The 72,089-nt window shown below is 45.0% G+C and overlaps 1 protein-coding gene across 1 annotated transcript; it reads left to right on the top strand.

Moving 5' to 3' along the window:
• Window positions 1-30,055: 30,055 nt before the first annotated feature.
• Window positions 30,056-61,174, top strand: IRS2 (insulin receptor substrate 2). The gene is made up of 2 exons (XM_032151311.2): window positions 30,056-34,068; window positions 58,701-61,174. The coding sequence occupies exons 1-2, from the start codon at window positions 30,066-30,068 to the stop codon at window positions 58,703-58,705; spliced, it is 4,008 nt and encodes a 1,335-aa protein (XP_032007202.1). The 5' UTR covers window positions 30,056-30,065; the 3' UTR covers window positions 58,706-61,174.
• Window positions 61,175-72,089: the final 10,915 nt, after the last annotated feature.

Below are 72,089 nucleotides of genomic sequence, written 5' to 3'. Positions count from 1 at the left end.
GATGTTTAGCAGCATCTCTTATTTCTACAACAGGTGCCAGTAGCACCCCATCCCCAAGTCCCCAGGTGAGAATCAAAAATGTCTCCAGATATTGCCAAATGTCCCCTGGGGGACAAAATCACTCCCAATTGAGAACCACTTTGCTAAATATATCTACCCCAATTATACACCCAAAAACTGGGGCAATTAACACAATGTGTGGGTCCTTGTAGCCACTAAACTGGCAGGGACTTTGGTGAAACACCTGGCCTCATTACCCCCACTGCGATCACAGGGGCAAGATGGTGACTTCAGTTTCCCAGTAGCAGTGTCTGTTAAAGCTCTATACCCAAAAGTTATCAAAAGAGCAGAGCATTTCTCTTTTCCCAGTGTGCCATTGCCATTGAACAACAGCTGGTAACTTTCAGAAGATTATTTACAGAATATTCTGGGGCAGTGGGTCTTTTCTCAAAGGTGCACTGTCTCCCCTTCGGATCAGAGGGCTCTGGGTCAGTGAAGTGGCCCAGACCTACAGCCTGGACGAGGGCCACTACTTCCCCCTGAGGAGGCTGATATGAGTCTGCCCCTCCCCTTTCCCTTCTTCTGGTTATGAAGCCACAGGCCCACGTGTCCTGTCCATCAACATCATCCCTCAACACCATGATCAGTTATCAACTGTCACCTTGCCTTTCCGTTCAAGGCCCCTGCTTGCCATCTGGCCCCACTGCTTATTCCTCTAATGATGTCTACCTGTTGATTAGGTGTCACTGCTTGGCTTCTGCCATTCCAGGATTTTAGAGTCCTCTCTGATGCAGGTGGCATGGTTGCATCACCTCCTGTGGACTCTGCCTGGAGGAGGCATTCTACCCTGAGCTCCTCAGGGAGGTCACTTCCCCAACCCGTTCCCCTTGAGGAACAATAATCAGATGGTCTACCCTTTAGTCCCAAGTAAGAAACCCATTCCAGTATTCCTACAACTCTGAGCCTTCTGACCCATTCCTAAATACTCTCTCCTTCTCATCCACTGCAGGGATCACACAGTCCCAGATTGGGGAAGCTGTTCCAGCAGCTACTAAAACTGGCTCCAGGGTCTTTGCCAGTCATTACGTCCTATTTCATAGATGAATGTTCTCATGGAAAAAGAATTCCCCTGTATACCTCTATTATCCATAATCCCTTCCAACACCCTGAGGACCCACTCCACATTTCTGTATCTCAGACAGGTGCATTTGCTTCCAGAATGGAAACTATTTCTCAGGTTCACCTGTTCAGAGCTCTGACCCTGGTTATTGGCCTGGAGGTAATGCATGAAGTGGTGGTGCAACCTGAGGAGGGTGGGCAGCACCTTGTAATAGATTCCCTCCTGGTGATGTTCTCACAGTCTCTAGGAAAGGGAAGCCTGCTCTCCTCCAGTGAAGAGAGGGGTTCTGCAGGCAAGGAGCTCTAGGGAGTCTGAGAGTTCAAGCTGCTCAGGCTTATCCACCAAGGGTCTCCACTCCACTCCCAGGGACCCTCTGTTTCTCACCATGGCCTTGAATTTGGTGTAGGACAGCTGTGTCCCTGCTGCATATTCAATCTGCTTTGTAGTTCAATTAAACCTGGTGCCTAATTTTCAGCACAGTCTGCTCTGAGGCTGTAGGGAATCAGGGCTCTTTGAAGTCTTGCATGGCAGCCTTCTGGCTTTCCCAGTGTAATTTAGTTGACAGTTGGCAAAGCTGAGTTTGCTCAATCTTTTAAGGTTCCCATATAAGTTAAACAAAATACAACCAACCCCATAAGAGTTTTAAATAACATTGCTTCTATATTGTTTGACAGTCATAGTTACAAAAAAATAAACTTTAAAAAACCCTCAGTGATTTCCCTTCTCCTTGCCTTCAAATCAGAGGGCTCTGGGCCAGTGGAGTGGCCCAGACCTACAGCCTGGACGAGGGCCACTACTTCCCCCTGAGGAGGCTGATGTGAGTCTGCCCCTCCCCTTTCCCACAACTCTGGGCCTTCTGACCCATGACATGCTAATGCACTGCAGGCGAGAGCCCCCGGCAAGTGTGACGCTCCTGCACTGCCAGGGCTCGCCCCTACTCCACTTCCTACCTGCAATGAGGCCCTTCTTCTTTTTCATTTAAAAAGGAAATTTTTATGGGTAGGCGGTAGGTGTATATACTTATAAGGTACATGAGAAACTTTGAAACAGGCAGACAATGTGCAATAATCACATCAGGGAAATGGGGTATCCATCACCTCAAAGATTCATCATTTCTTTGCGTAATGAACGTCCCACTTGTACACCCTCCGTCATTCTAAAATGTGTAACAGATCATTGCTGACGGTAGCCACCCTGTTGTAGTATGAAGTGCTAGATCTTATTCATTGAACCTAACTATATTTTTGGACCCACTGGCCATCACTGGGGTCCTTGTTGTCCCCTGACTAGTGAACCAGCCACTGTCAGAATCCTGCACTGGGAGTGTGTGTTCTACGGCTATCCTGGCTCCGACTTTCTCGGCCTCTGTTCTGCTGAAAGCAGAGATGGACACCAGGGCTTACCTAGTTCTTGCTTATGTGGCATCTGTTCCCAGGAGGCAGGAATGAGAGGATGGAGGGCGCAAAGCCGAAGAGGGAGAATGTCCGCCCAGAGAGGACATCCAAGTGGCCGCACCATGAGCAGCTGGTGCCTGAGCCCGTGGGGACCTTCTGAGAGGCCGTATCGATTCTGCCACAGGAACTGGCTGCTCACATGGAAAAGGCGGATGTCTGTGTCCATCGCTCTCACCCTCCACGGCCTGAGAGCTGCCCACGGTGGGTGAACTCCTCCCGCTTTCATGCAGCATAAGCACTTGGGAGCACTGAGAAGGCTTTTCTTTACATCCTCAGTGTCAAAAGTCCCAGGGAAAGAGCAAGAGATGAGTGGCAAACCTTCAAGCCGAGGTGCTGTCGGCATGAGGGGAGTTGCAGCCTCACAGAATCTTCCACACTGCCGCGCTGGAGTCAGAGGGGAGGGGAAGGGATGTGGGACATGCACAATACCACGCGGCTGCTGTGAGGGGCAGGGATGGGGACACACAGCCAGAGGAGGGGGACACACGGCCAGGCCAGGGGCAGGGATGGGGACACACAACCAGAGCAGGGGGACACACGGCCAGGCCAGGGGCAGGGATGGGGACACACAACGAGAGCAGGGGGACACACGGCCAGGCCAGAGGCAGGGATGGGGACACACATCCAGAGGAGGGGGACACATGGCCAGGAGGAGGGGGACACATGGCCAGGCCAGGGGCAGGGATGGGGACACACAGCTGGTGCAAGGGGCCGGGACAGGGACACACAGGCAGGCGAGAAGCTGGGATGGGGACACATAACCAGGCAAGGGGAAGGGATAGGGACACGCAGCAAGGTGAGGGGCTGGGACGGGGACACACGGCCAGTGTGAGGAGGACACACAGCAAGGCGAGAGGCCGGGATGGGGACACAGCCAGTGCGTGGGGCTGAGATGGGAATACACAGCCAGTGTGAGGGGCTGGGACAGGGTCCAGGCTGGGCTCCTACATGCCCATCCAGGGTGGACTTGGTAGCACCATCCCCAGCACAAATCTTTCACCTCTAGGTCTAAAGTGGTGGCTCTGGGTCCCATGGACACAGGTGGACTCAGCCAGAGGTGTGATCTCATGCCCATTCCACACAGAGCGGTGACATGAGAGGGGCAGCTATTCGCACCCCCTCAGCTGAAACTCAGCAACTCAGGCATGTCTAAGCTCCAAAGGCAGCAGGCGAGAGCCTCAGCTGGCTTAGCCAGGGGCTTGTGTGCTTTCCTGACACCCTGAGAAATAAAGAACGGGAGAATGGATGTCGGTGGACGCGGACGGCAGGACCTGCAGCTGGGGCAAGGCTGGGAAGGAATGCTGGCAGCAGCACCTGCCATACTGTGTCCAACAGAGGAGCGCTCTTTGACAGCTTCGGAGGGTAGTGATGCCAGTCCTGCTCGGACAGCGAGGACTCGAGGGAGTTAATAAATTGGGCTATGGGCCTTTAAGATTGATGGACTTTCTTCATTTTTATCAATGTGGTCTCATTGCAAGGGAATTGGAGTTCTCTCGTGTCCATACTCAGCTCAATCTTTTGCCTGTTGACACCTCTCATCTTCTCCCAGGCCAATCCTCCTTTTGGGTTATAGCAGAATCTCATAATCATTTTTCTTCCATTCTACCAAATTGCCTGTGCAAGACAGAGTAGCTGTTCCAAAGACTTCAGACAAAGAACAATAGCTTAAAAATATTTATACTTGAGTCAATTTTAAAAATAAATGTGAAACCAGGCATTTCCAGGAACCCTCTTAGCCCGGTCATACTGGGTAGCAACAGACCGGGCCAAATGCTGGGAGCAGGGCATGGATGGAGGGAGGGGCTACTGGAACCCACAGGCACAATCAGACCAAAGACATCCAGTGGCTTTCCGCAGGGAGCATCTGTTGGGTGCTTTGGAAGGATCCAAACGACAACCCACGTCTGTGGACCGGGGCGTCTGCAAGGCAGGATCTTCCGTGGTCTGGTTGCCGTCCTGCCCCCGAAGAGGATGGATCATTCTCTAAAACCCCAAGCTCTCCTGGAGCCAAACTCAGTGCCTTCAAGAGCTTAGGGCTAACGGTAGCCCCGGGCTGCCCAGGAACTGCCTCCTCCTGTCCTTCCTGGCAAACATCCTCATTCAGAGCTTCTCCACAGAGGATAGCAGGGAAAGGTGCTAAGCGAGAACCCAAGGCTCTGGGTCCTCAGGACATCATAAAACCCTGATCATGCAGACTCTTTTGTCTATGTCCAATTCGATTGTAAGATGGCTGAGGGCACAGGCCAGGGGTTGCTCTCACACTCCTCCCTCCTCCAGGGTGGGGCACAAAGTGCTGCACACAGGAGGCCTGCTGCCACTCTCTTTGCTTAGCTAACAATGGGAATATGACAGGAGTGAGTTTGGGGCCAGATTTCCTGATTAGCAGTTGCAAACGTTCTGGAGCTGCTACATGCCTATGTGCACCACATCACTCCACACATACACTGTGCACTCCCAGGCATCCAGCCTCTGCACAGCCCGTTCCTTCTGCCCAGGTGGCAAATCCTTACTTCCCTCTCTTATGACAATTTCAGGCTCCTACGTATCTGTCCTCTGATCTCAGTATAGATAGAGCTTCCCCTAGGAAGCATATTCTAAATCCTAATCCCTGGGGAAGACCTTCTCTGATGGTCTCCCATGAATCTCCATACCCCACTCCTAAAATAGACATGTAATCACACAGCCACTTCTCCAGGACCTCTGACTGAAACCTTGTCAAGTCAGGGACCACGTCCTGTTGCTCTCTGCAGTGTTGGGCACCCACACTGTGCCTGGGCACAGCGGATGCCCCATGGATGTTTGTTGGATGAATATACGAAATATGACAGCTACCACTTAGTGAGTGCTTATCAAGTGTCAAGTTCTGTGCCGGCCTCTCCACAAAAGCATCCCAATTTTTGAAACAGTCTTGTTAGGTAGACATTACCATGCCATATTTAAAGACAAGAAGAACAAAGCCCAAAGAGATTTGAAAACTTTTCCAGAGTCACATGCCCAAGAAACAGTAGAGATGCAATTTTGACCTTGGTCCTTTGAAAAGGAAGTGTGTTCTTTTCACCACTGGTGACTGTGTAAGCTATGGAGCCAGCAGCCAGAACAACTTGTCCCTGCTGCTTTTTGAGAGGTGGGCTTAAGTAACCCCCTTCCCTTGCGGTCCACACTGATGTTTCCAAAACAGCAGACATGAATTTCAAGAAGGCACAACTCAAATCTTATTTTCCCGTGAACTGTTTTCCTTTGCATATTCGTAATTTATTTTTCACAACTCGTGGTTTTGCAATTGATTGTATACCATCCTAATTCATTGCACACTCATTCCTTATTTACGTAGGGCATATCCTTGAAGAGCATTTAAATGAATGAGGCTTGCACTTCTCCTGTTCTTACCTGAACCCCAGGTGCTCAGATGGCTGTGGTTGTCAGGAGGAGACAGAGTGGTGTGTAGAATCATCAGACACACCGTTAGCGGGACAGGGCGTCTGACTTTCTCTCATGCCACAGTCAGGACCTCACATTTAAACGCTTCCATCAAAAGGACAAAAGCAATTGATTCTATTTGTCTTCTTCTTGAGACCACAGAATACACTTTGGAATCAAGAAAGTGGTCCCCCAAACATAGCTTGAAACCAGAAATGAGCCGCTATGCCTTGGGTTTGTTGGTGTTTCAGATAACTAGGAGCTGCCTACCGCAGAAAGAGTGCTCCCTTGAGGGGAACGGACAGCCAGGACGGTCTCAGGATGCCTTAACTTTCCTAATGAGGTGCCAAGGCCATCGCAGATGCCAACTGAGGGGTAAGGCAGGTGTTGGCCCACACCTGTCCATGCCAGACTTCTGGGGTCCATGGAAATCCCTCTAGAATAGTCCCTGGCTATGCAGCCTCAGTCCTGTGCTTAGCAGCAGATTGTCAGTTGAGCATAATGAACGTTGAACCACAGGAACTTTTGGAGCTCGGGAGATGCAGAGGCTGGGGCCCCGGCTCTCGGTGACAGCAGACAGTGTCTTTGGGAGGCTGGGAGGGCACTCCTCACACACTGTGCCAGGCTGCTTCTGTGCACTGTCAGGAGCTCCACCTGGGCTCTCGCAGGATTTGCAAACTTGATCTGCAAAAGGTCAGAGAGTCACTATTTTGGGGTTTGTGGACCCATATGGTTTTTGTCAGAACCACTCAACAGGTGGGTTGGAGCCAGGATTCTAACTCAGGTTTATCTGACTCTAAATCCCCTGAGCTCTTCCCTATGGTTATCCTGATAAAATAGTGACTGCTCACACCTTACATGCCATATATGCCAGACATGGTAAAGCACACTTCAAAAAATTAACTTATGTGATCCTCAATAATTTAATTTACTTGAACCTTTCTATGAGATAGGAATTGGCCTTATCTTCATTTTAGAAATGAGGAAACTGAGGCACAGAGAGTTTAAGTAACTTTCCTGAGGACACACAGCTAATGGTGGTGGTGCTGGGATTTGAACCCTGGCAGACTGCCTAGGAAGTCTGGACCCCTATCCACTACACTAAAACAGAGGTGAATCAGATGTCCACAGTAAAAGACACTGTATGATTGAATGCATAGCTTAGTGATCAGGACTCAAAGCGACTTCAGAGTTTAGGGGGGAGTCCATCTGGAACAGGCCCAAAGTACCCCCCAGCCCCACGAAAGGAGGACAGATATGACAGAGGAGGGCAGGAGAGGACAGCATCAGTCCCTGTGGAACCAGGCAATTTGCTCCTTGTCCAGACACTTTGCATCTAACCCAAAACCAAAATTTATTGAGCACTTACAATATGACTTACTCCATTAAGCACTTTCATTTCTCTAAAAGACAAATTAATCTGTTTTACTACATAATCAGAGAATATGAAAACTAAACAAGGCTTTAAAAATCACCTAGAGGGTTCCAGCTCAGAGCAGGGGCCGGAGTTACAATCTGAAGAGCAGGCTGTGGAGGCTGCACCACCATCTGCCAAGAGGCTTGGCAGGTGGGACTTCTCTTGCTCAGGTGGCAGACAGTCCAACTCAAACTGGCCTACATCAAAAAAATGGAGACACGTTGGCCACATGCTGAAAGGTCTGGCGGTGAACTCAATACGTTTACACACAATGGCACGATCTGGGCTCACTGCAACCGCCGCCTCCTAGGTTCAAGCAATTCTCCCGCCTCAGCCTCCCCAGTAGCTGAGATGACAGGCATTTGCCACCAAGTCTGGCTAATTTTTTTTTTTTTTTTTGTCTTTTTAGTAGAGATGGGGTTTCACCATGTTGGTCAGGCTGGTTTCGAACTCCTGACGTTAGGTGATCCGCCCGCCTCAGCCTCCCAAAGTGCTGGGATTACAGGTGTGAGCCACAGTGCTTCTCCAGCAACTCATTTTTCAAGAAATTACAATCAATAACCAACCCTATAATGTACTGGGCATTTGAGTGATGAAAAAATTGAGACACACAGAGGACAAGGTGCTGGTGAGGGTGATTTAATAGAGTGGAAAACCACTGTTTTCAGGACGCCAGCACCCATTCCCACCTTGTGAAGACACTGACTTTTGCTTCAAGGGAATGGCTCTGACACCACAATTTGAAAAGCATCCTATAATTCATTGCTAGGTCAGGTGACAAAGACTCAAAATGGCCTGGAGAGGATGAATCCACCCCAGCACCAGGGATGGCTTGTGTCCTAAACCCACTGAACACGCACAGGACCTCTGTCAGCTGGCCAGAGACAGCCAGTCAGCTCCAGACCTTCTGACTGAGGTATTGGGGTAGTATTTTCTGATTCTCTCTCTCTCTCTGTTCAGCTGGTGGTTGAGAAGCAATAGAGCTCAAGCATCCAGGGCTACTGTTGGAGGCTGAGAGAGGGTGCAGCAGAGCCACAGATGTGGGTAAGAAATGGAGACAGAGAGCCCAGATTCCAGGGGCCGCGGCTTGCGCTGTATCGTTTTTCACTTTGTGAAGATATTTTAACTTTTTGTCTGTTCTATTTTTGATGGATATTTAGCTTGTTATAGTCCTTGCTACTATTGAAATAGTGCCAGGAATATTTTTGTACATATTCTTTGGTAAAAATAAGTACCCACTTACGCTGGATATTTACTAATGCCTACAGAAGAATTTAAATCATGACAACTTTATGAATAACAAAATTTGCCAAAATATTATTTATAATTGAAAAAATAATAAAGATCAACAGGGAAATGATAGGTCATTAAATACACAATCTTGGGAAGAAGTGTTTTGATTTTTAGTTTCACCATTTATCAAAATAAAAGCATTAAATACATAAGGACATAATAAATTCTAGGAAAGCATAAGCAACACCAGACAAGGAAGAAATTTCTAAGTGTGAAAATGTATTAAGTAAACCACAATGGAAAAATTTTGAGTACATAGCAATTTTAAACTTCTGTGGGCCAACATATACAATTAACAAAATTATAACTTACCTAATAATTCAGAAAAATATTTATAACAAATACATCACGAAGGTTTAATAAACTTACTATAATCTAAATTCACATAAATTGGTGATAAAGACATTGCCAACCCAAGAAAAGTTAGCAAAACTGTAGAAATGGATTTACACCTGTGCTTAATAATGAAAACACTGCAACATTTCTAGTAATCAAAGGAGAGAGGATTGAAACACGGGGACATAATGTTGCACTATCACAAGGTACAAATATTTCACACTATTAAAACAGCGCTGAAGAGAATGGAAAGAAAAGAGGCACGGTTATATGCTGTTGGGCTAACTTCTGCAGGAAGCAACTCAGCAATATGCATGTGAAGCTTAAAAACATGCAGACCTTCTGAATCAGTATTTCTACACTCAGGAATCTGTTCTTCCCCAGGCATAATGCAAAACACAAACAAAACAAATGTATACCATATTCATCAAACCAGCATTTATCATTGAAAGAAATAAGAAAAAAAGCAATACCTAACAATAAAAAAGTAGAGAAAAATGACTATTGACCGTGTGATGGAATATGATGCAACCATTAAACAATGGCGGTCATTAGGTTATACAGAGCAAGGTCAAGTGGCCAAGTGGCATGAGCATCACCACTCCCGCAGCAGCCTGGGCAGCTTCCACGGTGCAGAACAGACCCAGGACAACAGGCCCGTAGTATAGGACTCCACTGTCCATCACACCTCACCCCACTAGGCAGCAGCAGTCCAGCTGGTGCAGATGTTTGTTGCCTGGAGAGAGAGTCTGATGCCTGAACTGCAACCTTCAAACTGCGAGACTGGGGAGTGTCACTGGGGTGTCTTCAGGACCTTGGATAACTCCAGTGAGGCTGTAAGATTAGAGATGGCACCAGGAGACAGTGGGAGATGGTTGTCCACCTGCAATTGAAATAAGGAAATTTCTCATCGCTTCACAGAGAGTGAAGGTGTCTGTGGGCTCGTCAAGTTAAGCAAGAAAGAAAGATAGATGTGGAGGAGGGACACAGGCTAGGGGAGAGAAAAGCTGGAGATACCAACTGATAAAAGAGTCCCCTTAGAGACAAATGTATGTGTTTGTATGTTGAACACAGTGAGGGGCTAGGCATTCTTCTTTGGCAGATAGGAGAATGTAAAGCAAGAGCAAGAGCAGTTACAATTCCTGTGATCCTATCTTTAACTTCATGTTGTGCTGAGCTAACAGACATGTTCTGTGTTCCAAAGAAAGAGAAAAAGAAAAAGAATCATGTTACCTAACTCACTGTTGAGATGAAAAGGGAGTGGATGGCGGGCAACCGGGACGAGCAAGTTTCTTTGCTGCTGCCCTTCGCTTCAACCAAGCTGTTTTTATGGCTTTATTATGTAAGTTAAAGTTTTTAAGAAGTTATTATGAGTGGCAAAAATCAAGCAGAATTTGTAGCAATTGTGTATGTTCTTTCAAAGGTGTGCATGGTGGGGATAATAACATATATATAGTGATTTTATGCATATTACCCTTTTTATTCATTGCATGAACTTTACTATGATTCTGATGTCACAGGTGAGTAACTGAATGTTCAGGAATGTTATCTGCCACAGGCTCAGGGCAGCCACACTGTACACAGCCGGGAGCCCTGTTCATAGTGTAGTATTTGTGGGTGGTGCTCCTGAAGTTGTGTGTGGCTTTAGGTGGCAGTCCTGACCAGCCAGAAGTAAATGGCAAAAGGTGCCTCTCAAAACTAGGTTCTTTGTCATCTCTTCCCAGGGTGTCACATTACTGAAATCTGCTAGTTAAGGAAAGGAGGATTTCTCTTCTATCCTTTGTTTTCCCATACTATAAAATATAATTCATACTGCAAATAAGCTTCTATTCCTACATGATTTATTGAGGAAATAAGTCATCGTTTTAGGGTTCAATATCTTTCAATTTTTAAGCAGCTTCTTTGAAATGTATTCTATTTGGTATTGCTATCTATTGCTGTGACACTGTATTCATATCAAATGTCATTTAAAGACTATATATAAAATAGTTACATGTTCTTTCTAGTACAGAAACAAAGAATGAACCTAAAAAAGGTTTTTAGATAGAATTCAAAAAAATTGAAAGCCTCTGGTTTTCCCTTTTGGGCAAAACTACTAGTCTTGATACCCTGAAAAATCTCCACTATAAAATACCTCTAAGGTATAAAATAAAATAAAAATCCACATCCTTTTAAGTTCATAATGACCTTGCAAGAACGTAGGAGAAATCCCAGGGGATAAAACAAAAGGGGGCAGGCACGTCGTGGAAAGGCGGTGCAAGGAATGACCGTTCTGGGGGAACCTGGTAATTTCCCTACACCTTGTGCTGTGGTTTCAGTAGCCCCAAAAGGCAGAAGACAACCTGGAGGGCTCTTGAAAGGGGAGAGTTTCCCTGGACCTTCTCATGCAGCCAGAAACTCTAAGAGCCATGCTGAGTGAAAGGACAAACACACACACACAAGTCTCTGCCCTTCAAAGGGAGAGAAGGTGACTTCAATATCTAGGCACAAAGGTTGGAAGTCAGCAAACAAACCAACAGATGATGACTCAGCCACACAGCTCCACAGCCAGATGCTGGAACTATCAGACGCTGAGCCCTTCTCTCAAGGTCATTTTTTAGGGGAACCCAAAGTTAAAGAACGACCAAGCTAAATCTATTCCAGAAATGTAAATTTTGTTTAACATTGAAAAATCAATTAATGTAGTTAGCCCTACTTATAAATCAAACTAGAAGGGCCTAAGATCACCTCAGCAGGCACTAAAAAATATTTGATTAATTTTTATATCCATTCAGCTTAAAATCTTTGGCATAATGGGCTAGGGGAGAACTTCTTTAAACTGAAAAAAATTGAACCTACCAAAATCTTAGCGCAAACATGGTACCAAATGGTAGAATCTGGAACATTCCCTTTCAAAAAGGATTAAAACAAGGGTGCTTTTACACCATACGTTGGTGGCTCTAGCCAGTTCAGTAAGATGAGAAAATCTGTAAGCGACACATAAAATGGTATTATTTGTGTATTTATAAAATATTTCCCTCCAAACATCTTTAAAGCATTAAAATTAATGAGGGTTTAACAAAATTATCAGATATAAGCTAAATTAAAACTTGATTTTATTTCTATACCCAATCCATTTTTAAAAATGGATACTGGCCGGGCGCGGTGGCTCACGCCTGTAATCCCAGCACTTTGGGAGGCCAAGGCGGGCGGATCACGAGGTCAGGAGATCAAGACCATGCTGGCTAAAGTGGTGAAACCCCGTCTCTACTAAAAAAAATACAAAAATTAGCCAGGTGTGGTGGCAGGCGCCTGCAGTCCCAGCTACTAGGGAGGCTGAGGCAGGAGAATGGCGCAAACCCAGGAGGCGGAGCTTGCAGTGAGCGGAGATCGTGCCACTGCAATCCAGCCTGGGCGACAGAGCGAGACTCCGTCTCTTAAAAAAAAAAAAAAAAAAAAAGAAGGATACCTTTTACAAGAGTAACAAAATATATAAGGTGCTAGGAATAAATCTAACAAAATATTTTAAAGATCTCTAGGGGGAAAATTATAAAACTTTATGAAAAGACATTTTACAATTCCCTAAAGAAATAGGGAAATGTGCCACATTCCTGGCTAGGAGAACTCAATACCTTAAAGATGTCCAGTCTTTCTAATTTTATCTCAGTCCTAACAAGGTTTATTAAAGTTGTCAAGCTGATGCTAAGTCATAAGGGAAAGAGTTACAAATATCCAAGACATTCCTGAAGGAAAGTGAAGAAGTAGGTGAAGGAAATGGTCTACCAGAAAGTGAGATTTGTTAATAAAATATAGTAATTGAGACAGTGTGGTATTGGCATAAGAAGAAGCAAAAAGAACATCAGGGGAAAAGAACAGAGGGCACAGAGGCTGACTCATGCCTGGAGACTCGCTATGCAAACCTGAGAAGCGCTATTCAGAGCAGTGGGAAAAAGTCAAATATTTGAAACACGCCTCGGAAACAATTAAAAAAAAAACCTGAAATTGAGCCACTATCAGACACCATGCACAAACATATAATGCAGGTGAATTAAAGCTAAAAAAAAAAGAGAGAGAGAAAGGAAATACAGGAGTAAATACTTGAAAATTTGGCGATAGAGAAAAAAATTAAAACAAAATGAAAAAGGCACAAAACTCAAAAGGGAAACTTAATAAATTTCACTCAGTTAAAATTTAAAATTGATGTCCATTCAAAAGAAAACATAAAGAAAATAAAAAGCAAGTAATAAATTTGACAAATCGATTTTTATAAAAGATTAACACATGGCATATATAAACAATGCCTACAATCCAATGGGAAAAATTGTAAATGATAATGATACCTTATTGGTGGAATTTTCAATTTGTACACTCACTTTAGAAAATGATTTTTATTATGCATTAAAATTAAAGGTGGACAGAATTAACACTGGCAATTCTATTCCTCTGTCCAAAACAGTGCGCCTAAGAATATATATGTATGCATATATATGTATGCATAAATAATTGTTAAGGTTGGGCGCGGTGGCTCACGCCTGTAATCCCAGCACTTTGGAAGGCCGAGGTGGGCAGATCACGAGGTCAGGAGATCGAGACCATCCTGGCCTACGCGGTGAAACCCTGTCTCTACTAAAAATACAAAAAATTAGCCAGGCGTGGTGGCGGGCGCCTGTAGTCCCAGCTACTCAGGAGGCTGAGGCAGGAGAATGGTGTGAACCTGGGAGTCGGAGCTTGCAGTGAGCCGAGATTGCACCACTGCACTCCAGCCTGGGCAACAGAGCGAGACTCCGTCTCAAAAAATAATAATAATAATAATAATAATTGTTAAAAGGCACATTAATTGTTAAAATGTACGTAATTGTGAAACATACTTTTTAAAAAAACGAATCATGTTCAAATAGAAATTTTAAAAACAACTACAAATAACCTAAATTTCTATTGGCAGAAGTGAAAAACAGTTATATATTTATTACAACTGAAAAAGATGAACTGTGACTTCAGAAATCATAATACATTTCTCTCAAAAACATAACGATGAACAGGGACACAAGGAAGACTTGTGGCCTCCGGGGTGAAGGGAGGGGAACTCAAAAGTGACTGCTGTGGGCACAGAGTTTCTTGAGGTTTCTTTTTGGTGTGATGAAGATGTTCCAGACTTACATTGTGATGACAATTTCACAGCCTCGTGATTATACTAAAAAATACTAAGTTGTACATTTTTATGGTATCTAAGTTATATCTCAATAATAAAACCATAATTTTGAGCAAGTTGCAGAAGAATATTAATAGGATGATAATATTTGTATAATGCTTAAACTTAAGTACAATGCAAAATGTTTACATACGTATCTGGTAAAATCATGAAGACAGCCAAAGGATAATAATCACAAAATTTCAGATCGTGATAAGGCTAGTCAGTGGACTTCAAAATATTGGTAATGTCCTACTTCTTAGGCTTGACTATGCCAATTTTAAAGTATTATTATTTATAACTTACATATATTTTAAATATCTTTTTGTATGGGTATACTATGTTGCACAATATAAAAATCCAATAAGTAAAAAATAAAAGTTCTTAAGGGAAATAAACTGAATTTCATCAAAAATTTGAGAGGAAAATTGGAAGAAGAGTAACAATGGGTAGGTGTGAAAAAAAAGATAATAAATACCTAGTATATTGCTGAACCAATAAGGAATTCAAAAATATTAGGACAAAAATATTTATGAGGGGTGGAAAGAAGTGAATAAGCTTGAGAGATACTAAGAATAGAAAATTGGCAGAATTTGGCAATGGATTGGGGTTGGGGATGAAAACTATTGCAAGAATGATTTCCAGGTTTCCAGCTGCACAATTGGATAGATGGTGACCTATGTATCGAGGTAAGAATCACCTCCCAAATAATCATTAGCAAGGGCAGTTAAATTTTTATTTGCAAGAAATTAGAAACACCAAAAACGAAGCAAGTATTAAGAGGTGGTTAAATGAATCATGGTACAATGGGGTGGAAGAATGGTATGCAGCCATTAAAAATCATGTTTTAAGAGATCGATGACATCTCATAGAATATGTGTGGCATTTCAAAATGCAATTGAAATCACCATGAGTCTCTTCAAGTCCGTCTCTTTAGGACTCTGATGTTACATGGAAGGCTGCAAAATCACACATTGTATCACGCATGTGCTATGAGGTAGTCTGGGAAACTGATGGGGAAAAGAAATGTTCCTGATCGTTTGTTATGAAATAATTATGTGGCTGGGGTTAAAAGTCTCTTAGGACAATCAAGTGGCAGCTTTCACTCAGACACTTTTAATGCATTGGCAAAATGCCTTCTTTTCAAGTACACCCCAGGTGATTCAGGGTAAAAGCTCAAAACAGCACCTTTTTGCCCAAAGCTACCTTCAGAAAGAAGCGTTGTCAATTCGCTAGCAAGAATTTTTGTCATCTTGTAGGGTTATAGGCACAACGTGGCCACCCTCTTTCCCCTAACTTTGCAATGCTGGAGCTTGGCATGTCTGTCCCTTCTCGTCCTTTTTTCCATTTTCTCCACTACTATCTTCCACTTTCTTTCTGTTTCATCTTTTGAAATAAGAATGGAATAAATATTGGAATAAATATTATGTTTTTATTTGTTTATTTATAAAAGGACAGTAGTTATGGTATTATTATTTTAACCTTCTCTGTGTAGACATAATGTCTTAATCATGGCAGTTCTATTATATTTTTCAGGCAGCATTACCATAACATAAAATTATTCATTTTAAAATATGCCATTCGATGACAATTAGTACTTTCTAGTGGTAGATTTTTAATACGTTGATGTTTAATAGATATCACTGAATAAAGAAGATTGCATTGAATTAAATAGGCCTCCAAACAACAAAATGCAAATTGAAAACATTTTCCACCTTGCCAGGATGCATATTGTTTCATTCGTTCAAGGGAAATCCCTGCTTAGATATAAATTTCCTAAATTAATATAAATATCCTTACACAGTAAAATATGAGTTTAGGAAGCAAGTAGGTAGCAAGGGATAATTCATTTCCATTACATGCCATTAGCTCTTGGAAGGCACACTTCCAATTATGAAAAACACTGATTTCATTGAAATGAGGGTTTTCTACTCCCTAAACAGAAAGCCATGGGAATAGGTGGTTTTATTCAAGTGACCAAGTATGGCTAGAATCACCTCTCACCTCCCTCTCCGCATTAACCCTGCAGATGCAAACAGACTTCTCTCTAGTTCTAAAGATTACACACTTCATCTTGATACTGTTGGGAAATGAAGAATTAGAAGAAACAAATTCTAGATTACTATAGTAGCACATCTATAAGATGAGATTTTACAGATTAATCCTCTTTGCTGCAAAACTAGATTTTTTTTTTCCTCTAAAAACCTTCAGCTTTCTTTGCTTGGCTTTACCCATTTTTTTCCCTCTAGCAATGGTCAAGAGACAAATTGTACTCTTCTGGAACCAAATCTTGAAATATTTAATAAATACCTAATTTATCTAAATCATGTATTTATACATATTTGTTCAGAATACATAATACGGCATAATTTGTCATTTTTTAGTCATAAACCTCCTCTGACTCCTTCACAAAGGGCTCAGGTTTCCTTGCCTTGGCCAACTCCCTTCACCAAGAGACTCTAGGATTGGTACTTCCAGAAACCTGGAGGCCAGCTGGGCCCCCTCTTCCCCCTTCCTATACTCCCTTTTCCACCTCCCTGCACCCAACATGCTTTGCTCTTCTCCATTCTAGGTCATTCACTCCATCACAACCTCTGAGATTTCCACGTCATTACAAAACAAGCTTCTTTTATCCTCAGATACCAGCTCTTCACTGCTTGAACAGAGAGGATCCGTAGGGCCCCATCTTTGTGGCCTGTAAACCAATCTGATACAGAACACAAATGATCATAGCCAATATGTACTGGCTGTGTCTACTGTGCCAGGCAGGAGCTTTCAAAGGTCTTCAATGTGTTAATTTATGTGAACCTTTCAGTAGCCACACAAAAAGTATTTAACCAGAAAAAAATTATATAAAAGTGTAATCTAAAAACATAGAAGAACAATCCTGAAAAGAGTGTGTTGAGCATTTATGATGCAGCTGGTTCTTTGAGAAAGCCTATCAAGCATAGAGAGTGAATCAGAACACACCCAGGGCAGGTTCCAGAGGCCACCAGGAATGCTCCTTGAGGAGGTGCAGTGGAGAAAGGACAGCCTGCAGGACTGAGGACCAGAAGAAAGGCCAGACCCCAGTCTCCGTCTCTATTCCAAGATAATGCCAACATCATTTGGTCTCACACGTCTGGTGGCATCTAACAGTCCTCTAATGGAGAAATCTCTGGAAAGGTCTGAGCTGAAGTCATTGGAAGGGAGGTGTTAAATGTAAATGTGTCACATTCATTCCCAGTTGCTACATGAATGCATTCTAACAAGCTGCTAGAAAGGGAGTCAAGAAAAGGAAAGATTCTGATCCATGTTCCAAAAATGCAAAGCTAAAGAGACGTTGCAAGATAACATTCAATTTGGGGAAAAGCCCATAATGGGGCTTCTCAGCTTTGCAAGAAAACCATGAGATTAAGAGGAATGATGAAGACCCACCATCCAGACACGATAGAAGCCCCTAGGGTTTCATACCTGGGCTCCCAGGGGTTTTGACTCAAGCAGAAGAAACCTGGACACACCCAGATCTCTGCCTCTCCCTGTAGGCACCACAGGGCCCCTGGCTGGAGCCTCTCTGCTCACTGATGACAGCTATTGCTGCACTCACCATGGATGCCAATGCAAGCAACACAGAAAAGGGGGTCTGCAGTGCTCCTCTCAGATGCCAGGCCACACTTCCAGGCCACAGCTGAACTTGCATCTTCACAGATACCATTAAAACACAACCTACCGGCCGGGTACGATGGCTCACGCCTGCAATCCCAGTACTTTGGGAGGCTGAGGCGGGTGGATTGCTTGAGGTCAGGAGTTCAAGACCAACTCGGCCAACATGGTGAAACCCCATCTCTACTAAAAATACAATAAAAATTAGCTGGGTGTGGTGGTGCACGCCTATAGTCCTAGCTACTCAGGGGCTGAGGCAGGAGAACTGCTTGAACCTGGGAGGCAGAGGTTGCAGTGAGCCGAGATTGTGCCACTGCACTCCAGCCTGGATGACAGAGTGAGACTCAATCTCAAAACAAAACGAAACAAACAACTCAACCTACCATGTGTCATATTTCTGCCCACAGTAGAAGCCCTTAGAGCTATCCACTTTCTCCCATGGGGTTATCCTAACTGATGTTTTCCTTTCACCCAGCCCTTTTTCACTCCTTTTCCTCCCAAACACTTCCAATGTCTTCTCTCAAGTGTCCTTTCCATTGCAACACCACTCCCATGCTTTCTGAGTCTCAGCCTTTCCTGAAAGCTGGCTGCATCCTGGGGACACTGACTCTTCTGCTCCTGGAGGATAATGGTTATTTTGCCCCTGGAGTTTCCTTGGGATTCTTCTCGTTCTCCAATGTTTCTGCCAAATAGTAGTTTGAATTCATAATGCAAAGACTTCATTTATTGAAAGTTCATTCTCATGGATCCTGCCCCATCTGTCATGCCTTCTCCAGGCTGCATTCCCCTCTTCCTCACACCAGGAAACCACACACTAGATCAACACGGCTCCCGTGTCACCAGGTCCCCTACCTGGACCACTCATCCTCGTTACCCCCAGCTGGCCGGTCCCTGCTGCAATGCTCTCTGCTGTCCACTCCCGTGGTTCTTCAGCCAGTTAGTCTGTGCCCCTTCATTGCGTTTTCTCTGCTAGATTACCTTTCTGTCCGTGACTTCTAAATGTTAGAGTAGTTGGGTCCAATCCCAGGTGCTCCTCTCTATCTCATCTCTCAAAGTCACTTTTGGCAAATCCCAGGGACTTAAATGCAGCTAGATGCCCATGAATCCCAAATTAATATCTCCATTCCAAGCCTCTCCAACAGTCTATCCAACATCTTCTCTCAGATTTCTATTATGTCCAACCTCGTGTGTCCAAAATAAATCTCTTAACTCTCCCTCCCCCATCTCAGGAGAAGACCTTGTCATCAACCAGTGACAGTACAGGACACTGAAGGTCCTCCCTTCCTCCCCCACCCCCAAATCATCACCAAGCGCTACTGAGCCTTTAGAAATTAAAGTCAATTATTTTTACACTGTTAAATATTTAATACATACTTGTGCTACAAAATTCGGAAAGTCCAAAAAGTAACACGATGAAATGTGAGTCCTCTCCCCCACCCGTCCCTTCCCCAGGAAGCCAGGTTGGCTCCTCACATTGCCATATTTGTGAGGTCACTTGCAGTAGGTATCTGTGCACATACCCACATATTTTAAAAATAAAAAAAACGGTTGTACTATACTATACTCACTGTTCTGAAGCTTGTTTTCCTACCTCACATTATACAGTCAAATATTATTCTGGGTCAGTATAAACAGAGCTGCCTCGTTTGTGTTACAGTTGCACAGTATTCAAACCTTTGCCATTACAAGACAATACTGTAATGAGCATGTATATAAGTTTCTATTCCTAACAATAATGCAATGAACTCCCTTATAAAGAAGTCATTTCCCATCCACATGAGTAATTCCTGGAAATTAGATTGTGGGTCAAGGAACATAAGACATTTGTCGTTTTGATAGATACAGCCAAATTGCATAGATGTTGTTCAGTTTGTACCACCAGCAGCCTTGGGTGGGAACCTGTTTCCCAACATTCTGGCAAACACACCGTGTTATCAAACTTCTTGATCTGTGCCAATCTGATAGGTGAACTATTCTACCACATTGTGGTTTTAATTTGCATTCATCTTATTACAAGAAAGGTTAAGCAACCTTTCATACATTTAAGCCTTTCTTGCATTAATTTTCATTATTGTGAAATTTGTATTCAGGTCATTCACCCATTTTTAGAATGTTTTTCATTTCTTATTTTTTATAGCGCTCTTTTAAAGTATTAAATAAGCATCATTAGCACTTCATCTATGATACTGGCTGCAATTTCCTTCCAGCTTGTATTTTCACTTTGCTTTTACTGTTTTTGTTTTGTTTTTACTGTTTTCCCCCTACAGAATCCTATTTTAGAAAGTCAAGTTTATCGATATTTCTTTATTTTTCTACTAGGTTTTATGGTTTCATGTTTTAATATTTAATTTTTTGCTTCACCTGACATTTTAGTGAAAGGAGACAGGCATGTAACTTTTATGTGTCTACAGGTATATTTTCTGGTTCTGCCAACTCCATTTACTGAATAATCTCTTATCCTCCAATGAAATAAACTGCCAGCTTTATAATATGCTTTGTCCCTTGTATCTAGATTTATTTCTATACTAAATACAACTGACCTTTTGATTTGGCTATGTGCATGTAGGTTCTCCACCTCCCACTGGTTTGTGAGCTTCCACTGTCAGGGTCTGAGATTTTACTCCCCTTCTCTTAGAAAGTAATGTTAGCCCGTCACCGTCAGGTGGATGCTGGCAGAGGATGTAAGCCTTTCCGGTCAGAGACTCATGGCACAGAAAGCGGCATGACTTGCCTCTATTCCTCTTGCTTCCCGGGCAGCACGCGGCAACAGGGCGGGGCCTTTTGGATGCCACGCCTGCAGTGGGCTGTGTTCCGGCTGACACAAAGGGCTTGGGTAATCTACCATTTTTGTAGCAGGAAACAAGCAGGCCTGCTCTTTGTTCTGGAATGCGGCCTCACCTTTTAGTGTGGTTTGCTGCAAGCACAACCCCTAGAAAAGGCTTGAGTAAAGCGAAGCCAGGGTCTTGCCTATTTCACTGACCCACTAAGAGGCGTGGGAGCAGGAGAGATGCACGGAGGAGGGCCTTTCCCAGCAGACACAGCTGAGTGGTTGTGGTCGGTTTGCATTTTGATGTCCACAGCATCAAACAGTGTCTAGTACAAAGTAGATGCTTAAGACACGTTGATAGATTTGACAGAATCCAACATTTTATTGGGTTAGAATGAATTTACCACCACATAGCATAACTATGTAACTACATCTATTGAGTATTATTCTCTACCACACAGATAGTTCCTCACACTATGGACCCAGGCAGTGTCAAGAGTCTAAAACAGTACCTTTTAAAGGAGGCAACCTAAAAATAAAAGAAATAGAATTACTGTTTGACTCATTAAAACTAATTTCTGTGAAATGAAATTTAGAGACTTTATTTACTATCTTCATTTCCTGTGAAATGTTCAGCTGATAACTTGTAAGCAAGCACTGAGTTGAAGCACCCCTAACTGTTTTTTAGTGGCTGTGCCATATTTGTCAATGGCCCTTGGTTATTATCACTAAAATGTTTTAATTATGCCTTATTATGTTTGAAATTACTATCTAACCATGACCAGGAACACCATCCAGTGAAGAAACACGAGGAGATAAAAAAGCGTTTTTCCCTCTTACGAAATTAGCTAGAGATTGCAAATACCACTTAGAAACTAGAAAAACGAACTTGTTTAAGAACTTAAAGGAAAAAAGACCCAATGGAAAACAGTGAGACAATTGGTAAATAGTTTAACTATACTTAAGAAACATTTGGAAATGAATGACAGGGGATGCAGTCTCCTTAAACATGTAGACTTGTGAGTTTGTGCCTGCACACTAAGAATTGAATGACACGCATGACACTCTCTGTGGAAGCACATTAGAAGACAGTTAACGTCACAGGTGGATGTGCTGCAGGCCTCACTGAAGCTGGCACACTGAAAACACCTCTCTGGATCACTTACAAATCAATTTAAATGTTAACATTTAACATTGATACATTAAAACAAAGGTTGCCTCAATTTCTCTTCTACTTGTTTTCATTTACCTCGTGTCTTCTAACTGCAAACATAATTTCAATCAGAGGATAAATCTATGTAACGAAGATAGAGTTCCATTCTTTTTTTTTTTTTTTTTTTTTTTAAGAGATGGAATCTCGCTCTGTTGCCAGGCTGGAGTGCAGTGGCACGATCTCGGCCCACTGTAACCTCTGCCTCCCGGGTTCAAGTGATTCTCCTGCCTCAGCCTCCCGAGTAGCTGGGACTACAGGTGCACGCCACCACACCCAGCTAATTTTTGTATTTGTAGTAGAGGTGAGGTTTCACCATGTTGGCCAGGATGGTCTCGATGTCTTGACCTTGTGATCCTCCCGCCTCGCTCTCCCAAAGTGCTAGGATTACAGGCATGAGCCACTGCACCTGGCCCATTCTTATCTTCTTACCCTATCTTTATATCACTTTTTCTTGGAATTTCCCTGAATATGTTATCTGATGTGATATTTGATACTTTGTGAAACTTCCTCAGCTCAAAGACAAAAGTCACTTTCTCTACTATATACCATTAGTAAGAAGAAGCTAAAATTGCAGCACTGGACATTAAAATTAAGCACTAAGAATGTTAAAAAAAAAAAAAGCCAGATGATGGTTATAATACATGGCAATTTTTATCTTCAAATTATGTGTGGCAATATTGTAACAAAAGACACAAGAAAAAAATATGTGAGGAAAGAAATATTTGAGGAAAATAGTGCCTTATTACTTAGATAGAAAGCTAATGGGGCAAAGACCTATGTTCTGGGTAATTCTTAGTATACGTTTGAGGCCTAACAAATATTTAGCACATTTTTAGTAACAATGTTTGCTGATTTTTATATTCAGAATTGAAAAAGCCATAAATGCACCTTCGCAATAAAGGGTGAGTCCACTTTTGCATTATTCTGTAACTAAAACATGATGATATTTAAAAGAACAAAGCAAAATGATGTAGATATTAATTTCCTTTAAAGTTTATATTGTGAGAGACAAGGGTGCCATTTTGAAATTGTGGTGTACTTTTAGTGTGAAGAAACTTTAAAACTAGGTACAAGTTTATCAAAATAAAACAGGTAAGTATCAAGTCTCAAAATTATGTATTTTATTTTCTGTGTGCTTTTAGTGGCAGTGAGAATCATGTTTTTAAATTCTCACTTTTACTACCTAAAAGGAAATCTTTGTAGTATAAAATATAACTTTAAGATGTTTTCAATATATAATTCCTATTTTTTTTTTCTCTTTTAGCAAGACAACCTTGGGCTGACATTCGAAACTTTTACTAAAGAACCAGCAAGTATTAAAATGCAGGCTGATGTTTACACTTTCAGTAGTAATTCTTAGAATGTGTTTATCTGAACTGAAATCTCCACTTAACAGTCAGCGGGAAATGGCAATAAATGGCATCTGCCCTAAATTTCACAAGTTGTTGCTTTATTTATTTTCTTGTGAACCTCATTAATCCATACTCCCTCAAGTCACTTTAGTTTAGTTAATATTATTTGTGTGACAGAAGTGTTTTAAACAAGGAAAAATGGAAAATTCATGTGTAAATAGCTAATCATTGTTCTTAAACATAGCATATACATGGAGGCTCAGAGGACAGGTTGGTAAAGATTACTCGAAAGGAGAATTAAAAGGCCTTTAGCTCAATTCTCAGTTGTGTCATAATCGTATCTTTATAGTAGCTACATATTATATTTTTTTATTTATCCCTCATGCTGGTAAGCGTCAAATTCATGATCGTTGTGAGTACACTGACAAACTACTCTCACAAGCTATTACTATTGTTGCTATTTTATTTATCAACTTTTTTTCATCCATAAAAGTACCTCAACAACACATTCAGTAGCAAATAAGTCAAGTTTTCAGATCCCTTCACTCTATTGAATAACAGCTCTAAACACTTTGACTAACTTGAATATCTTCTATTTGCAATGCCTAAAGATTGAGAATAAAGCAGTTAAGGAAGGTGTAACTTGTTAATTTAGAATTGCCAAATTAGTAATGAGTACGTAAGTTCAAATAATTTTATGCAATCAAAAAGATAGTGACATTTGATGCTTATTGCCATTTGTTATTTATGTTTTTAAAATACTTTTTTGTTATGTGTCATTTTCAGAGTATGTTTTCTTTCCTATCTTACTTTTTCAAATTTTGCTTTTCAATATCTTTCAAGATGACTTTGGCTTATCCTAAAAAGAATTTGAGACTTAAAGGTCAATGTAGGGGAGAAATACAATTAAAAAAACTTTGCTTGCCAGATAAGCAAATCTTGATTATAACTTATTTTTGATTAGGTAAACATTCTAAAATAATACTGAATTTAGATTCTTGTTTTTATTTTATTGGCTAGTATTCTAAACTCTTAAGTGGGCAGTGATATACATTTCTATTAAACTGCATAAGTAACTATGCAAATTGGGATATAAACTGCATTAGAAAATGTGAACATATTTGCTTGATACTTAATTCAACCATAAAAAATAAATTATTGCACTTATTAATGTTCTCTTTCCTCATTTGTCATCTGATATTGCTCTTAGTCACTCACTATCAAAATTTCTTTGTTTAATCTTACTTCTATTAATTTCCTTAAAGATTCATGTAAAGCAAATTTATGTCAGGTTGTAAGCACCTTTCTCTCAAAGCAACCACCACTGTATTTGTGACAACTCACGCCAGAACCCTGAATCTGCCTTGGGAAGAAACATTGCCAGTTGGTGGCAGCATTCACAAGAGAGGGTCACATTTCCTCTCTTATCTTTAGGTTGAATTTCAAAACAACCCTAGAAAACAGACTCAGAGCGCTAGCCTTGGAAACAGCATGCAAACAACTGCAGAAAAGTGGAAGGTTTCTGACTATAATACAGTTCTACCAAACAGCAGAGCATGTGGCAAAAAAGCAGGCTGGCTCCCTTCCTCCTGTTTACCTCCTGAGCAGTGTATAAAACAGGATGAGCTTGCTCCTGGAATCAATAGGTGAATCAATGAACACAGGCTGATCTTCCCCACTTCATAACATCTGTACTCTGTACAAGGACACTCCGGGCCACCCTCGCTGAGCATCCTCCCGCCCTCTCCCAGAAAATATAGCTGTGTCATCTTACAGACATTTTTAATGTCATCTGCTTATGATGTGCAGATCGAGAAGCAGACAATTTTGTTCTGCTCTGGCATGAAAAAAAAAAGTTTTAATCGGCAGCTAGGATAGCAACATGAAGCAACACACAGGACATCAATTTCATCATGCAAAATATTATATTATATTACAGGTGTATTATATTACAGGGGCCAAGCATTCCAAGGAAAAGTAATGATCTAAGAAGATACTCTTGCATTTTAAAAATATCTACTAGTGTTATGCAGTCATTAATGTGTAATTTCCATTTCAATAATAGGAAGCCTTCTGGGAAAAAAAAGCTTGTGTTGCTTCTGAAATCTAGAAACACATTCTCAAAATTCAAACACAACAAAATCCAGAGGCATATTAATAAATATTTTAAACTCCTAACCGCAATCACTTTTTAATTAGGCATTTATGTATTTCTTCAACATAATTATATTTACAATGAAAAAATGTTGAGAATACTGGATTAGCTGCAGTTGTACCTACAACATATTTTTCTAAACAGTATTAATTCAATTGATAGACTTTTAAAAAGTTATAGTAGTTTGTTCTATCATATATGCACATTAATAATTTATTTTAGAAAATCCTCCCTCATCAAGTGAACATTTAGGAAAGAGACTGATCCATATTTTTAACAAGAATAATAAACACACAAGTAGAAAGCCTTTATAATTTCCAAGGGGCTGATCAATTCCTTTAACAAATCCTGATACTTCAAATGTTTGCAATGCCATACATAGCAAATGATCCAAACAGCAGTTATATTCTCTCATGTAAGTCATTCTGTTGCACATACACAGAGTTAGCATGTTACAAAACTCTTGTGAAATTTCAGTTGAAACATTAGCAAATAAATTTGCTGGTAAAGTGCAAGAAGTCTCCTTATAAATCCTAGATGAGGAAAAGTCTGTCCACGGTTCATTCATCAGAGGAATGGAATTTCTCAAATGAGCTACTGAACAACATTATCTAATAAAATGAAATGGTGCCACTCATTTTAAAGATTAAATATATCCTTTGACAGAAACTTGTGAAGTTTAAAATCTTTCCCTCTTAAAATACCTTTTAAATTAAAGCTATTCTAACTAGTTATATAGCATTCCACTTAATCTGCTTAGTTTTTAGATTGAGTTCACCTAAATACAAAATACTGTCAAACACCTACAGGGCAAAGAACTAAAAAAAGAAAGAAAATTTCACAAGCAATAAAATGCTATTCAACTTTCTCCTCCCATACTTGCCTTTCTTATATGAAACAAAGAAAAGAATTAGTGATGTTCATTACTGGTAGTGCTACTAGTATTTGTATTGTGAACCTGTAACATTTTAAAATCTCTACACTTTTATATAATTGATTCTTTCTTGAAAAGTACTTATTTCAGAAGACTTCTAATAAAATAATCATTATTGTATATGATTCTGTTAAAAATAGAAAAAACAAACAAACAGAGAAAACTCCCTGCTGAAAGATATGGCTATTTTATTAGCTGTGAAAGGAAAGAAAGCTTCCAAGGAAAGATCTTGAATCATGAGAAAAAATTTCAACCAGGCTGTTTGCTGGCAAGAGGCCATGCCAGCCCCAGCCAGTCCTGCGTGCAGAGCATGTTGGCAGATGTTATTAGCTGACTTTTGCTGAAAAAGTATGGAAGAACAGTTGGAAAATCACAAGGTGTAGAACAAGCTTTAAATAAATAAATAGCTTATCTGGCAATATAAAGGCAGAAAGAAAACAAGCTCCTCGCTTGAGGAAGAGGACTGGGATACTTCCAATTACACAGTTCCTTACTGTTGGTTTGTTTCATGGGCTGACTCTCAATGAGAATTGAAATTGTGTCACCCATATTTGTATTTAGAGGTTCTAATTGCAGAATTGCAATTAATTTCCAGTTTGCTGTAGGAAATTTACACTCTCTATGACAGATCACCACGGACATAGGTGATAATTCTTTAACCTTCTCTCTTTTGTCCCCAGTCTGGTAACTGAGGCAGTACATGGGAAAAGTGCTAACTGCCAATCCAGAGCTGCTGACACCTTAAAAACACTGGCCTTTAACACTAGGATGGCCCCAAGAAACAAGCAAACAGGAAACGATGACACTTGCTAACGTGTGACAGGCACAGCAAGTAAATGTTCAACACGGATATGAAAATGCAACTTCATATTAAAAGTCAAAATGAAAAAGAAAAAGATTGCAAAATATACTTTCTCAGAAGAAACCACGACATGATGTTTAAAAGTGGTGGTTCCTTTAGCATTGTCTACTGATGGCTGGCAACATACAGGAACATAGAGGTGGCCCATTTACATCCTCATAAAAGTGGGATGTAAGTGATCACAAAGTCAATAAAACTACACCACATTTTCTTCAAGCTCCAAGATAAGAATCCCTTCATCTTTCTTGAGTAGACATATTGCTAGGCAACATTTGTGCACATAAAAAAAGGTAACAAGATCTAAAAAGAACGCCGAAGCGTAATGTTCATAAAGGTGGTGCCCCCAACACACACAATCATACACACATACCTATATATACACAATCTATTATATAAACAAACACACACACATGCACAGATAGGTGCACAGACTTAAAATGGCATTTCTTAAGGTATTATTTTTTTAAGGTATGATTTAAAAATGGAAGATCAACTTTAAACACACCTCTTTGAGGCACACCGTGTGATATTTGCCACAATGATTATTCTTCCCAAATTCAGGCTACTGATCAATAATCCTAACTGTATACATGCTAAAAATAAAAACGCTATAATCTTTGTACTAGTCAGGGCTCTCTTGGCACATAAAATTAGCCAACACAATCTTCAAGTCACATGCTACAAAAATATATTAAAATATATATCACCCTTTCAAAATTACACTTATTTTCTCTTAGATTAAGATTTTATTACTTTTAAAATACTTCTATGAATTACAGAGGACATCCAAAAGTAAACATCTGGGACTTAAAAACAATAACCAATATTATAAGATAAATTATTGCTGTAAATTATTTCATGAAGGCACAATTTTAAAAAAATAAAATAAACAGCCAAAGCCTGTTTTGTTGAGCTTTCTTCGCTGCGCAGGATCGGGGAGCTCGCTGGGATCTGAACGCAGGAAGCCCTCACCTCACCCTGACTTGGTCATTGAGGAGATGTAAATTGCCGGGGTGCTTATTTGCTATAGGCTTTGAAACTCACAAAAGCCCAGTAGATGTAAGAATTCGAAGCCGTTCTCCAAGGGCATCTCCAACTCGGCCATCACCACCCGCACCGCGCACACAGGTAGTGGACGCCCGCCCACCTGCCCGTCTGCTGGGCGCAGGGCGCTCCTGGGGTGGGGAGGGCGCTCCTGTGGGGGGAAAAGGGGCGCTCCTGCCTCGGAGGGGGAGAGGACGTCCCTGTGGAAGGAAAGGGGGCTCCTGCCTCGGAGGGGGAGAGGACGCCCCTGTGGAAGGAAGGGGGGCTCCTGCCTCGGAGGGGGAGAGGAAGCCCCTGTAGAAGGAAAGGGGTGCTCCTGTAGCGGTGGAGGGAGAGGACGCCCCTGCGGAAGGAAGGGGGCGCTCCTGCGGGGGCTGGAGAGACGCCCGCGCGGTCTCCCGGCTCAGGGGCCGCTGGCTCGCGGGTCCGCCCTCTCCCCGGCGCTATGGAAACCGCACTTTCTCCGCCTGCCGTCCCCGATCTCTTTCTCCTATTACCTCCCAAACGCGATTTCAACTTCCCGAGAAGCTGACAAGTGAATGGCGCAGAGGACGCCCCGTAAAGCGCCCGCGAGAGGGTGGGACACGGGCGCCCCCTCCGCGCCCCTCGCAGCCTCGCTGTCCTCCAGGGAAGGGCGCGCGCCGCTCTCGATCTGGAGCGCGGGGCTCGCGAACCCGCGGCCGCGGGCCCTGGAACCTCCCCGCGCTTCGCGGCTGCGGGGGACGGGGACGGAGACGGGGACGGGGGACGGGGGACGGGGAGGGGGCGCGCCCACCCCGAGCGCGGGAGAGGCCGCCCTCGCCCAAAATGGGGACCCCGCGCCCCGAGAGCACGGCCCGGCTCGCCGCCCATGCTTCCCCTGCAAGGCCGCAGCCCCCACAGCCGATCCCGATCCCCCGCCCCGCCCAGCCGCGGCCCCGCCCGGCGCCCCCTCCCCGGCGGAAGCTCAAGCCCAATTAATTGAGTCCGAGGCGGGAGGGAAGGGCCCTGCGCGCCGTGGCCCGCCCCGCCCCTCTTCCGCGCCCCTTTTCCCGCCCTGGGTGGCATCTCCTCCGCCGGCATCCACAACAAGCCGCTGATTAATGAGGCCGGGGCCGCCCCCACCCCGCCCGGCCCGGCCGGGGCCTCCGCGGGAGGGTGAGGGGACGGCGGGAAACGCGGCCCCGGGAGAAAGGGGGGCGGGGCGGGGGCGCGCGGCCCGCCCCCGCGAGCGCCGCGCCGATTGGCCGAGCGCGCCGTCCGTCGGGGGGCGCGGCGCCAATGCGAGGCAGCGGGGCGGGGCGGCCGCGCCGTGTGTGCCTGCGTAACGCCGAGTCACATGTTGTTTTGCTCTTCTTAGTTCAGTCACTCGGTGCGCGATGTGTTACTCACTGTGCGGCGGGGACCGCGACGAGCCCGGGTCGCCGTTGGCAGCAGCAGCAGCAGCACCAGCAGCAGCACCAGTCCCGGCGGCGGCGCGGACCCCGAGCGCCCGGGCGCACCCCGGCTCCCCGGAGCGCGACGCGGCGGCAGCAGCCCCGGTGCGGCCGCGCGCTCCTTAGGCTCGGCCCCGCGGCTCGGGGACCCCGACTCCCGGCCCAGCCAGCGCGTCCCCCGGCGCCGCCCGAGAGCCCGAGGAGGCAGCGGCCGCAGACAGCCGGGGCGGGGGGCGGCCACCGCCCGCGCCGGGCATCCTCGGGAGCCCCGGAGCGCGGAGGGCGCGGCGCCGCCGAGCGGTGCTGGCCCCCGCGGGCCTCCCTGGACCTTCCCCACCGCCTGGGCCCGAGGGACGCGTGCTCGGGCGGGCGGCCGGGCGCAAGGGTGGGAGGGAGCCGCCCCCGCCCGCGCCCCCTCCGCCCCTCGCCCCAGCCCCTGGGCGCCGGGCCCGGGCGGCGCGGCCTGAAGCGCCCGCGATGGCGAGCCCGCCGCGGCACGGGCCGCCCGGGCCGGCGAGCGGAGACGGCCCCAACCTCAACAACAACAACAACAACAACAACCACAGCGTGCGCAAGTGCGGCTACCTGCGCAAGCAGAAGCACGGCCACAAGCGCTTCTTCGTGCTGCGCGGGCCCGGCGCGGGCGGCGACGAGGCGACGGCGGGCGGGGGGTCGGCGCCGCAGCCGCCGCGGCTCGAGTACTACGAGAGCGAGAAAAAGTGGCGGAGCAAGGCAGGCGCGCCGAAGCGGGTGATCGCGCTCGACTGCTGCCTGAACATCAACAAGCGCGCCGACGCCAAGCACAAGTACCTGATCGCCCTCTACACCAAGGACGAGTACTTCGCCGTGGCCGCCGAGAACGAGCAGGAGCAGGAGGGCTGGTACCGCGCGCTCACCGACCTGGTCAGCGAGGGCCGCGCGGCCGCCGGAGACGCGCCCCCCACCGCCGCGCCCGCCGCGTCCTGCAGCGCCTCCCTGCCCGGCGCCCTGGGCGGCTCTGCCGGCGCCGCCGGGGCCGAGGACAGCTACGGGCTGGTGGCGCCCGCCACGGCCGCCTACCGCGAGGTGTGGCAGGTGAACCTGAAGCCCAAGGGTCTGGGCCAGAGCAAGAACTTGACAGGCGTGTACCGTCTGTGCCTGTCGGCGCGCACCATCGGCTTCGTGAAGCTCAACTGCGAGCAGCCGTCGGTGACGCTGCAGCTCATGAACATCCGCCGCTGCGGCCACTCGGACAGCTTCTTTTTCATCGAGGTGGGCCGCTCAGCCGTCACAGGCCCCGGCGAGCTGTGGATGCAGGCGGACGACTCGGTGGTGGCGCAGAACATCCACGAGACCATCCTGGAGGCCATGAAGGCGCTCAAGGAGCTCTTCGAGTTCCGGCCGCGCAGCAAGAGCCAGTCGTCGGGGTCGTCGGCCACACACCCCATCAGCGTCCCCGGCGCGCGCCGCCACCACCACCTGGTCAACCTGCCCCCTAGCCAGACAGGCCTGGTGCGCCGCTCGCGCACCGACAGCCTGGCCGCCACCCCGCCGGCGGCCAAGTGCAGCTCGTGCCGGGTGCGCACCGCCAGCGAGGGCGACGGCGGCGCGGCGGCGGGGGCGGCGGCCGCGGGCGCCAGGCCGGTGTCGGTGTCTGGGAGCCCCCTGAGCCCCGGGCCGGTGCGCGCGCCCCTGAGCCGCTCGCACACCCTGAGCGGCGGCTGCGGCGGCCGCGGGAGCAAGGTGGCGCTGCTGCCGGCAGGGGGCGCGCTGCAGCACAGCCGCTCCATGTCAATGCCCGTGGCGCACTCGCCGCCCGCCGCCACCAGCCCCGGCTCCCTGTCGTCCAGCAGCGGCCACGGCTCGGGCTCCTACCCGCCGCCGCCCGGCCCGCACCCGCCCCTGCCGCATCCGCTGCACCACGGCCCCGGCCAGCGGCCCTCCAGCGGCAGCGCCTCCGCCTCGGGCTCCCCCAGCGACCCCGGCTTCATGTCCCTGGACGAGTACGGCTCCAGCCCAGGCGACCTGCGCGCCTTCTGCAGTCACCGAAGCAACACGCCCGAGTCAATCGCAGAGACGCCCCCAGCCCGAGACGGCGGCGGCGGCGGTGAGTTCTACGGGTACATGACCATGGACAGGCCCCTGAGCCACTGTGGCCGCCCCTACCGCCGGGTCTCGGGGGACGCGGCCCAGGACCTGGACCGAGGGCTGCGCAAGAGGACCTACTCCCTGACCACACCGGCCCGGCAGCGGCCGGTGCCCCAGCCCTCCTCGGCCTCGCTGGATGAGTACACCCTGATGCGGGCCACCTTCTCGGGCAGCGCGGGCCGCCTCTGCCCGTCCTGCCCCGCGTCCTCTCCCAAGGTGGCCTACCACCCCTACCCAGAGGACTACGGAGACATCGAGATCGGCTCCCACAGGAGCTCCAGCAGCAACCTGGGCGCAGACGACGGCTACATGCCCATGACGCCCGGCGCGGCCCTCGCGGGCAGTGGGAGCGGCAGCTGCAGGAGCGACGACTACATGCCCATGAGCCCCGCCAGCGTGTCCGCCCCCAAGCAGATCTTGCAACCCAGGGCCGCCGCCGCCGCCGCCGTGCCCCCTGCGGGGCCTGCGGGGCCAGCGCCCACCTCTGCGGGGGGCAGGACATTCCCGGCGAGCGGGAGTGGCTACAAGGCCAGCTCGCCCGCCGAGAGCTCCCCCGAGGACAGTGGGTACATGCGCATGTGGTGCGGCTCCAAGCTGTCCATGGAGCATGCAGATGGCAAGCTGCTGCCCAACGGGGACTACCTCAACGTGTCCCCCAGCGACGCGGTCACCACGGGCACCCCGCCCGACTTCTTCTCCGCAGCCCTGCACGCCGGCGGGGAGCCGCTCAGGGGCGTTCCCGGCTGCTGCTACAGCTCCTTGCCGCGCTCCTACAAGGCCCCGTACACCTGTGGCGCGGACAGCGACCAGTACGTGCTCATGAGCTCCCCGGTGGGGCGCATCCTGGAGGAGGAGCGGCTGGAGCCTCAGGCCACGCCAGGGGCCGGCCCCACGCAGCCCCCTCACCCCGTAGTGCCTTCGCCCGTGCGGCCCAGCGGCGGCCTAGGCGGCGGCCGCCCGGAGGGCTTCTTGGGCCAGCGCGGCCGGGCGGTGCGGCCCACGCGCCTGTCCCTGGAGGGGCTGCCCAGCCTGCCCAGCATGCACGAGTACCCACTGCCGCCGGAGCCCAAGAGCCCCGGCGAGTACATCAACATCGACTTCGGCGAGTCCGGGGCCCGCCTGTCGCCGCCCGCGCCTCCCCTGCTGGCGTCGGCGGCCTCGTCCTCCTCGCTCTTGTCCGCCAGCAGCCCGGCCTCGTCGCTGGGCTCAGGCACCCCGGGCACCAGCAGCGACAGCCGGCAGCGCTCTCCGCTCTCCGACTACATGAACCTCGACTTCAGCTCCCCCAAGTCTCCTAAACCGGGCGCCCCGAGCGGCCACCCCGTGGGCTCTTTGGACGGCCTCCTGTCCCCCGAGGCCTCCCCGTATCCGCCGCTGCCCCCGCGTCCGTCCGCGTCCCCGTCGTCGTCCCTGCAGCCGCCGCCACCGCCGCCGCCCCCGGGGGAGCTGTACCGCCTGCCCCCCGCCTCGGCCGCTGCCACTGCCCAGGGCCCGGGCGCCGCCTCATTGTCGTCCTCGGACACCGGGGACAATGGTGACTACACCGAGATGGCTTTTGGTGTGGCCGCCACCCCGCCGCAACCCATCGCGGCCCCCCCGAAGCCAGAAGCTGCCCGCATGGCCAGCCCGACGTCGGGCGTGAAGAGGCTGAGCCTCATGGAGCAGGTGTCAGGGGTCGAGGCCTTCCTGCAGGCCAGCCAGCCCCCGGACCCCCACCGCGGCGCCAAGGTCATCCGCGCAGACCCGCAGGGGGGCCGCCGCCGCCACAGTTCCGAGACCTTCTCCTCCACCACGACGGTCACCCCCGTGTCCCCGTCCTTCGCCCACAACCCCAAGCGCCACAACTCGGCCTCCGTAGAAAATGTCTCTCTCAGGAAAAGCAGCGAGGGCGGTGTGGGTGTCGGCCCTGGAGGGGGCGACGAGCCGCCCACCTCCCCCCGACAGTTGCAGCCGGCGCTCCCGGCGCCCCCTTTGGCACCGCAGGGCCGGCCGTGGACCCCGGGTCAGCCCGGGGGCTTGATCGGTTGTCCTGGGAGCGGTGGATCGCCAATGCGCAGAGAGACCTCTGCCGGCTTCCAGAATGGTCTCAACTACATCGCCATCGACGTGAGGGAGGAGCCCGGGCTGCCACCCCAGCCGCAGCCGCAGCCGCCGCCGCCGCCGCTTCCTCAGCCGGGAGACAAGAGCTCCTGGGGTCGGACCCGAAGCCTCGGGGGTCTCATCAGCGCTGTGGGCGTCGGCAGCACCGGCGGCGGGTGCGGGGGGCCGGGTCCCGGTGCCCTGCCCCCTGCCAACACCTACGCCAGCATTGACTTCTTGTCCCACCACTTGAAGGAGGCCACCATCGTGAAAGGTGAGGCCCTTTGCCTTGGCGTCTGGCGGGAAGGAGGGGTGGGGCGGTGAGGGAGCTTCTTGGGTTTCACTGCTCTCACTTTTTGGGGACCTTGACCCAGAAGCCAACAGCCTGGCTCTGGCTCCTTGTTTTGTTTTTCTGCGGGCTGCCTTGTTCTCTTCCCTCAGCGAACTTGCCAGGAACATTCGTCTTTGAGTTGAATGTGACGTTTTCCGCGTGGGAGGGAGACAGATTTTTTGAGGCCCCACCCATTCACCCATTCTGTGCGTCCCACAGCCCCCTGTCCCTTAACACAGTGGAAGTTCTCCCAGACCGGCCACACCAGAGGCCGCGGGGCACCCGACTGTCTTCATCTGGGTGCGTGGGTCCGTTCTTCTGGAAGGACCTCGGGTCGGGACCGCTGCCCTCAGCCGCAGCTTTCACCTTTCCCTGTGTTCCTGGAGCTGGGCTCCGCCTGATTCTTGGTGAGCTTGAAGGTTCAGACCTGAAAGTCATTTAAGAAATGAGCATCCATTTTGATGGCTGCTAATAGCGACAGTTAACCATTTCTATTTTACACATAAACTGTAGGAGCTTTTCCATCAGAGGCATTGTTTTTCTCTGAAGGGGTGAAACGGTAAGGCTGCACAGAGCCTAATGCGGTGGTGTTCAACTTGAGCATATGTGGGAGTTACCTGGCGGCTTTGCTGAAACATGGATCTCTGGCCTGTGTTAACCCCGCAGTTTCCGATGCTGTAGCTTTGGGGCGCGGCCCAGGCTGTGCATTTCTAGTGAGTCTCCACATAATGCCGATGCTGCTGGCCGGGGGACCACCCTGTGAGGACCCTGCCTCAGGTGAGACTCACCTGGGGAGGACTGAAAAATTACCTATTGGGCCTCACCCCGGACCCATTGAAGTGAAACATGAGATGGCTAGGAGGCAGGGACGGGCATTTTTCAGAGTTGTCCAGATGATCTGAATGTGCAGCCAGGATTTACAATCAGTGCTTTGGAGAAAACAAGAGAAAGACAAAAAAACACAGGTCTTTTCAAGAACAATTGGATAGGAGAGTGCCTGGTATTGTTCTTCCCGTTCTAATCAAATATCCATGAGGAGAGAGAGCTGAGCTGACTTTGCAGCTGGTGGTGCATTCTGGCTGTCTAAACTTTGAATGGTGTTTGGGGTGGGGGAGATGAGAGGGAAAGGTGAATGCTCAATTCGGGAGACTTTATTTAATTTTGTAGCTGTTTTCTTTGTAGGGTTCCTAGCAGGATAGAGGCTTTGTGGGAACAGTGAAACATGTAGTAAAATTTGGACGCTGGATTAGAAGTGAGCCTAAGGTGTAAACAGTCTTCAAGGGTCATAAGATGAGGATCAAGGTGGGCTGGAGATTCACAGCCTTTTGTTCTTAAATAGACCAGTTTAGTGCCATCTAAATCCAGTCTCTGTTTTATAGTATACTTAGGACTGTCGGTCCATGGGATTTAAAATTATAGCTGTGGGGTGAACACCCTGTTATTCTAGTGTAATAGAGAAAAGCTATTTCCTTTATTAAAACCGTATACTAGAAGATGAAAAGAGTCACAGAGAATTATCAGGAGTGTGGTGCTTCAGCATCCAATTAAATCATTGGAAGTCGCCAGAATGTATCCCGTGAACAGTGATTCTCAGCTGAAGGTCACTTTGGTTGGAGTTACTTATACACTATTGCTAGTGTGTCAGAAAGTTGAAGGATTAGCTGCCTTATAAGACACAGACCATTATAAACACAGCAGCAGCAGCAGCAGCAGCAGTATAATTGAGTGGGGAAAAACACACGTTTATGGTCTGCACAAATGGATATATGCCAGAGTGAACATGAAAGTAAATTACATCTTGCCCAAATCTGATTCTAATCAGAAAACAGCCTAAGAACATAACACCTTTTCCTGCTTTCGGTGGAGCTGATGGGGCAAACCTGGACTGGGTGGAGCTGGGGCCCCAGCAGTGGGCTCTGCCATAGCAGGGGCCGTAAGCTAGAATTTGTGCCTCCAGGCCTGGAGGGACGCAAGACCTTTCTGATGAAGCTGATACATTCAGAAATGGGGTCCAAATAGGAAATAATGCCCTTTTCAGGCTAGTGAAAATGTTGAACTCTAAGAGATAAGTTTATTTAGAGACTGGATTGAGCTTTTGTTTAAGATTTCCCACCTGCCTAAAATTCCTTTCAGCCCATAGGATTCTTGATTCTGAAGTCCAGACAGAAGCCTGTGTTCTGTAGCTGCTGAACAAAGATGAGAGATCATTGGGGCTGCTGTTTGTCCGAAGTTTGTGTGGGTATCATGATGAACCCTCTTCTAAGAAGTAAAAGGACTCTTTTAAATCAAAATAGACAACTGCGGTCAGTCCACCATGCCAAATGACATTTTAAAAAAAAGAAATATCTGCCCCATTGGGTTTCTAGTAAAGTAAGTTGAACACAGAGAACAGCAGAATAGGAAAGGCTAGTGTCACCTTAGTCCACGTAGCACCAAAGTTGTGGTCCTTTGAGACAGAAAGGAAACATTTAGGAACTTGGGATAAATATCCACTTTTATTTAACTCGCACATGCACTAGAAATTTGTTTGTGACGCTCATAAATACAGAGTTCACTGTAGATAAGTGTCCTTTGAGGAAATGATTTGTAGAAGGCAGACTTGCAAAGCATTTCTTTGAAGATGAAATAGAGAAAGCACTTCCTGGGCGGCCCCCTGTCCTGCCTGGCTCTTAGAAGTGGCCTGTGTTTCCACCCTGAGCTCCTCCTGTTCTGCATGGGAAGACCTCGTTAGTGATGCTGATGCAGAATAATTGGGGTTACGTGGGTAATGTTTGGTATCTGCATAAGTGATAGCAGAGAGGTAAGGTTCCAGCCATGTCTGGCAGTTGTTTACAGTAGAATTATTGTGAATGGGGGTGGGATTTCAGTGCAAGAGCCAATTAACAAGTATATCTCAGGTACATCTGTTTTTATTAGTCCAGAGCAAACTCTAAATTATGCATCTTATTTGAGGGCAGGTTAAGGTTACTTATCATGTGTTTTTGGTGTGTGTGCATGTGGAAAACTCTAACCAATTTATTAGGTTTTGTTGTTGTTTGGGAATTGGAAATACCCTACTGAATTTCCTGTGCTTTAAAACTGATTTTTAAAATTAACTTTATATATTTTTGTGTTAGGATGGTAGATTGATGAATGCCATAAAATTTGCTGTTTTAGTATTCCTCTTTAGTGATTTTAGGGATTTTATTCTAAAATTGGTATATATATATATATGTATGTATGTATAAGACAGATTAGATCAGAATTACCACTGAAAGTATCCATATTTAAATTTTGTTGAATAAAAGGACTATCTTTTCTTAAGGGGAAAGAATGATAAGAGATATGTTTACAAAGGGACAAAAAAATCACGATTTGTGTTGAAAAGTTTTGCCTTTTGAAGTCGTAAAGCAGAGAATTTTCCTAAATTCAGAAATCCAGTGAGATGATTGACAAACCACACAAGCTTTCTGTTTGCTGTGGCGGGTGCTAGTTTGCTTTAGTTGGCTGGCTCTGGCCATAATAAGATAATAGCGTGCACTACTGCTGCCCTATTCGCAGGAGCAGACAACTAAGGTGCTAATGAAAACACACACGGGCTTTCGTGAATGAAAGTCACATGACTTGTTCTGTTTCCTTTATTGAAAGAGAAACCTTTACAAAAATAGTACTTCATAGAAGGAAGCATAGTATGTGGAACACTAAACCAGGAATCAGGAAGCCAGGTTTCTAGTTGCTGGTCTTAATGAGTCATTGTGTGTCTATGGGCGAGCCACTTAAGCCTTCCTTCTCACTTTCCCCGTCTGTAAAATGGGGGTAATTATAATCCTCCCCTTTCTGTGTCACAAGGCCGCTGGAAGGTAAATGAGATCATAAACATCCAGAGTATTTTAAGCTCTCCTAAAGGAAGATGCTAATAAATCCAAATGTTGATACTTATTACTTTGAAACCATGAATGTATACAGGAAAGACACTTTTGTAAATGGGTACTCTTAAATTGAAACAAACAGTAACAGCGTAGTCTGAAAATGGAGCGAGCACCTTAACAATTGCTTACCTTTACTGCTTCATTGCTAGTTCCACTCCAGGCTCCCAAGAGCCGCTGTTTTCCCCCTTTATGTAACTTAAGATCTGTTCCTAGATATTTATGAACAGATTGTAACAAAGTGGTGTTCTAAATTACATAGTAAAGTAACAATTAGGGAAAACAGTATGGTAATCCTGAAACTATATTAAGACTGAACTTCTGATTACCTTTTTTGGCTTGTTTTTATATTAAGAAATGTTGACAAGATGAAAATGTATAATTAAAATATACATTTTAAAAATCACCTCTTAATGCCGAATGCATTGAAAGAAAAACAGAACCCTGAGGTTGTTTGACTACTCGTTGTTTTTTTTTTTTTTTTTTTTTTTTTTTTTGAGATGGAGTCTCGCTCCGTCACCAGGCTGGAGTGCAGTGGTGCGATCTCGGCTCACTGCAACCTCCGCTTCCCAGGTTCAAGCAATTCTCCTGCCTCAGCCTCTCCGAGTAGCTGGGATTACAGGCGCGTGCCACCACGCCCAGCTAATTTTTCTATTTTTAGCAGAGACGGGGTTTCACCATGTTGGTCAGGCTGGTCTCGATCTCGTGACCTCGTGATCCACCCGCCTCGGCCTCCCAGAGTGCTGGGATTACAGGCGTGAGCCACCGCGCCCGGCGACTACTCATTGTTTTTAGTCAGGGGGTTCATTCTTTGGGGTTGATTTAATGAGGGTGGTCATTCCTGCAGTTTTGATGGTAGCATGGTGCTTATCAAACATAGTAGGAAAATGTGTGATTCTTTTGTTTTTCTACCACCCAAAAAGGACTCTTAGTAGAGAATTGATATTTTCTTTAGAAGTATCAGTATTTAAAATGAGGCTCTTTTTTCTGAAGAGAAGAACTTGGAAAAGTTTTAGTAACAGCATGAGTATAATGGATTTTCTGTTAAAATTCCCACTAATGCATTTTCTTTAGAAGCATAGTTCTAAGAGCTAATTTTGGTATCAGATTTGGCAAGTAGAAAGGGTTTTTGTTTGTTTTGGTTTTTTTTCTAGGGGGAGTAGCACAGAATCAAGTGTTCCCATTTCACCTTATAAACTTAAGGGAAAATGTAACTTTATTCTTTCATCTGCATTGCCAAGTAGAATGAGGAAAACACTGGGTGAAGCAAAGTGCTGTGCTCCCCACCCCCCATCCTGCATTTGGACAGCTGTGATGCTGGTGGATTCTCTGTTTAATTTCTCTAGTACGGATGACAGCAGAATGTATATTTCTATACAAGATGAACAAAACATTTTAATGTTGGTATTTTAATGAACAAATGAAAACAAAATTTTCTGAATGTCCAAAAGTATTGGTTATAAACATATTAACTGTCAGATCATGATTTTTGTGAAAATAATGCTGTCCAAGTTTAGATAGGGACACTCTTTCTATATTTAGTTTGAGTGGGTTCTTCAAGATTGCAGTGGTTATTCTGACTCATTTAAGGTAGATTATTGTACACAGAGTTCAGTGCTAGACTTTTCCAAAGAAAACTAGTAAAGTCATCATTTGGCATGGAGGAGATGATGGGGTTGATGATTGCTACTGATTTCAATTTCTTTCAAGATAGCTACAGAGACTTACATTAACTGGGTGCTAAAATAAAATGCATAGGTGAAGGGTAGTATAGAGAGAGTTGGAGTATATGTTGTATACCAACATTTTGCTCTGTAGGTGCAAAATATGCAAGATGCTTCTGTGTGTTATAGCTTTATTACCTAAGTGAATTCATTACATAAGAATTCCTAAATAGATTGGATAAGACTTATAGGTTACATGTTTAGAAATGACAAAATAGTCAATTTGGTGGTTCTGATTGATTTTCTATTAGACTAGAAAAATACTAAGTTTGTATAGCGTCACTTTTATGTATCCAAAGACACTATAAAACTTGAATGGGTAAAGGTGAAGCCTTGGAGACTTTGTCCAGTTTCTTAATGTCATATATGATATCTATATACACAAACAAGGTTTATAAAATATTCCTTGCTTACTGTGTTTTTACTGAAATTTGGTATATTTGATCAAATATTTTGACACACAATATATTTTTTAAAGATAAGTGATCACATGCATTGCACCCTGTAAATGCTGGGCTTTTTTCTTTTTTTTTTTTTTTGAGATGGAGTCTTGCTCTATCACTCAGTCTGGAGTGCAGTGGTGTGATCTCGGCTCACTGCAACCTCCACCTCCCGAGTTCAAGCGATTGTCCTGCCTCCGCCTCCTGAGTAGCTGGGACTACAGGTGCGTGCCACCATGCCCTGCTAATTTTTTGTATTTTTAGTAGAGACGGGGTTTCACCGTGTTAGCCAGGCTGGTCTCGATCTCCTGACCTCTTGATCTTCCCGCCTCAGCCTCCCAAAGTGCTGGGATTACAGGCATAAGCCACCACACCCGGCCTGATGCTGGATCTTTTAATATTGATTTTAAAGAGTATCAGGTTTTCCAGAAATAAATATTTGGGGCTGGTGTTTGTGTGCGTGTGTATGTGTGGTTCGATAATACCTCATCTAGTCATGCTCCAGGAGGCTCGAGGTGATATTTTTCTCCATAACTGAAATTCAAGTATTAATGATGTGTTCTTTGTTCATGGTGAAACTTTATAACTTAAGCATAGTCTACTGTTACTTTATCCCTATACAGTTAGTACAAATACTTGAGTCAGTTATTATGGTGTGGTATGAAATTTCAATTGTTTTCAATGCATAAAAACAGATATTATGATATAGTTCATTATACTATGTGATTTTGTTACTTTACAATCCTATTATACTAGGTGATTTTGTTACCTTAAAATCCTTACGTTTATGTTAAGAATGACTCATTCTTGGATGGGTGTGGTGGCTCATGCCTGTAATCCCAGCACTTTGGGAGGCCGAGGCGGGCGCATCATCTGAAGTCAGGAGTTCAAGATCAGCCTGGCCAACATGGTGAAACCCTATCTCTACTAAAAATACAAAAATTAGCCAGCCATGGTGGCATGCACCTGTAGTCCCAGCTACTCAGGAGGCTGAGACAGGAGAATTGCTTGAACCCGGGAGGCTGAAGTTGCAGTGAGCCGAGATCGTGCCACTGTACTCCAGCCTGAGCAACAAAGAGTGAAATTCAGTATCAAAAAAAAAATGACTCATTCCTTTGCGTAGTATTAATGCTTAATCTTTAATATTTAAGAATATGATATAGTGCTTTCTCTATGCATTCTATGGACTTAAATAAGTCAATCTTTGGCTTCCAAAGTATAAGTGTAATAGATAATCCTGCAACTTGGTAGACAACTGGCAACTGAAGATTTTGAAAGAATGTTATTGAAGTCGAATGCAATGACGATATACCATTATGCTGATCAGTATTGACGGATAACTGCCTGCCACTCTCCTCTTGGGGTTAAAAGAGTTGTGTAAAATTCAAAAGGTGTTTTTCTTCCCTTTATAGTGGTAAGACATTTTCCTATACAATATTGTATAATATTCCAAAAAATCCTATGGCATAGGCAGAACCACCATGAACCCCATTCTTTGGAATCAAGCACCTACAGTGTGGAGAGGCCAGATGACTTGCTTAAGATCTCTGAGCCAAAAGGAGAAGGAGTGTCGGGTTCAACCTCATAACATCTTAGTATCCCTAGCCCAGTTCTCTAGTGTCATATTGTCTGCTTGGGAAGCTCATATGCAATAATTACATTAGGATTGTATTCTAGACCCTTGCCTCAAGCAACATTTAAGTTAATATTTTACTGGAGTGATAGTTACTTAATCCCCCCCCCCCCTTTTTCTTCTACTTAGTATCAATTCAAAGAAAAATGGGGATAATTGAGGAGAAAGACTGGTAGGAAAGCCCTCTATTTATTTTAATCAGTTTTTACATCCGCCAGTTTGGAGAGTTTAGTATTTGATACTATTTTCAAGGCTGTCATGTTGCTAGTGAATTTTAGAGTTGACAATCAAGTTGGTGATGGATCTGTTCTGGGGACTCCAGTCGTGCTTCCTGGACCTCTAGATGTGTCGACAAAGTGGAAAACTTAGATTCCTCTGGCTGTCTTTGATTACGTCTTAGTAAAGTAAACTGTATATGATATTTGGTAAGATACCTCACCACCACCACCACCATCAAATACATTAAAACTCTTGCAACTCAGGTGGTGACAATAAGAAAACAATATACAAGGGTGTTTTGAGAATGAAGAGATGAGAACCATTGATGGAATGTAACTTACTTATTTTAAGGTTGTGAAAACAGGCTGTGTGAGGTCCGGAGTCTTAGTCAAGGTCACTGATTTAATTAGTGGTAGAGTTGTTTGTAGATATCATCAAGAAAGAGTAGGAGAATGTGATACAAACAATGACACATCTCAGTTAGTTCTTTGTATCTTGATGAATAACTTTCTCCCAGGATACAGCCTGTGCTCTTTAGAACAACTTAGTATTTGTAGAAATGATATTAGTCTTTTTACTTTGGAACATTTTAGTAACTTTCTTCATCCATAGACTAAAAGAAACCCTGAAAGCCAGAAATAGAGAATGCAGAATTCCTTAATGAAGAAACGCGTTATGAATCAGAGAAATATGGCTGTTCATGACTATGTGGACGGTGTTTACTGAGTGGGGAGAAGATTTGGCAAATATTTAAGGTCATGTATTTACTTTGTTAAAGAAAATGAAACAAAGTTATTGTTTCATGAAGACCCCCAGTGAAATCTAAAGGCATACATTATCTAGCAGAATTGAAGTCGGCTGTGTGTAACAGGTTCAGCCTGGGCGGTGACACAGTGATTGATGAGTCAGCGGGTGTGTTCGGTCACTGCTCTCTGTGTCTCTAAGACAGGCGCTTATTCTATAAGTGAAATATCATATATTCCTCATTATGGATAAGTCCATTAACATTTTCCTAAGAAATGAGTCATTAACCTATTTAATGAGTTTATTTGAAAACTAACTAATGTAGAATTTGCCTAAGGACCAATAACTAACTAATCAGTTGTTGCTAGGTGGTTATCTTCTGGGGATTTGAGTATTTTGTCAGTGCCTTTTTATTTTTAACAGCCCTTGTTTTTTGTTTCTTTTTTTTTAATTCTCAGGAAAAAATTCATTTAGCTGGATTTTTATATGAAGATAAATAGTTTTCATACAAATTTAATTTCACAGAAGCTGCCATTATTCTAATGACGTGGGTATAACCTCACTTTCAAAAGCAGAAAGAAACACTTTAGCAAACACATAAAAATTCTTAAGATATTCACACTTTAAAAAATGTAATAGGCAAATCTGTGGCCTGGAACTCTTGTGGGCAGTGCAGTGTTTGGTTTGTGTGAGCTGTCAGGCCCCTCAGCATCAAGAGACGGTACCTCCTTCCTGGCCAGCACCCCCAGCGGTGAGCCTCGTGACCCACCAGACAGCAGGTGAGATTGGAGACCTGGCTGGATGAGCAAAGCAGGAGCACAGTTTTGCTATCGGGGCGAATGGAGTTACGGGCCTCCTTCCAGGTTAAGAAGAAAGCCACGTTTGGAGCACCCTATGTTGCAGTGATGGGTTTGTTGAGCACCCACCAATTTAGTCAGGAAAACTGATCCAGACGTGTGGTCTGGGGGTCTTCATGAATAGGCCAGAAGCCTTTTCCCCAGCAAGGTTTGGGTGCCTCTGGGAAATTTTGCCTTCTGCAGAGGACCTGGGAAGAGTGTGCACCTACCTGCACTGTTCTGTGCTGTGAACCACTGAAAATAGGGACTGAAGTCATGGACCATCTGACCCCGTGAATTCCCGGGTCTGCGGCAGAAGCCGCCCCCGATCCCATCATCTCAGTGGCCACCCACACCCATGACTGCCCTGTGCTGCCTGGGCCCAGCGCATGCCGGGTGAGCCTCTCTGCCCTCCTTTCTTTGTTCGGGACTTCCCATACCCAGATGGATGGATAAATAAGGGGAACTGTGAAGCAGGGAGAAAAGTTTTGGAAATAGGCCAGAATTTCCTTACGAAATTTAAAAACCATGCACATAATCCTTTAGAAACTCCAGGCAATAAGCAGGATTAAGCAAGTCGTGGATTAGAGTGTATTGAGCAGAGACTGTTTTTGTTTGAAGAGGTCAGAAATGGAGGTTCTGGGACCCTAGTTTACTGTGGACATCGCAGGGCTTCTGAACATCCCAGACAGCAGAAATTCCTGGAGAAGTAGAGTCGTAGAGTCTTGTGATCAGTTTCTTACCCCACACCTTCGGTGCATTTTTAAAAAATAAATTACTAAAGTGCTTTGCTTCAGTTTTATTCTGGTATGATAGTAGGTATTCACTTTTTATTGTCTTCTTGCATAAAAGCGACCTAAAATAACATTTTACATATGCAAATGAAACAGAAAACAAATCCATAAGCTACCCATACCCTCTTCCAGTTCTGTATATCAGGTGAGTGTGCTGAGACTGGTACAAATAACTTATGTTGTCAAGTAGACATCTACTAAATGTATAGTTCAACTGAAAGTATATTTGGGTATGCTTTAGCAAAACGTATTAGTTGCAAAAGTACCAAATCTCTTTTTCTCTTTTAAAGTATTATAAATCCAGGATTGTAAATTTATTTTAATTGCAGTCAGTTTCAGAAAACTCACTTTAATTTAGCTGGCTGAGGAAGCAAAAGAGAAAACATTAAAATTTTAATATTGAACTGCATGAAAATACTAGATACAAAGGCTACACAAAACCCTTTTAGATATAAACATCAATGAATTTGCATTCACTGATGCAAAGACATTGTTGAGATTATTTGTTCTGACAAGTTTTTTAAATGAGAATTTTCTCCTAAAGGTTTTGTAGCTTCTTCATGTAAGGGCATTTTGGTGTTTGGGGACAGATGAAAGTTTCAGTGGTCCAGTAGAAAGGACACGCCTTGGTTCTGTTTGCCGTCTTACTGTTATTTGCAGCTTAGCTTATCAGTGTTCCTAGTTCCAGATGAAATAATCACTGCAATAAAATGTCCAAGTTTTTCCAGCAGGGAGCATTTAATTAAGTTCTTAGAACAAGTCTGGGTGATACGCGTTCATCTCTGTGAGTCTTGATCTGTCCAGGTCCGCTGGACTGTTTAGAATTCATTGGGTCTTCAGCCATTTCCAAAAGGCGGAACACAGTTGATATTTTAAGCCAATCAAGGTATTGAGAGTTCAGCATGTGTCAGCACAAGAGTAGATGTCCTGGGAGATGCAGAAGAAATGTGAAGCCTGGCCTCTGTTCCCTAGGTGCCTTCAGAGTCAACTTGGCAGCATCCCACCGTGCGCCATTTTCTGGGCAGCCCCTCTGATCCTTTCCATAAGTGTCCACCCTGCAGGTAACCTTGGCCGAGCACAGAGAATGGGATGTTTCATGGGATGTCTCTGCTGCGACTGTGGATGTCCTTGCAGGAGCATTCACAGTACTCGTCCCATTCACAGCTGGGACCACTCAGATGTTTCACCCCTTCACCCCTGCGTGAACCTGGGGTGCATCAGATGAGGTGGTGTTTGTAGGTTTTCTTCTCTGAAAAATAGTAGCTTTGATTCTGCTGCTATCCCGATTCCTAGATGTTAGCTTGCCCTGAGCTCTTGGTGGCCTTGCCTCCAAGCTCTCCTGGTATTTCATTCTGTGCTCAGTCCTTGTCGTTAATGGTAGTAGTCCAGAAACTTCCCCATTGTTAGGTTTCTTGGCTCCTTTTTGCAAGCGGCCCCAAAGCCTGCGTTAAGAGTATTGATCCCATTCTTTCTACAGGCATCCCTGGCCTGTCCAGGAAAGCCCCCTCCTTTCCTGCCAACCACAGCACCCCCGGCTCAAAGGGCTGCTTCCTGCTCTTGGCCTCCCTGCCCTCCATGGTGGTGGCCAGTGTAGGCGAAAGAAGGAAGTCCCATTGGGTTGGGGAGCTCCAAGTCACCCACCCGTGAGGCTGATGGGGGAGTTAGTCACAGATGAGTCTCCTCCCATTCTCACCTTTTGCCACCTTTTACAGTTTTCAGAAAAAAAGAAAAATAGGAACTTTACTTATGGGGTGCTTGAGAAAGGTAGAAAGTTGGGGGCAGAAAGGACGATGGCAAAAATGGTGAGATCTCCCTTTAATTTTTAAATGTATTCAAAATGTTAAATTTCTGCATGTTTTCATTACAAAGATGACAATTGTTACATGTAGACTATCTCAAAAATACTTCATCCATTTGAGCAATATTAAAGGATAGGCTAGAGAGAAACAGATTTAGTTTTTCAAGCTAAAAAGAATAACAGAAAGTGGGCAAGCCTTCAGTGAGCTGTCTGCCTTTGAAACCTAGGAAGTAAACTTAATTTGGATGTGCATTTAGGACACGAAGCCCTACAGGTGGTGAAATGCTCTAGAAATGAAGCAGGGAAGGGAGAGGGGGAAAAGGAAATTTGAGCCAAGCAACCTGAAGGTGGGAGGAAGCCAGTCTTATGGATGTTAAGAGAGGAATCCAGGTAGGCAAAGGGGATGAACAGCAGTGCCAAGGCTCTGGGGCAGCAGATTGCCCGGTATGTTCCAGAACAGGAAGGAGGCCAGTGTGGCTGGCAGGGAGAGCTAAGGCTCAAAGGAGAAGGTGAGGAGAAAGAGATAGTAAGGGACCAGGAGGAATTGAGCCTGGCCAGCCGTGCTATTGACGTTAGTTCACATGTCACAGTGTGTGAGGGAGATAGAGTCCTTGGGAACAATAATATGCAGAGCTTTTAAAAACTTTTATGCTGTAGCCATCAATTCCATCATCATGGTGGTGGTATCTCTGGGTGGTGGTGGTGACTTGGTGGAGTATATGTCAACTCGAATTTCTTCCTCAAAAGTATATAAAATTTGAAAAGACCTAGAAGTGATCTAGTGGAATGAAGACACTGAGATATCATTGAGGTTGGGGAAACTACTGGGATGTGCTTACAGGATAAACTGCAAAACAAAAGCACAAGTTTGTAATCATGGAATGACATGCCTTATTCTAAAAACTTACGTTTGCAGCGTACCTTATAATTCATAAGACATTTAAAAATGGTATTGAATCCCGATAACGTATGCGTAGGGTTGGATCTTGTTGTTATCCCTGTGTTTTAATGGAAAATCTGAGGCCTGAAGATGGTAGGCCATGTATATGCCTGCCCCGCCGTAGAGCCTGGCCCCTGCTGTTAGAGGAACTTTCCCAGTCTGTAGCGAGAGGGTGTGGTCCTGGCGAGGCTGGCTCCTGCCTGATTCTGTATCTTCTGGGTAACACACAGCCGTCATTTAAAAAAATGGCAAGGTCTTTCCCTCTGACAAACTAAAAGCTGAATCCGCTTATTTCGAACTCTGCCTTGAGGCGGGGCGCCTCGTGCATTATGGTTAACTGTAGGACCTGCTAACCATCGGCTTATCAAACAAATCAATTTCACTCTTCAGCTAATTTGGAAATGAAAATTATAGAAGTTAGAAAAAATGTGCAGAAAATGTATTATTCTAATGTATTATTCCATTTGTTTCATAGAGATCCTGGCTTCACAGGAAAGAGCCAAGGGCATGGGTTTTGGTGAGGGCGTAAGAGCTCGGGGAAGGTGAGGGCTAGGTGTGTACAGGTGCCCTGATGTCCTCTTAGCCTGCTGATGAGGAAAGTGCACGTTTAATAAATGGGCTCCAGCCAACTGTGTGCAGTTATTTGTAGCCTGCATAATTTTTAAAATGTGGTTGAGCATTTAGGTCTATCTTTAGAATTTAGGTTCCATTTGACTTAGTTTTCCTGAAATATGTAGAAAACTAATGGTGAAAGAGGACCTAATTCTTGAATTATCTGCTTGAACTGTGTTGCTAGTTATTCCAAGTAGAATTTGTAAAATGGCCCATCATTCTCTAAGCAAAATGAGGGAAATAACAATTATTTTATAGGAATTTCATATATATTGAATATTACAAAATCATGTAACTGGAAATGTTTAAATGTCAAGCTGGGCCGGGCATGGTGGCTCATGCCTGTAATCCCAGCATTTTGGGAGACCGAGGCTGGTGGATCACAAGATCGGGAGTTCGAGACCATCCTGACCAATATGATGAAACCCCGTCTCTACTAAAAATAGAAAAATTAGCTAGATGTGGTGGCACATGCCTGTAGTCCCAGCTGCTTAGGAGGCTGAGGCAGGAGAATCGCTGGAACCCGGGAGGCGGAGGTTGCAGTGAGCCGAGATTGCACCACTGCACTCCAGCCTGGGCAACAGAGCGAGACTCCATCTCAAAAAAAAAAAAAAAAGGAAAAAAAATGGTCAAGCTGATTTTCCAGAATGGAATGTCACTGTGTGATGCTCTCTGGGAAGAGAAGGCATTAAGTCTGTAACACACAAGATAGAACTATTGTCTACTCTGTACGCATCTGCTTGATCCTGAGTTTTGTCACCTTGGTTACTAACAAGATGGTTAGAAAGTTATCTCTCTTAGGCCGGGTGTGGTGGCTCACGCTTGTAATCCCAGCACTTTGGGAGGCCGAAGCGGGCGGATCACGAGGTCAGGAGATCGAGACCACGGTGAAACCCCGTCTCTACTAAAAATACAAAAAAAAAAAAAAATTAGCCGGGCGTGGTGGCGGGCGCCTGTAGTCCCAGCTACTCGGAGAGGCTGAGGCGGGAGAATGGTGTGAACCCGGGAGGCGGAGCTTGCAGTGAGCCGAGATTGCTTGCGCCACTGCACTCCAGCCTGGGCGACAGAGCGAGACTCCGTCTCAAAAAAAAAAAAAAAAAGTTATCTCTCTTAAATCCATTCTTAAAGGCCTTCAAGGACTCAGGCACAGCCTTGGGAAACCAGGAAATGTGACTGTGTCAATCATCACACACAGTCCAACTTCCTTTTCATGTAAGAAATGTTTTCTTTATCATTAATTGATCATTTCTCTCCTTTCCAAACTTCTGGCAATTTGGGAAATGGAATCTTTACATTGCTGGGTATTTTCTTCTTCCACACCTCCTCCTCCTTGCTGGAAAGGAGGGAGGGCAGAAGACGTGTTTGCGGCCACATTCCCAGTGTGGCCTGCCTGGACATGAGCTAGGGTGCACACTGACCTGCATGGCCTCTGGCCTCTGTCCCTGGGCCTGAGAGGCAGGAGTAAAGGGCCTGTTCTCACTCTGAATCCAACTGCTGGTGACTCAGGGCACCCTGCTGGACCCTCCAGGAGAAGTTGGGGGCCCATGTTTCTAGGCTGCCCGCTCATCCAAACCTCCCTCCATGTCCCCAGCCAAAGCATTTCACGAATCTGGCTCCTCTGGTGTGTGAGGCTCCTCCCAGCCCATGAGCATTTGAAAATGTCTACAAGATCTTTGTCATTTTAGGTTCTACCGAGGCTAAAGAATGTATGTTTCCTCTGCTTAGACTTAAGTTTTTGAGTAACTTTATAGACACTCTGGCGTTTTGGCTGAAAGGGCATGTGCAGTAACTTAATATGACTTGTGCACTGTTTCAGTGCCAATCGGTCACATGCAGGGGAGTCGGAGCCAAGGTGGATGAGGCTGGGATATCTACATGCTTGGTGGGGAGGAGGAACCAAAGACATGGATTTCCTCTGTCTCCACATCCTTGGGCAAGGCCTGGCGATCAGCTGCTGCTGTCTTCTTTTATTTGCTTCTCCAGTAAATGAACTTTATATAGTTGGTAACTTGGCGTTTTCCATTTTGCATTATGAAATTTCAATAAATAGTGCTTTAGTTAGATGTAAATCTCTGTCATTTGTGGCAGAGGAATTTAAATGTCGGCCTGAATTTTAGTGCACCTTTTTGTATAGAGCAGAGAGAAGAGAAGTGCTGTCCCCCAATGGCCTGGACCAGGCGGAGTCCAGCCTGTTGATGATGCATTGTGTGTGCTTGGCATGTGTGACGTGGCAAGGGATTCGTGTTCTCTACGGGCAGCTGCCTGAGTAGTAGACATGTGAGGCCCCTTCCCAGGCATTTTGTCCTGTCCTGAGGACATGAAGAAAGCAGCTAGGCAAAGGCACTCTTTTGCAGCTTTAAATGGCCTAGAGTTACCCCCAGAAAAACAATTCTACTTCTGTTCCATTGCTGTCCAATTAAAACAAGTTTGTTCATTTTATTCTAGGAGCTATTTGCTATTGTTTTTGTGCATTCGGCAGTTGTTTATTTGCTGCTTGCAGTTGTGGTTGTTCGTGGTATCATTCACCAATACGATTTTGAACGAGGAAGAGCTGTGATGACAAATGCACTAAGAGACACCGACACCACTGTGGCTCTCCACAAATTAGCCAGAACAGAAGGGTGGGAGGAGCCTGTCTTTCCCTGGCAGCACAGGGCTGCCTGGTCTTAAGAAGTCTGTAGTTGAGAACACAGCATGTGGTTACATGTATACATTATTTGAAGGTGCACAAAGAAAGCAAAGGGAAGCCAACCACAAAATGCCAGTTGTGCTAGTAGCATGTGCTTCTTTATGAATGAAAGAACATATGTATTTTTGGTATTTTTATATATTTTATACATGAAATCTCATTTGAAAGATTCCTGTGACTCCACTGGGGAATTCAGGGTGAGAGAGGTAGTGCCCCCATCTTCATAAGAGGGAGCAGACTTAGAGACATAGCTGTAGAGATTACAGAGCTGGTAAGAGGTGGTTCCTAGATGCCAGCCCTGTGGGGACCTGGCACTGGTGTGGCCACAGCACCTTTCACACCTGTATCCCGAGAGTCATGGGAATGGCATGTAGTTTAAAGCACAGAGATGGTGGCATGGAATCATTCCTAGGCTCCCAGGGAAGAGCAGGATGTTTTTGATATGGCCGATGAGGAAGAATGGGTACTTTGATCTCTGCAAAGAGAGCCTGCACTTCAGTGACTAAGTAGGATTTGACCCTTCAACCTTGACTCTAGTAGATCGCTCAGTTAAAGGCTACATGTTCATTCTTATGAGGCTCTTAAATTAGATAGATGGATTTGTCCCTGGAGAGACAAAGCTGAAATCCTGTATCACATAGATGTTATAGACCGAGAAGGGGGGATTTACCTACAGTTATTTAAGCTTTTGAAGTAGAAAAAAGGTCCAGTTGAAATGATATATAACAACAGGCTCTTTGGAGATGGATATATTTTGAATAAATAATTATTCTACATTCTCTTAATTTGGTAGCAAAAATATAATTAGGTTTTATAATTTCGGATATAAACAATATAAACATTGTTATGATGTACATAAAATTTTTTAGATTAGTAAAACATACGTATAAACGTGTTAAATCTGAGAAAAGAATTACATCATTCATTAGCTATTTGCAATTTTAATGCACGTTATATCACTTGGGCTAAATACTCTCAAGGCAGAAGCATAATGCTTACATTCACATTCTCAGATGACCCAAGAAAGAGAAAAGATTTGGACCCTTTATGAATTGCAGATCTCATATGTAAACCTTTACTTCTGTTAAAGGAAGAATGCTAGTGTAGGATGTATTTAGCAATGATTAGATTTATTGAGCACTTTCGTGTTATGCATGAAAAATCAAATAGAATAGTGGTAGCCGAGAGAAATTCATTCCAAAAGTGTGCTGGCTTCATAAATGATTTTGTGATGTGTGTCCTCTTTTTCAGTAGGGTCTGTAACAGGATAGTGTGGTTTTTTAGTAGACCGTATTGCATTTCTAAAGTACATAAGCTTGCAGATAATTTTCAAAGGGATATCCATTAGTTTCCCAGTATAACACACAGATGGAAATATATGGTGTTATTCTGACAAATTTGCCTGTTTTTCTTCGCATTGTCTTCCTTAGTAAAGGTTGCCATGTTCCTGTGCTCCTTGAAGGATTAACAAACATTCTGTGAAAGGTCAGGTAGTAAAGAGTTGAGGTTCATTGCCATGCAGTCTCTGTCACAGCTGCTCCACTCTGCTTATGGTGTGACAGCAGCCATATGTAAATACATGAGCACGGCTGTGTCCAAATAAAACTTTATTTTCAGAGACAGGCAAGCCAGATCTGGCCTTACTTTACTGACCTCTGCTTAGAACGTCACTCTCCGAGTGGGCTGGAAAGGGTTTTCTTTTCTTCTGGGTCTCACGCAGTCCTAAAGCTTTGTTCTCTTTCAGAAAACTTTATTGAGCATTTCTGCCTGTGAGAAATGGCATGAACCACATGGGGTTTTTGCTTCAATTTAATACCTATAAGCTTTACTAAGGACCTGACCAGCAGGGTGCCAGGTGCTGGGGACAGGGAGGTGAGAAGGCAGGGCCTGGGCCTCAGCTGGCAAGGAAGACAGACCATGGAGCACACCCGCATCGACTCACAGGCTGCACTGAATCATGTGGCATGCCAGTGTGCTGTTTAATGTCCTTCGAGGAGAGGTTTATAAAGAGCTAGTGGTTCATTGTGGAAGTTGACACTCTGGGGCCCCAGGTGACAGTTGCAGGTGTCTCTGTTCCTGCCCTGTCCCACCCATCTCATTGTCATCAAAGGGGAGCAGAGCGGAAAGTGTTCTGGGAGAAATTGAGGACTCTGTCCTTCCACAGACTGGCAGGGAGGCTTCAGCAAGTTGTTCATGCGTCCTGGTCTGGGTTTTAACTAAAAAGGGTCTAACGTTTCATAATTTAAAAGGAAGGGTCCACCTGCAATTCTTGGGACTTTTTGTGTCTCAAGTGTTTGTGCGGAAGAATCATCGATACTGTTTCTCGTACGGCATTGGCGGCTGCTGCAGGGGCAGTGGGCGATTCTTGCCATAGACGAATAGCTCACATCATGCACATGGCAGGGTTTTTAACAATAACACTCAGAAAAGAACTGTGTACGTTCTGTGTTACACTATCTGCTGTAGCCATGCACTGTAGAATTTATACAGGCTCCTGTGTAGGAAAGTTGAATGTGTAGAGGGAATTTGAAGTGCAGTAGGTAAAAGTTTAGGAGGCCTGATTTTCCTAGTTTGGGACGATTAAGACCAGGTCTTATGTGCAGGATTAAACAGGAGTTAAAGGGGGACGATACCTTTTACTAAACCCAGCCTGTGAGACAACTAGATTGTCTCATCCTATTTTGTATTGTGTCATTAACATCAAGTTGCAACTTGATATTCGGAATTTTTTTTACTAACAAGCATTCAAAATGAAATGATTTTAATTGTCAGTGGAAGTGATGAGCTCGTAGAAAAGAATGTTGTCAGTCTTTCTCAAGGAGGGCAGGAAAGCAAGTTATTGCCCCTGTTTGTCATGGGGAACTATTCTTCCATATTTTCCGTTTAAGTTACTTTTTTTTCCAATTTAAACGAAAAGTTCAAGTAACTGTTTTTCCTAGAATCTCTGGCTTTTGTTATCATAACCAACCTTACCTTTTTTTTTTTTTTTCATATTCTTAGAGTGTCTTGCTTTAGTAAAGTCTGGAGATACTAAATTATCGGGTTTATTTTTCTCAGAATTGCTCCTGCAACTGAAAAGTCAATTTTCCCTCGTAATTCTGTGTTTAACATAAAAGGCTGAAACTGGCCACTGAGATGTACCTGTACGATATGTTTGAGCTCGTGGAAGGTTTCGTTGCTTTCGGATTCACATTTGCTACTAGAAATACAAATTTTAATTTTAAGAAGTGTATCGTTTCATTTTGTCAAGCCCATCAGTATTTGTAACACTCCTAATTTAGCTATGGCTGAAAATGTGAAAGCATCTTTACCTACTCCATGGATTTGTCCTAAAGGCCTGTGAGGCCCCATGTCTCACTGCCGTGCCATGGGGCCCTACGTGGCGGCCATAAGCCCCTCTGCAGAGAGGAAGAGGGCCTCCCTGGGCAGAGCTACCATGACCCAGGTGTATATCCTGGATTTTGAACATCGAAATGTAACACTGGAGGCAAACATGTCCAAACCCAAATTGTCATGAGAAATTATGAAGAAAAAGGATTCGTGAGTCAGACTGTGTGCCTAAAATGCTGCCTGATTTTACTGGCTGGAGCAAATTGACCTAATTTCCAACATGTTCTAGGCTTGATGCCCACTTCAGTTTTCTGTAATGTGATTGCAGTCATGGTGCCCAGCTCTGTGTGGCATGTCATTGTTGGGACATTGTTCCACATATTACAAGGAAGCTTTCCTCCTTGTCTGAATCACAGTGTTTTCTAGTGATTTGTTTTCTTTCCTCCTTTCTCTCTTTTGGGGGAGTCAAGTTGAGCAGTTTGAAGGTGGAGTTTCTGCTGACAGCTCTCTCCTTCATTTGCATTCTGATTGCTCTTTTAAGTGGAGGAGAAAAGGGGAGGAATTATTGCCCATCTGCAGGGCATTATGGTGAGTGGCACAGGGGACTGTATCCCACGTATGAATGTCATCTGTCATAAGCGACAGCAGAAAGGAGATGCGGAGTGGATACACTGCACGACATGTCACATGGAACAACTCTCATCTCTGCTAAAAGTGTTTTTGTTTGTTGGTTTTGTTTATTTGCTCAACTATACGTGGATACGTCTGTGGATGGATTTCTTTACAAAGCAACGTCTAAGGGACAGAGTAGTACAGTGTGTAATGAATGATGTGACAAATTCAATGACTATCAGTAAGTTTACATTTTTTATGTACATTACCTGTAGCAGCAGAACTGGTGGATGGTGTTCTGTCATTGTGTTCATGAGCAACACGTGAGTCTTACTGTTTTCTTTTTGGTTTTGCCATTATAGCTGATGAATTCAGAAAATCTCTCCCTTCTTAGTGAATATTCAGGGTAGAACAGCCATAAAATTAATAATTCTTTGCTTCTACTAAAATTAACACACATAATACAACAAATAAGTTTTTGCTGGAATCTCATCTTCAGGAAGCCTGAAGTTTGATCATATTTAAAGGTTGAGGATGTCAGATGATTAGTGTTAGAAAATTGTTGGTTTGTTTTTTTCCCCTAGTCAGGATGAACCAGGCCTATTTTCAGGGTGAGGGGTAACTTCAGTTACTTTGAAAGTAAATGAATATAAAGGCAAAAGTTTACTCTCGTTCCTAGGTTTGAATCTATGGAGTGTTTTCCAGCTTGCTTCTTCCTGGGGTAGGGGAGTGTCACTGATGAGTGGGTGGCTGTCAAGTGGGTGGCAGGTATCATGTTGCCGTGGTGGCGCTTCAACCATGGGCACCAGCTCTTGGTGTTTGGTGTCTGAAAGCTGTGTGTGAACTACAGAGAGCCCTCCTGAGCCCTTGCACATGTTAATTATTTTAGCCCTATGCCTGTGGGGCCTTTAATAGTATGTGTGGCAAAGATTCTACCACCAGCTCAATTGGAAAAAGGTATTTGAGACATCAGTTCAGGCAGATGGCTTCTGTCTTAGACCTTCTTTCTCTAACAAATGAATAAAAATTATACTTAGGGTTTCAAAACAGATCCCTTTTTTCCACCATCCATTCTTAGTACTGATGCTTCTTAAGTCTCCCTTGTATCCCAATCCCTCTGCTGCGGCTGGCAGGTCCTAGTCATCTGGGTCCAATCTGAGGTGTGCTCCAGCCTTTTCCTCGCTGCCCTTTTGCACCTCTGCAAAGGATTGTTTCTGCTGGTTAACTGTGTTTAAATCACCGCGAGTGCTTCCAAGCATCCCAAAGGGTCACCTGGAATCAGCCGCGGCCTCCTGGGGTGGGGGGACGTCTAAGCAAGCAGGTCTGTGAGAGGCAGGGCGCTGAGGAGCAAGAACCACAGGCCTGTGCCTGCTGAGCACACCCAGACCACAGTTCTCGCTTTACCATGAAAGGAGGCGGCCATTGAACGCAGTTGTATTTTAACCTAACAGGAGACAGGCTAGGTGAGACACGTGCACGTTGTGCTTGCTCTGGTGCACGTGTGTGCATGCAGATGTGTGTGAAACGCTGCACAGCTGATGCCCCCATGCCTGGCTCTGAGTGGGTGGTCATCCTGTTTCTGGTCTCCCTCACCTCAGCTCTCTTGTGTCCTTTGAGAATGCCATTAACAGGTTCATCTTCCTGTAATAACCCTTCCTTCCTCCCTTCTCTTTCCCCTTCCTCCCTCCCTCCTTCTTTTTTTTTTTCCTTTCCTTCCCCTTCCTCTTTCCCTTCCGCTTGCCCTTCCCTTTCCCCTTTCCTTTTTTTTTTTTTTTTTTTGTCAGCCATCTTCCGCCAAGTTATCAGTGAGGCCCTGCACCAGAGTAGAATTAAAAAAAGAAAATTGTTGAAAGGTCATTGCATGAATAAATGCGTGGATGAATTATTTCCTTGCCGTTTATCAGCTCTTTTCTTGCATAATGCTAATGCTTAGAAATTAACGTTTTGATAGCTGTATTCTACTTCCAAAAAATAAAATTACGTGTTCAACTTAATTAGAGCTCGCAAAGATGTAATGTTAAGAGTTGAATTTTACAGTGATACAGCATCCTAAAAAAACAATGAAAATGTCAGTGGCCTCATGAAATCACAAATGAAAATGGAAAGTAATTTTTTTCAGCAATAATTTACCCGCCATTTATATGACAAAGTGCTTAAGTTTGAGAAACTGAAGAAGTTACTTGTTTAGCTGTTTTCAAAATAACAGACTTAGAGTTAACATGAGATAATTCAGCCACATTTAGCTAATTGTTAGTGTCAAAATAAAATAAGCAATTGATTAGAAATTCTTCTGTCAATAGATTTGTACAGTCTCAGTTACCTGCTTTGTGGTGGCCATGGGATTCTTCCCAAACCAGGGCCTCAGGGACAAAATGCAAGCTCATTTTAGGGTGAATTACAAGTCAAGGTGTGTTTTAGCAAATGCCTGTTTTTTTTTTTTTAGGGGATACAAACAATTAGATTCTCACTGAAGTCTCCTGGGATTGAAGATCACAACAATAATGAATCAGATAACTCAAAGACAGATCTTTCCTTAGGAAGAAATTAATTCTGTTAAGGTTCATTGCAGAACATTGTTTACTTATTAAATTTATAATGGACATAAAGCTTTTTAAAAATAACAAGATAGGCCGGCCGCGGTGGCCCACGCCTGTAATCCCAGCACTTTGGGAGGCCTAAGTGGGTGGATCACCTGAGGTCAGGAGTTCAAGACCAGCCTGGCCAGCATGGTGAAACCCCGTCTCTACTAAAAATACAAAAATTAACCAGGCGTGGTGGCACGTACCTGTAATCCCAGCTACTTGGGAGGCTGAGACACAAGAATTGCTCAAACTTGGGAGGTGAAGGTTGCAGTGAGCCAAGATCATGCCACTGCACTCCAGCCTGGGTGACAGAATAAGACTGCATCTTAAAAAAGACTAATAATAATAATAAATAAAATAGATAAAACAGCCTCAGAATGTCGCATTGTAGGGGATTTTAAAATGTTTACTTTGTATATTGACAGGTATTTTTTCTGTAAAGCTTTTGGGGTTTTTGGGGGGCTATAGGGTGTAGTGCCTCGAGTTCATAAGGAGACGTGGTTTTGAGGGACTCACTCTCAGCTTCAGGGCACACTGGAAGTTTCTGTCTTATTGAGTTCGGTCCTCTGAACTTAAGATGGAGAGAAAAGAATTTCGTTCACAAAAAAGTAAGTCAGGGAGTATGATAAGAGGCTAGGATCAGAATTCTAAATGATTTTAGAAGGGTGTCCAGAAATGCAGTTGGTATAAATGCATCTGCAAAGGAAGGAAATGTACCTGTTTGAGAGCGAAGCAGTGCTCACCCTCATGGAGCTGAGTGACGAAAATGAATAGTGTGTCATTTTGGTTAAAAAGCCAAGAAGCTTAGAAAGAAAAAAACAACACGCTGTGAAAGGTCAAAATCTTCCAATTTGTTCTGTCCCTTGAAGAAGGAATATATCAAGTAAAAATAGGCCTAAAACACTGGAAATTGAGAAAGGTTAAAGAATTTTGATCCTTCATCCTGGAAGGGAGGAAGCAATTAGATCTGGCCACGTGTCCTCAGTCCCTGTCCCCTCTGAGCACAGCGAAAGGGTAAATTACTTAAACTGGAACATATGAAAGTTGAGTGGATAAAAATAACCGTTTCCTAATGTTGAGGGTTATGCAACAACACGTGAGGCCGTGCAGGAACGTTCCATTGCTGGGCACGTTCGAAAAGAGGTAGATGATCCAGCTGGAAGTTTTCTGAGGGCAGAAGTGTGGAGTTAGTAGTTACTCCACTTTCGTAACATCATGCACATTTGTAGAATAAACATAGTTTACAGAGCATTGTCATGGGTGTCATAGTTTTTCATCTCTGCAGCCCTGGGGGGAAGGCAGTGGATTCTGTGTATCCCACACAACACAGGAAGCATCAAGGCCTAAGGAGTTAGAGGGGTCCTTCCATCACACAGACACACAGTGCAACCTGGGAACTGGCCCTTCTTTTTCTATCTTGTTCGACAGAATGATTCACAAAAACACGTATGAATATTTTTCTTAAATTGAAAATATGAACCTAACTGTCTGGACAACCCACCATGAACCTAACGGCTCTGCTTCCAGGAAAACTCAGAGTTTTCCCACTGAACTCACTTCTGGAAAATAGAATGAATACATGTTTCTTTCTCAAAGGTCGTCAGTTTATGAAAATGACCCAGGTCCTAGCCGCGGGTTAGAGGGGCCTTTTCTGGAACTCCAGAGATTGGTCTGTTCTCCTGAGGGTCTCTGCTAACTTCCCTCCTTTCTTTTTCAGAGTGAAGATCTGTCTGGCTTTATCACCAGGATGTCACACGTCAGAGAATATCATTAAAAGAAGATGCTCAGCATTTTTTCAGCCCGAAGCTGCTTGCAGTTTTCTTTTGGATCTGAGCAATGACTGTGTTTGGAAACATCTGTGGACTCTGTTAGATGAGGCACCAACGAGGCAAGGTCACCTGCCTCTCTCCCTTGTTCCCGGATGGGGCATTCATCATTGCGCTGTTTGCGTTTTGTTTTGTTTTGTTTTGTTTTAACAAAATTAGCTGAAGAAGTTATTCTCAAGAAAATTGGATGTTTTCATTGGCCTTCTTAAATTGTGGCCAGTGTCTTAATTTCTTCTTTTCCTTTTGGCAAAGCAGATGTAACCCTCAGCATGCTAGGAAAGTGCACCCGTACCTATGGAAGTGGTAAAATCTGGTATTTACTGGCTTACACTCAAAACGACCACAGTCCTACCTCAGTTCAAGGTAAAGCCGGATTTCCGTGGCGGGGGTCCGACAGGACCTCCTGTAGTAGCCCCTGCGCTGTGTGTCTGGAGCGCGGTCCTCGGCCTTAGTGGAATGGTCCAAGTAGACAGCTGCTTGTTGGATTCCAGTGCAGGTACCTGCGTTGTTTACGTCCACACCGAGCCCAGTGTGGGACTGACATTTCTCAATGGAAGTGAAATTTGGGATTGGACTTTGAAGACAGATTACTAAATAATAATTATTATATGTAACTGAAGCAACCTACTTTTGAAAATCAACTGTATTGGGTAGTGGGAGGTGGGAGGGAAGGGCTTTGGGAAGGGGATGAATATCTCTTTTTACCTTTAACAGACTTGTTTAATCTTCTCGATGTAGATGTTTATGTAGGTACTTCACATTGCAAACGCCTTTTATTCTATTTACAAGCTCAGCTGTCTCTGCTCTCCTGAATCTTGGGCATGCCTTTCTGTAACCAAAAATCCCTGTAGGCGTGCTAGCAATTCCAGGGTGGTCCGGGTTTGGCAGATTTAATTTTTAAAAAATGTATTATCTTTAATAAAATGTTATTATGTCAACCAGTGAGGCTGCCCTGAACAACAACAAAAAAAAAACAAAAAGAAAAAAAAAAGGAAAGAAAGAAACTGATAAAAAGAGGCATTCCAGCCCCTATGTTATTGGTGGAAAAAGAAAAAGAAAAGCAATCTCGCAGTACGTGTTACTTGTCGAAAAAATTCCGGACAAGACTACCCTTGTTTTATGTTTTCAGTATTCTGAAAATACCAGTGTTGTGGCAGTTCTTGCAGATGTTACCTAAAACTGCTGAACTTGACCGGCAGAATGTTCTGCCGTTTTCTGCTCCCTCGACACTTGATTGGAGGGCTGTCGACCTCTCCTCCCGTGGGGGCTTCCCCAGTGCCTATCTTCTCTGATAGTCATGGAGAGGTTACACTAATTCATTGGAGATGTAAGTCGTTGGTTTTGTTTTGTTTTGTTTTTAGAAAAATATATATAAATATATAGATATATATCACTATAGAATAATGCATTAATAAAATGAGGCTTTTTTAGAGGAAGACCAAAAAATTCAATGTCTTAAAAATATATTTAATGGCAATGCAAAAGTCTTCCTGCTTCCGTGCTGAACTTTAGAACAGAGGATTGTATTGCAAGACAAAGTTGAATGTAAAGTGATCTCCCTGAACATTTTTAAGGTTTTACTTTTCTGAAATTACACATCACAGCAGCGCATAGGCCATATAATGTTAGCTGGAAGGTCAGTTTCAGTGTATGATATACTTTATTAAGATGTATGAAACATCCTGAAGTTTTTATTTAGTTTTGGGAATAGGCATCAATGGGTGGTATTTGCTTTGTAACTCCCCCCAGGTACGATAGGGACTGAATATGGACCCTGCTGAAAGCGGTGTATTGATGCATATTTAACTCACCCTCTATCCTCAGAGTAGTCATGACACTACACAGATGGTTCATGTTCATACTGCAGCTTAAAACAAGCAAAATACACCGATGATAATATACTAAATTTTCCTCTATCCTGTACATTTCAAAAAAAGGCATATGCAATATTTACATTTTTAATTTAGTTTACAGAATGGAACCAAAATGTATAAATGTTATGTTTGCTAAAACTTCACAATGTATATTGGGTCTTTGTACATTTTGCCTGACTTACCTTAAATTTAAAATATTTTTTGCTATATAAACTTTAACAGTAATTAAACAGTGTTTTCTTTTTGGGTACGTATTGTTTCTGGATATCAAGATGTTAAATATATTTCTTGCTATTGTGATATGACAAGAGACTTAACTTATCTTGCTCTGTCTTCCACTGTACACGCTGTATATAGGGGTCAATGTGATGCTGCTGGAGACGAGAATAAACTGGACTAGAATAGTGCATTGTATTTAGTCTGTATTGATCATGGATGCCCTCCTTAATAGCCATATGCAATAAAATAAAGTACATTATTTATGAAATGAATACAGTCCTGAAGATTTTTTCTGTATGAATTCTCTGTTTAACATAAAGCTAATCTACTTTTAGAGTTTGGGAGTAGGTGAGGAAATATACTAGGCTTCTAAAAATACTTGGATACCTTTTAATTTTAAAACTTATTCTGGAAGCCAAAAAATACCTGCCTGATAACAACATTTATGAAAAACAAATGTGTTATAACAACAAAACGGAACATTCGATTTACTCTGCAAAACAGTCCTTACGATGTGCTGGATGCTATTCTAAATGCATTGCAAATATTAACTTCTTTATAGCTCATGACAATCTTACGAGGCAGGAATTGCCATCTTCATTCTACACAGGAGGAGCCTGAGGTACAAAAATGCTAAGAGACTTGTATGAGAGCACACAGTCCATGAGTGGTAAAACCAGGACCACTCCCCAGCTCTGCAGTCCAGAATCTGCTTATGCACCTCTGCTTAGTGCTCCCTTCCTGATGTGCACACAGAAGATACACCCATGTGTACATCAAGAATGCTCCCTCCATGACATGCACACAGAAGAAGATGTACCAATGCATACATTAAGAATGCTTCCTCCGCCAGGCGTGGTGGCTCACACCTGTAATCCCAGCGCTTTGGGAGGCTGAGGCAGGCAGATCACCTGAGGTCAGGAGTTCGAGACGAGCCTGACCAACATGGAGAAACCCCGTCTCTACTAAAAATACAAAATTAGCCAGGCATGGTGGCGCATGGCTGTAATCCCAGCTACTCGGGAGGCTGAGGCAGGAGAATCGCTTGAACCCGGGAGGCAGAGGTTGCCGTGAGCCAAGATCATGCCATTGCACTCCAGCCTGGGCGACAAGAGCGAAACTCCGTCTCAAAAAAAAAAAAAAAAAATGCTCCCTCCATGACACATACACAGAAGAAGATACACCAATGCATACATCAAGAATACAAAGAACAAAATCATCAGATCCAGGAAAATGCAATTCAGGCAGCAGAAAATAGAAAATTGGTGCTGTGAATTTTTATCCAGGACAGTTTTACCTCCTTGCTTGAAACATTTGTCTGTGCATCCACTTTGCCCTAAAATGATAGTCATGTAATAATGTGTGTGTTATCTTTCGAACAAATAAAATCAGTGCAATTTGGAAAGTGATTTTTAAATTACGGTTTTTAAGTCAGCAAGATGGGCTCACACTGTGGTGTGGAAACCTGTGATGGGCCGCATCCCCTGTTTGTGCCTGGATGGTTTGTTCTGTGGGAGCCTGTTAGTCACACAGAGTAAGAGGCCTGATCTGCAAGGCTTGATGTACCTGAAATCTGATAACCATTTAAACAATGAAAGGGCAAATGATGCAGTCATTCCACAGGCCTCACCTAAGGCAGGAACGGACAAGTGATTTATCTGAAAGAGCCATTGTGGATAAAGTACAGCGAAATGGAGTTGTTTCAAAGGTCCACAGATCCTGGAAATACCACTCAAAACCAATGCAGGGCCTTTTCCAGGATGTTAAGTGTTATATGACAAGATGAGAAGACTGCAGGCTGCAATAATTTTGGAAGAATTTTGTTCTAACCCACTGATGGCCTCGACAGGCAGCTTGCAAGAGGCACCTTAGCTCATGGTACTGTCATGATATTTGAGTCCCATCCTTGAGCTGATCTGCAGCTCGTCCTTCCTCAAACCTTCCTTAAGCATTGCTTCACAGATTAGATGGGTTGTTCATTAGTGCATATCACTGTGAGTTGACCAGGGGTAATAGCATTTGAGTGAAGCTAGCATTACTTGACATAGCAACTTTTGGATGGCACCAGTTGAAGGGCAGGGGACAATTCCTCCACTGAGAATGTGCAGTGTCTCTTTCCTGTCATTGCCCCAGTAGTATTTCTCTGAATTCTATAACCGAGTGAAATCTGATGTTTATGTTTCTTGCTTTGGCAATGATACACAGATGACAGACCTAGCATGCTGCAGTTGATAGCTTGAAAACATTAAGCGTCCCTTTAGGAGCTCCTTTTAGATTTCAAGCCTCACAGCTGTGTCTCTCCTCTTGTCTCTTCAGCCTCGTTTCCCTCTGCAGATCCCAATGACCCTAAATAGCAATTTGGTGGTTTCTTGTCCGCTTATCATTAGTGCCTCCTTCATTTCACACTGGTCCCACTTTCCTACCTGAGCTCTCAGATTACTCACAGCCTTTCTGCTGCATCTGGAAACTCTGTCCTATTTTAGGCACTTGGTTCCTCTGACAGGAGCTCTGTCTGAGTTTGTGCCTCTGAACTTTTCTTTTTCTCCGTTTCAAAATCCTCTCCTTTCACCTTGGAACTCAAAAAGTTCTAAATTTTTATGAAAATTACTTACACCCCAGGAAACCTACCCCAACTCTTTTCCAGCCTGTCTGGGTGTGTCAAACACATATCAGGGACTGTACAACATGCTCTTGTCTCTCCAGATCTTTCTGGCTATGACACTGTTAATTCTCAGATGACATTGACAGAAAACATACTGATTGATAGATTTTTCTAGAAAAAGATGCATAAAACACAATAAAGGAGCTGTATTAATTAGCATGCATTTAGCTGCAAGTAATTGAAACCCCAATTCAATGGCTCTTAGCTGATCTGAGCTGCTGTAACAAAATGCCATAGACTGGGTAGCTTATAGACAATAGTATTTTTTTCCTCACAATTCTGGAGGCTGAGAAGTCCAAGAACAAGCTGCTATAATGTGGTGTCTGGTGAAGGCCTGCTGCCTGCTTCATAGATGGTACTGTCTTAATGCCCAAGATAGAAGGGTTGACCTAGCTCTCTGGGGTCCCTTTCATAAGGCACTAATCCTAGTCGTGAGAGCTCTGCCCTCATGACTGAATCACTTCCTAAAGACCCCCAGCTCTTAATACCATCACTTTGGGGATTCAAATTTTTAATATAGGAGTGGTGGGAGGACACAGACTTTCAGACTATAGCAAGCTCACAGCAGTAGTTCTCAAACTTCAGGACTTCTTAGAATTATCTGGAGGGCTTGTTAAAAACAGATTGCTGGACTCCACTCCTAGACTCTTCTCAGCAAGTCTGGGGTAGGGCCCCAAAATTTGCATTTCTAAAAATTTCCAGATGATGCTGATACTGGTCTGGGACCACACAATGAAAATCACTAAATTGCAAAGGGATGTATTAACTCACACAACAGGAAGCCTAGAGCTGCTTAATTAGGCAGCTAAGTGGTGTGCACAGAAGCCCTGGATCTCTTCATCTTTCTACTCAGCCATCCTCCCGATCTTTGCTTTCATTTCAGACACTTGGCCCCCTGTGTTTCTAAGATGGTTGCGGCAGCTCCAGGCAGCATATCATCTCATAACAATGTCCAGCGGAGACAGTGTCTCTTCCTGGGGTGTCTTTTTGGAATGATGCAAATGACCCCAGAGCCACCCCACCACCAGCTGCCTCTGCCTCACTTCTATTGTCTGGGATTGGGTCCCAAGCTCCTGGTTCCATTGATTATGAGGAAGGAAATGGCTGATTTACACTAAAAGAGATGCACCCTCTGGGGCTGGGAGGTGTCCGCATCCCATGAAGAGACAGTTGAACAAAAGCTGGGTGTCGGAAACCAGGAAAAAGAAGGAGTACTGTCACATCAGTAGCAACTAAAAGTGTCTGCTACAGCAGCAGAAAATGAAAGGGCCATCCTTTTCAAATGCAATTATATCTCTAATGTATGATCTCCATCTACAGTGATTTTGAAAGAGGGGATTTATAATAGGGTAAAAGTAGAACAAAATTATGAATCTAGTGTGATCAAAAAGAGGATGGCGTCATTGCTTCACTATAGGCTTCACATATCTTTGCTTTTGTTATTAAATTTTGTGCAACATGGGAAGCTGTTTTATAAAAGATCAAGATATAAAGGATTGGAGAATTGGACCTTTGAAGGTACATCAAAGAGCTAGGACTATTTAGACTGGAAAAGAGGAAACTACGTGGTGATTGATTAGCATTGATAACATTAGGGGCTATAGATAAAGATTAGTCAGCTGATCTCCTCAAAAGATGATAAAACCGGAGAAAGGGGTAGAATACAATTAGAAAAATGTGTCTGATTTCCATAAAAAATAATTTGATAATAATGAGGGTTATTAAATATCAACTTTGAAACAATTGTTGATTTCATTGCCTGGAGGCCTTAAAAAATAGGACTTTGCAGCTGTCTTTCTTTGTAGTGATGGGAGAGGGGACATAGACCACATAATCTCCACCGGCCCCTCCCCCCAGGGGCTCAGCATCGCACAGCTGAGGAGGCAGCCATCCCCTTTGTTGCTCATGTCAACAGCTCCCCTGGACTTGCACAGGGCATGGCCTGAAGCCTGAGATCCTGGCTTCTCTAAGGATGAGAGAACTAGTGAGCCTGGATTTAATCAGGAAAAAGAATCACCATAGTTTTTGCTGCCTCGTTTAGTCTGTAAAGTGTTTACCAAAGTAGTATTTAGGAATCTGAAGGAAAGATCTAAAATTCGAAGGAAGGATCAGAGTGTGAGGTCCATCGTGAGTAGTCCAGGGTCATAAGACTGTAAGATCATAAGATCATGCTGACAGAGCAGCTCTAAATCATGCTGCTTAAAGAGATTTTTAAATACAGGACAGCCAAAGTGACAAAGTGATCTTTATCAAATAGCCAGGCCCTCTTGCTGGCACCTGTAGTCCCAGCTACTTAGGAGGCTAAGGTGGGAGGGTCATTTGAGCCCAAGAGTTTTGCGGGCCAAACTGCACAATACAGCTAGATCCTGTCTCAAAAAAGAAAAAAAAAATAAACACGTCTAATTCAAATTCTCCTTCCTCCCCACCCACCCATTATCTTTTAGGAAAAGTTAAAATTCCTGAGTGTGGTAGGCCTGAGACATAAGTCGCTATATGAACTGGCTTCTGCCCAACTCCCCGGATGCATCTTCAAGGACCTGTCCCTCCCACTCCACCCCTCCCTGTGTCTGCACCTAAGCCTTCCTAGAGCATAAAAGTGCACCCAGCTCAAGTAAGGAAGAGAACATAAAGTGAAATGAAAAGACAAAGAATTGCTGAACCTAAAAATAAATGTTTATCTACCAAGAGTTATTATTTCCTAAAAGATCCCTTGAGGAAAGTTATGCAACAAGTTAGAAGCATTTTTAAAAATACACATTTAAATGCTATACAGCATTGCTTCACTTCTTCCTTTGAAACCTGAGGACATTCATCATCTCATTTCCATTCACCTCTCCTTTCTCCTTTTTCCTACCTTAACATTTGTCAGTTACATTATTTTCTGCATTTTCAAGGTAAAAAAATACATTTTTTTCTGTAATGTAATTTATGAGTTTAAAATACTTATCCTTCATTTACATTGGTTCATTTCATGCCACCGGTTCTTTGAACATGCTTACCTTTTAACCATCTATTAATTGCTTGGATTTTGTTACTGAAAACAAACAACTCAAAACTTTTTTCCAGAAACTTTTTTATATGCTCTGTTCCCTGAGATCTCTCATATTTGAGAGGTAATTTGCCTGTTGTCTTTATAGATGAGCAACAAATTGGCTATGTAGACCACTCTTAGGTCCCATACTCCTTTCCAAAGAAGTTTGTGACATTTCTCCAGCCTTCTTATTTATTGAATCAGGAGATTTTGATGAGTGGTTTTCAAGTTCAAATTACTTTGGGGAAATTCACCTTGCACAAAGGTGCCCTAAATATACAACCCTATCTACCTAACCAGACCTCACCTTCTGCCTTTCTACCACCCCATGAACCCAGTGTTGGTCACAGTTGCACTGATCCTATCACCAAATTGTAATCGTTTTATGACTCTGCTTTGCATAAAAATTTCATTTGCCCTAGAGTGTTGAAACCTCTTTCTTCATCTAGAAACTTGTACTGACTCTTCAAGACAACTCTACCATGTGTCAGGAGAAGGAAAACTGGAAATAACCAGTGAATGCTTCCAATGACTATAATGCAACCTGATTTCAACTCACCTAAACAGAGCTAGTGACCCACTTCTCCAGATTCTCAAACCACTCTGCTTACCATTCTGTTACTGCACCTTCCAAGTTTCACTGTATTGTCTGTTTATCTGTGTTTCTCCCACGAGGGGGCTCCTTGATGGAAAGGATCACGTTGCAGACATGGTAGCCAGCAAAACTGTGTTACTGTAACTGCTGAGCAACTCTGTTCAGACATTTAGCTACCTCTCATTCCATATTCACACACCTCTGAGAACTAAGTGCTACTAAGAAAATTGAAGCTCAGAAAGGTTAAACACCTTGCTCAGGGTCACAACTAATAAGCAGTGAGTCAGAATACAAAGCATTTATTCCAATTCCAGCTCTTTCCTACTGTGTTTTAGTGAACCTAACACAATACGTGACACATAGTGGTAGGTACTCAACAAATATTTGTTGAATATTTGAATGAATGCATTTGCCTTGTACACGACTAGAACACTCGCAGGCTAAGAGAGTAGGCTGCCTTGAATGATTGTATTCTATATTTGCACAATTTCTTCAACAATTACCCTGTTTTATTGGCTTTATGAAGGCATAACATTGCTCAGAGAAGTGCATTCATTGAATTATAATAAGTGACCAATATTGAATCCCAATGGTTCTCTGATATATGTATAGGAAACCTTTAACTATATATAGCAGAAAAGCCAAAACAACAATGGCTGGAACATATATAATGTTTTATTCTCTCAGATGAAACTAGACAGATGTGGGCATTCCAAAGCTGGCCCGGGGTTTCCATCACTTCCCACGACCCACCTTCCCGCCGTCGTTCAGCTTTAGCGTTTTCAGTGCACATCTTTCTGTCTTCAAGGTTGCCTCATAGTCCGATGTGGCTCCTGAAGCTCCAGCCATCACACTGGCTTTATCCACAAGAAAGGTGAAAGGGGAAAGTGTAAAAACGGGTGCCTCTGCTGGGCGAGTCAGCTACTTTATAAGTGAGTCTTCCACTTAAGACTTGTAGGCTGCATATTTGAAACACTTCACTGAGAACATTTCCTTTCTCCATGATTGATTTCTGCAACTAATTTCTATCGCATTCTCCTCCTCATCTGCTATGCTTCTGGATACTGGAGATCGAGTGGAGAGGAAGCCTGAGTGCCTGGACTCATAAGGCCTTCTTCTGGTGATCAGCAACTAAACAAATATGAAACACAAGATGAAGATAAGAACCGGGAGGAATAGCCCAGGCGTGGGGGAGAGAAGGCTGGTTTCCAGGGGATGGTCAGAGGAGGCCTCTCTGAGACGGCAACACTTGATCAGAGTTCCCAAAGGGCCCACTGTGGGGATCCGAAGGAAGAGCAGCCCAGCAGGTGCAAAGGCCCCGGGGCAGAGGCACACTTGACATGGTGGAGACCAGGAAGGAGGGCCACGGCTCGGTCACTCTCCTCTCATTCCACTTCTTACAGTTCTCTATCTAGAACTCCCATGTTTCAATGAGAACCTATTATAGAAACAGTCTATCAAAGTCTTAACATTTAAAGGTGATCATTAAGAGCTTTGCTTTACTTCGTCACACAGAGAAGGGGTGGGAGAGGAGGAAGGACCGTGTGAAGCAGACAGACAGAAACTCCCCTTTGGCTTTGAAGGTGTATTCTTTGGGGGTGCCGACATATTCCACGAGACAAGGCAGGACACAGGGAGGCTGGGCATTCACGTAGACAGTGTGTCTTCCAGCAGAAGGTGTGTGTGACACCCACCTGCATAGGAACGGGTGCAAGCACTCAATGCCTGGTTTCTATCGGGGCACTGCCTGGGCTCTGCTGTTTCAACAATGCACTTGGCTTCTTCCACGACCCAGAGCTGCTGCAGAAACCACTGCTGAGAGTACGATTGATTCCCTGTATGCCGACGTGTCCAAGGACAGTTAGTAGGAGCGGAGGTTTCAGGGCATCAAGGAGTACTGTCCTTGCACACGGGCACGGTACTGATAAGCTGTTCTCTGAAGCCTGAGAGCCCGTGCACCCTGCTGTGACCAGGCGCAGCTCTGTGCTGCAGGATAACGCGAGCTATCTCATCACTGATCACTCAAAAGGCTTCTGAGTGGGTTGGGTCTCATGCTAACAAGATCTTGATGCGGATGCACCCTCCACCCCATGTTTAAGATCTTTAATTTTATGGGTACAAGTAATAAAAAATAATTAGGCTGTGTATTTTCTGTATCCACTGATATAAATGTTGCTATCAGCATTATTATAATCTTAATTACCATCATTGGTTACATCTGCTAAAAATGTTCATGTTGTCTAAAAGAAAATAAAAACAACCGGTGGCAGGACCCCTGCTCTCACACAGTAAAGGGCAATAAACATTTATCGACATGCTGAGGAGAGGAGACTGGCATATCCTTTTAAAATAACCAAAGATAAGGTTTTAAAGAATTCAACCTGTCGGGCTGTCTTTTCACACGAAGGCCAGAGACTTCCCAGAAACCATGATGTCCGCAGTGGCGTGGTAGGGTCTGGTTTGTAACTGTACAGTGCTGGGTGTGTGAGAGCAGGCTTTCCCTGAGCAGCGACACAGACCAGTTCATTTGAAAGGCATTAGAAGAGAAACTCCTGCGGTCAGCCTTGGCAACCTCCTTTGTCCCTGTGGATGTGTCTGGACACCCCTCATCACCCTCCCTCGGGGGACGGGAAGCCTCAGTTAAGAGCGGAGCCCAGTGCCCTCCCTCCAGGAAAGCCCATAACCTTCACTTCCGGGGTAAGGGGCTTCGTCTACACAAGCTCCACCCGTCAGGCGCAGCAGCCTGTGAGCTAGAGCTGGCGGAGGGCACCGCCTGGCTTTGCTTCTCCTCCACCGCCCTGCCCTTCAGGGAGCCAGGCCGGGGAGTGGAGGCATGAAGGGCGAACCCTAGCGAGAGGTGACAGCGTGCTGGCAGTCCTCACAGCCCTCGCTCGCTCTCGGCGCCTCCTCTGCCTGGGCTCCCACTTGGGCGGCACTTGAGGAGCCCTTCAGCCCACCGCTGCACTGTGGGAGCCCCTTTCTGGGCTGGCCAAGGCGGGAGCCGGCTCCCTCAGCTTGCAGGGAGGTGTGGAGGGAGAGGCGCGAGCGGGAACCACGACTGCGTGCGGCGCTTGCGGACCCGCTGGAGTTCCGGGTGGGCGTGGGCTTGGCGGGCCCCTCACTCAGAGCCCCAGGCAATGAGGGACTTAGCACCCAGGCCAGCGGCTGCGGAGGGTGTACTGGGTCCCCCGGCAGTGCCAGCCCACCAGCGCTGCACTCGATTTCTCACCGGGCCTTAGCTACCTTCCCACGCGGCAGGGCTCGGGACCTGCAGCCCGCCATGCCTGAGCCTCCCACCCCCTCCATGGGCTCCTGTGCGGCCCAAGCCTCCCCGATGAGCGCCACCCCCTGCTCCACGGTGCCCAGTCCCATCGACCACCCAAGGGCTGAGGAGTGCGAGTGCACGGCACGGGACGGCAGGCAGCTCCACCTGCAGCCCCGGTGCAGGATCCACTGGGTGAAGCCAGCTGGGCTCCTGAGTCTGGTGGAGATGTGGAGAACCTTTATGTCTAGCTCAGGGATTGTAAATACACCAATCAGCACCCTGTGTCTAGCTCCAGGTTTGTGGATGCACCAATCGACACTCTGTGTCTGGCTGCTCTGGTGGGGCCTTGGAGAACCTTTATGTCTAGCTCAAGGATTGTAAATACACCAATCAGCACCCTGTGTCTAGCCCCAGGTTTGTGGATGCACCAATCGACACTCTGTATCTAGCTGCTCTGGTGGGGCCTTGGAGAACCTTTGTGTCCATACTCTGTATCTAACTGATCTGATGGGGACGTGGAGAACTTTTATGTCTAGCTCAGGGATTGTAAATGCACCAATCAGCGCCCTGTCAAAACAGACCACTCAGCTCTACCAATCAGCAGGACGTGGGTGGGGCCAGATAAGAGAATAAAAGCAGGCTGCCTGAGCCAGCAGTGGCAACCTGCTCGGGTCCCCTTCCACACCGTGGAAGCTTTGTTCTTTCGCTGTTTGCAATAAATCTTGCTACTGCTCACTCTTTGGGTCCATGCTGCTTTTATGAGCTGTAACACTCACCGTGAAGATCTGCAGCTTCACTCCTGAGCCAGTGAGACCACGAACCCACCAGAAGGAAGAAACTCCAAATACATCTGAACATCAGAAGGAATGAACAACTCCAGACGCGCCACCTTAAGAGCTGTAACACTCACCGCGAGGGCCCGCGGCTTCATTCTTGAAGTCAGTGAGACCAAGAACCCACCAATTCCAGACACACTAGGGGCGTTTGCCTGGGATTCTGCTGCTGGCCTCCCTGCTGGGTGTGGCTGAGGCCCGATGCCCACTGCTGCATGGTGCCACGGCAGCCCTTGCCCCGCCACCCCATCCACAGCCCTAAGGAGGCTTCCTCAGCCGCTCTGTGGAGCTTTCGAGGATCCGCTTGAAGATGTCAGCACACTCCTCCCAGGCAGGCAGCCAATATTTTGTTTATTGGTCTCAAAGCACACTCACACTCTTTCCTCCCGTCCAGTCCATTTTCTGAAAACACTGAGCTCTTGGTTCACGGTCAGTGTCTCCTGCTTTTATCTGCTCGGCCTGAAACAGTGACGTCGAGCCAAGAGGCCAGAGCTAGCCCTGGGGCTCCTCCTAAGCTCCAAGGGTGGTGGCCCTGCTCCCCGATGAGGCCTGTGCCCGCAAGGCCAGTGCTTGGGCATTTCAGAGAGATGCACTCTTCCCCTCTTCTTATTGCTTTCCCCTTCTGCTTTATTAAAATTAGGTGACTTTTCAAGACTCCATGCAAAAGGTGGCATGCATAGCTCTGGCCATGCAATAGAAACTAAAGTAAGGTCCTGTGTATAATCCAATCACACAGCTGCCCCGCCTTGGTCTCACACCAGGTCTGCAAGATGGCAGCCCCCTTGGTTTGCCCTCCAGCCT

Source organism: Hylobates moloch, unplaced genomic scaffold (genome assembly GCF_009828535.3).
Source record: "Hylobates moloch isolate HMO894 unplaced genomic scaffold, HMol_V3 SCAFFOLD_4, whole genome shotgun sequence".
Classification (NCBI taxonomy): domain Eukaryota; kingdom Metazoa; phylum Chordata; class Mammalia; order Primates; family Hylobatidae; genus Hylobates; species Hylobates moloch.
Note: the sequence above shows the minus strand (reverse complement) of the source record. Positions and strands in the feature narration are given on the sequence as shown.

Excerpts from the sequence above, each read along its gene's own strand:
- IRS2 (XM_032151311.2), top strand. The coding sequence starts at position 30,066 with ATGGCGAGCCCGCCGCGGCACGGGCCGCCCGGGCCGGCGAGCGGAGAC.